Source organism: Patella vulgata, chromosome 6 (assembly GCF_932274485.2).
Source record: "Patella vulgata chromosome 6, xgPatVulg1.2, whole genome shotgun sequence".
Lineage (NCBI taxonomy): Eukaryota > Metazoa > Mollusca > Gastropoda > Patellidae > Patella > Patella vulgata.
In genome coordinates, this window is record NC_065884.2 from 5072295 (window position 1) to 5144383 (window position 72089).

The 72089-nt window shown below is 36.4% G+C and overlaps 3 protein-coding genes across 5 annotated transcripts; 1 reads left to right on the forward strand and 2 right to left on the reverse strand.

Moving 5' to 3' along the window:
- Nucleotides 1-11745: 11745 nt before the first annotated feature.
- Nucleotides 11746-21024, reverse strand: LOC126824674 (peroxisomal acyl-coenzyme A oxidase 3; the record flags this gene model as incomplete). The annotated part of the gene is made up of 10 exons (XM_056101676.1): nucleotides 20540-21024; nucleotides 19780-20013; nucleotides 18746-18820; nucleotides 17611-17700; nucleotides 16692-16924; nucleotides 15732-15828; nucleotides 14486-14665; nucleotides 13344-13466; nucleotides 12374-12494; nucleotides 11746-11780 (listed from the first exon to the last, which is right to left on the reverse strand). Coding segments are annotated over exons 1-10 (1407 nt in total), but the record flags the coding sequence as incomplete, so codon positions are not given.
- Nucleotides 21025-21666: 642 nt separating this feature from the next.
- Nucleotides 21667-46943, forward strand: LOC126824675 (acetoacetyl-CoA synthetase). 3 transcript variants are annotated; one of them, XM_056101586.1, is made up of 18 exons: nucleotides 21669-21876; nucleotides 23983-24086; nucleotides 28786-28903; nucleotides 29980-30093; nucleotides 30495-30592; nucleotides 31371-31485; nucleotides 31717-31795; nucleotides 34814-34964; nucleotides 35633-35713; nucleotides 35871-35995; nucleotides 36586-36650; nucleotides 37460-37582; nucleotides 38366-38479; nucleotides 39105-39230; nucleotides 40092-40161; nucleotides 40695-40753; nucleotides 42301-42506; nucleotides 43847-46943. In XM_056101586.1, the coding sequence occupies exons 1-18, from the start codon at nucleotides 21762-21764 to the stop codon at nucleotides 43991-43993; spliced, it is 2010 nt and encodes a 669-aa protein (XP_055957561.1). In that variant the 5' UTR covers nucleotides 21669-21761; the 3' UTR covers nucleotides 43994-46943. The 3 variants fall into 3 exon arrangements, with proteins under 3 accessions (XP_050409951.2, XP_055957562.1, XP_055957561.1); XM_050553994.2 differs by lacking the exons at nucleotides 38366-38479; nucleotides 39105-39230; nucleotides 40092-40161; ... (1 more) ...; nucleotides 42301-42506; nucleotides 43847-46943 and adding an exon at nucleotides 38176-38324 and having other exon boundaries at nucleotides 21667-21876; XM_056101587.1 differs by lacking the exons at nucleotides 36586-36650; nucleotides 37460-37582; nucleotides 38366-38479; ... (3 more) ...; nucleotides 42301-42506; nucleotides 43847-46943 and having other exon boundaries at nucleotides 21667-21876; nucleotides 35871-35999.
- Nucleotides 46944-47795: 852 nt separating this feature from the next.
- Nucleotides 47796-53033, reverse strand: LOC126824688 (endoplasmic reticulum resident protein 29). The gene is made up of 4 exons (XM_050554006.2): nucleotides 52890-53033; nucleotides 51662-51800; nucleotides 50282-50446; nucleotides 47796-49704 (listed from the first exon to the last, which is right to left on the reverse strand). The coding sequence occupies exons 1-4, from the start codon at nucleotides 53004-53006 to the stop codon at nucleotides 49373-49375; spliced, it is 753 nt and encodes a 250-aa protein (XP_050409963.1). The 5' UTR covers nucleotides 53007-53033; the 3' UTR covers nucleotides 47796-49372.
- Between the last annotated feature and the right edge of the window lie 19056 nt (nucleotides 53034-72089).

Genomic DNA, 72089 nt, shown 5'->3' on the forward strand with positions numbered 1-72089 from the left:
TATGACCCTATGACGTCAGACATTTGATTAACCAATCAGCATTGATGTTACTAGTGGATTACCCACAGTTCCGTGAAAAACACGCCTAAAGCTGGCCGTAACAGACCGTTTCATTGGCTTATTCCTGACACCATTCAGAACAACTTTTACAGATCCAAGTGTAGTAAAGACAAGTAAAACGAAATTTTGAACTATAAAAACAGAACGAAATAGGATCTGTTTTTTAACCAGATTGGCTCCATAATGACTACTACCAAAAATTACAGATTCAATTAGATGAAAGATAGGCAGAAATGCCACTATCCAGACCAATGAGTGCGTGTTGCATCATAAGTTCTGTCATTGAGTCAAGTGGTGTGGTTTCCATTCCCTGCTTGTACGTGGCAAAGAGTTGGGTCACCTAGCCAACTTTGTGGGTTTTTTGCGGGTCCCCCGGTTTCCTCCCACTACTAAAGACCCCTATGCACAAGTAAATTATTGAAATAACATTGAACCATATGTTAGTCTCAAAATGACCTAGTTTGTGTCGAGTGGATGTTAAACCCCATTTCTCTGCTGTCTAGACAAGATGTACCTCATAGTGCACTTCATAGGGAATGCATGTTTTCGTTAGCCAGGTTGTTGTAATAAAGTGGGATGTTAATCCCAATTTCAGTGAACATCGAACTCTTGTCATCTGATTCTGGGACCGAGACCTAACAAGGACAGCTGTCTAGTTGTTCAGATGGGACAAAAAAAACCTGAGGTCCTTTGTGCACATTGGCATGCACGTAAAAGATCCCTTGGTGGTTGGAAATTGATATTAGAGTAGGCTGTAGCGCCATTGATTGCGCAAAGTTTCCCTCATAGCACACTGTATGGCATATGCCCATCTTCATTAGCCCAGTCAGAGCAGAACAGTAGGATGTTAAACCCCATTTCATATCATTTCACCTGTGTCTGTCGGTCAGCAAACTTAGTGGAAGACAGTGGCATGCAGAGATTTGGTGATGCCCAGGTGATGAAGTATATAGGGCCTAGTAATCCCAAATCTCAGACATTTTGAACACTTTTATGTAAAACAGATGAATTAATTTTTTTTATCAAATTAAGTAGCCCAGTTTTTAAACGAAAATTAAGAATGATAATTTCAAAAAACTTAATTTTAATTTTTTTTTTCTATGATTGGATGTAGCCTTGCAATGGATTGTTGGGGCCACCGCCGCCTTTGCCCCAAACTCTGCCCACCCATGGTGTAAGGAAATTTTGGGGCAATGGCGGAAAGGGGGAGTAGACATGAAAGTCTTGTCATGCATGTATTATACACCTCCAATTGTATATTGTTAATCCTGAGAAGTGTTCCTATTGTTAATCCTGAAAGGCCTTCATATTGTGTAGTGAGAGAGAGAGAAATGGGGTTTAACGTCCACTCGACACAAACTAGGTCATTTCAGGACTAACATATGGTTTAATTTTGTTTACATAATTCGCTTGCGCGTAGGGGTCTTTAGCAGTGGGAGGAAACCGGAAGACCCGGAGAAAACCCACGAGGTTGGACAGGCGACCCTACTCCTTGCCACGTACAACCGGGGATTCAAAACCATGCCAGTCGACTCAATGACAGACTTTATGATACAGCGCGCGCACGCTAACCATTCAGCCATCCAACCCCCCTATATTGTGTAGTGAAGGCCCCCTCAATTATTGCCAATAGAAAGGAAGGGTGCATGTCGTGTATCTATTCAACACAAACTAGACCATTTTGGGACTTACATATGGTTCAATTTAATGTCAATAATTCACTGGCACACTGGGGTCTTTTGCAGTTGAGGAAACTTGAGAACCTATAGTAAACCCACAAGGTTTGACAGGTGACCCTAGTCCTTGTCAAGTATAGGGCAAGGAATCGAAAGCTGAACATCAGAATCAATAACAGACCTTATGATCTAAAGTGCACATCTTAGACCATTTGGCCACCCAACCCACCTGTCCACCTGAAAGACACCTTACAGCAATCTGTTTATATTTATCAGGTGTAGTCTAAAAACAAACTAATTTGACTGATCACTCTCCAAAGATATTAAAAAAGCAAATAAACATAGCAGTCTTAAAGGCACGTCTTTTAATTTTTTATTCTTCAAATTTACATCAGGATTAAATTATTTACAATTTCAAATAAATATAAAAACACTATTAATTACATATTTACTGATTGTTATTTCAACATGATACGATGAAGACTTGTCAAATATATAGATGTTTTATTAGAACATAGAAACGTACAGCATCTCCTTTGACTAAGATGTGTAGTGCAAACAACTCACCCATTAATCTATTGATAGTGTTTACTTGTTACACTTCCAAATTTTAATACTTTAATTCCTACAAAGCTGTTATAATTTCAGAATTGTACTAGATCGGTTCACATTTTTCAAAAATTTACATGTATTTAAATAGTAAAATACTAATATTCAAAAATTTATATCTTAAATTCTGAAACATATATATTAATTCTAAAACATATATCTTAATTTTCAAATATATACCTTGAATTTTCAAATATATACCTTGAATTTTCAAATATATATCTTATTTATAGTAAATACTAATATTCAAAAATAATGTGTAAAAATAATAAAATGTCATGGTGATCACTTTTATTTATAACTGGAAATAAATGTAATTTCAAAATATTTGAAAATTAAAAACAAATAATTTAAATGCTAAATACAATTACTTTTTATTGACCATTTTTTTAATAAGATTATATGTTACAGTTTTGATGTTAGTTTTTTTAAATGATCTATTTAAAACTAACATTAGTATGATGTATCAAGATATAGTGTCATATAATGGTACAAAGTTAACATTAACATGATGTATCAAGATATAGTGGCATCAAGTTAATATTAACATGATGTATCAAGATACAGTGGCATCAAGTTAACATTAACATGATGTATCAAGATTTAGTGGCATCAAGTTAACATTAACATGATGTATCAAGACTTAGTGGCATCAAGTTAACATTAACATGATGTATCAAGGTATAGTGGCATCAAGTTAACATTATCATGGTGTATCAAGATATAGTTGCATCAAGTTAACATTAGCATGATGTATCAAGGTATAGTGGCATCAAGTTAACATTAACATGATGTATTAAGGTTTAGTGGCATCAAGTTAACATTAACATAGAAAATCCAAGTAAAGGACGATAAAACCCCCACACTCGAAAAAAAAGAGGGCGGAAGATTCCCTAATACAGTGCAGGCAAGTCTGGATCTCAGTGATACATCCGGGGATAAGCAGAAACCGATCCGTGAAAAATATCAAAAATAGAGGATCCCCGGCAACAAACTTCACAACACTGTGTAGATGGTTAAATGATATAACAAAATAATCCGGGCTATATATACAAGTATTTGGCGCATGCGGCTTAGTCTAAATTTATATATATAGCCCGGATTATTTTGTTATATCATTTATGTAACCAACTCTGGCTGATGAAGGGCGGACAGCCCGAAACATGTTCCAGACCTAGATTATAATTTTTTAAACCATCTACACAGTGTTGTGAAGTTTGTTGCCGGGGATCCTCTATTTTTAACATTAACATGATGTATCAAGATATTGTGGCATATAAAGGTTCAAGTTTAATTTACCTCTTTAAAGATTGAAATATGGATGATATAAAAGAAAACTGTCATTACTCTTTATATGTCCACATTTAATATACCGGTGTATTTATAAAGTTCTATTTAAAGTGGATTCATCCTTTATACAAAGGTCTTTTTTATGAGGCAGTAGTACGGTACTTGAGAGGTCCAGTTTGACGTGATCTGACTACGATTGCTGTGATATAACTTTCAGTTTAGAAGTTGGGCAATTTTCTGAGTGATTTTCAAGAAATTTGTCAAACACCCATTAAAACTACTGTACTCTAATTAGGTCAGTGTTCGGAATTTTTGATAATTATAGTATTATCGAATCAGATATTATTCAAAATTATGTGTGGTTTAAGGGTCAATATTGAGACAATAAATAATATATTGATACTGCATGAAATAATGGTACACCAACAGCAAAAGGTGGTGTCACATAATTACATTAATTAGTTTGGTAAGAGAGACAATACTTCTATAAGTGACAGGTTTAAAACCTTAAGTGTATAATGCAAACCAAACCTCCTGCTGTTATAACCTAGTTTTACCAATGGTCATGACCTGCGTGAGTTATATACGCTACTCTGATGTACAGACCGACTTTTTACCCTTGTACTTCAGGATGATTATGGTGGATTAATTGTATGTGCCTCAGTAACATGTAAAAGTTTAAATAATAGTTTATTTGAGTTGTGTTTAAATCCTGTTTGTTCTCAATGACTGTCATTGGTATGGGTGACCAAGATGTTATAATTTAGCCAACGGTCTAGAGTTTAGTTTGGGTTTATCCAGGAACTCTTGCCAATAATGGGGGCGCTGTAAAACATCTGGTGTTTGTAACATGGCTCCATATAAATTCTTGTAAATCTAAAACAAACAAAAAATTTTTTAACTTTTATAAATTGTTGAAACTTGAACTACTACTTGATTCTGAACTCGGGCAGAATTAATTTTTGAATCAGGAACTGGTTCCAGACACATTTCTTGTACTTTTTTGCTGTCTTTATTCGTTAATCCAGTGAAGCAGAACAGTAGGACGTTAAACCCCATTTCATTTCATTTGTTCTTCTTGGAGCGAAATACTTCATCTGACGTGAATACATGAAATGTGTGGTGCTTGTTCAATTGACAGACTTTGATTGTTTATATGATGCCACAATTCCAAGATGGCTGGGATGATGTTGGTTCCTGGTTCATACTGTTTATTCAGAAGTAATTAACGTTGCTTGCTTTTTATTAGTTTACCTGGTTTTTGTCTTTAATGTGCAGCATATTTACAGAAAGTAATTGGTGATCATCAGTTTCAATGTTAACTTTATTTATCCCATTTATGGAAGTGGCATTCCCTCCACTATAATAGTCAACTGAATGACGTATTCCTGATTGTTTTCAAATTTGAGTGAAGTCTGTCACTACAGACCCGGGACTGTACAGCGCAGTGGACGCTTACGGCCGGCCACCGGATCTATTCACTTGATTTGATATTTGTTTATTTGGTGCAATGTCTATTTTCTGTCTTGTCCGCAGGTTTATCTTGTAGATTTTTGTTTTACGTGTAGTGAGGTCCTCCTGCGCTTACTAATAGAGATGGTTTAAAATCCACTCAACAAGGTACAGTTATATTTCAATAATTCACCTGTGTGTAAGAGTTTTTAGCACTGGTAGGAACCATAAAGAAAACCTTACTCCCTGTCACGTACATGTGTCGACTCGAAACCATGTCACTTGACTCAATGACAGATTATATGAGCTAAAGCACATGCGTTAGACAACTCAACCACCCAAACCCCATTTCATTCCCTTCCTAACCTCTTTATGACCACTCAACCACCCAAACCCCATTCCATCCCATTCCAAACCTCTTTATAACCACTCAACCACCCAAACCCCATTTCATTCCCTTCCTAACCTCTTTATAACCGCTCAACCACCCAAATCCCATTTCATTCCCTTCCAAACCTCTTTATAACCACTCAACCACCCAAACCCCATTTCATTCCCTTCCTAACCTCTTTATAACCGCTCAACCACCCAAATCCCATTTCATTCCCTTCCAAACCACTCAACCACCCAAACCCCATTTCAATGTTTTTCTAACCACTCAACCACCCAAACCCCATTTCATTCCCTTCCAAACCTCTTTAAAATAAAAATATATTAATTACCTGTCCATCTGATTTTCCTATTGGAGAATCTAGAATGAAATCAGGAGGAGCTATAGCATCCACCAATGAAACAGCATCATCTTTAAGATCCCGGCAGAGTTTTAAAATAGCTTCGTGGACTAGTTTAGGTGGTTGACTTCCTGTTATGTAGCCACCTGAAGCAAAAATTGAAAGTAAAATAAAATACATTGTATATAATTATAGTTAATCAGAAATTTGATAGTCGAAAACCATGGGTCCATAAAACAATTCTTATTCCAGTCGCTTGTTAGTAACACTCCAGGTAACCACAATTATTTAAATATAATTCAACAACATTTTGAAACAAATGAATTAAAGAGGTGCAAGCTTAGGCTACACAAAATAAATGTCTTGTTTCTCGGGCAACTGACAGCTGAAACTATAAGGGGGAGGGCGGGTTATTTTTTTTTTTACCTCATTTCTGGCTAGAGGATGGTGCAAAATAAAATTTGGCTATTGTTGAAAATTGTTGGGGCGGGAGGGCGGCCTTGTATTTTTTTTTTTTTTTAATGAGAAAGTCATTACTTGTATACGGTTTTGCTTTCAGTTATATATTATACATACTTAGAACATAAACCAAAAAATCAAGTCTACTCAAACACTGAACACTGACTGAAGGGAAAATAATTTTCCATATTTAATTCACGTAATGTAGCTTACTAATGGTAATGGTGACAACCATAATTAAAATTGGTTTAAAATAAAATTCCGTACGACTATTAATAGACGTCCATAATAACGACAATATTTTAAAGAGTAAGCCTCTGTCAGCATGTGTATCAAAAATAATCATCACGGTAAACGACACTTAGATCTAAATCTAGTATCGCTGGTTTATAATGATTGACCTAATTCCAACCAATGCATGTCACGTGTCATCGGGATTCGGGAAATGACTGTTTCTCGGGATATTCGGTGTGTTTCTCAGGATATTCAGTGTTCTATCTGGGGTTTATATCGAATGACTATTTAAATTCAACTAACAACTGGTCAGTAAAACCATCAAATGTGTAATCCAATTATTATTTTCCGGATTATCAAAACTACCGTTAAATGTGCTAATGACCCAGATTCTGACTAAGGTATGGTGACTATCATCGTATCGTATTCGTAGCCACAAGTTATAATAATTAACCTGTTCTACGATTCATTGTTTTATAAGTAGGATTTTTTCAAACATGGACCGACTGAAGCCGGCAATATTGAGCCGATTAAGATCGAATGATTGAAATACATTGCATTGTTGTCAATCACTTTCGGTGTTCAACACGAATCAAATTCTAGTTCACAAGGGGAGGTAATTAAAATCACGTGATACAAAAATCGAGATTCTTTCGATATCAATAAAAAAGACCCGTAAATGAGCGTTTGCATCTAAATCAGTTTAATACGTTTGAATGGATATTCACGTATGGGGCATGTAGATACATGCGGCATATTCTTTTTATGACTTGCTTATCGATGTTCGGGCGGGCGTTACATATTTTTTATTTTTCATCAAGACTAATAAATAGGCGGCACGCGCAACTAATTTTGCATGCGGGCGGTGCCCGAGAAACAACTTATTTTATTTGTGTTGCCTTATTTTGACTCAAGATTAAGTTACAATCACATCTGTTTAAAGATTAGCCTATAAATATCATAACATATAAACTATTTATCTCCAGGCTTGACTAGTGTATATCAACACAGTCCAAAATATAGTGCTATTGTATTTTAGACACAGCGTTAGATCAAGCCCCGAGTTCACAAAGCATTCTCAGACTTAAATTTAAGAATTTACTCAACTTTCAATCACTGGTTATAAGGAATATCTTTGATGTAGAAACACAAAACTTTGCACATAGTTTCTTATTGATGTATTTGATACATTAAAACAACGAAAGTTTTATAAAGGGCTAATAATTTTGAGTAAATTCTTAACTTAAGTCTGAGAATGCTTTGTGAACTTGGGGCCAGAATTGGAGTAATTCTTTAGTAAACATGAAAATTTATGTTCCTGGACTCTGCATTTGTAATAAAATCAATGGTTCCGTCAAATTAATTAAGAAAAGTAAAATTTATCTGATTATTATAACAGACAAGACAAACCTTGATAAAATGTTGTTAAATGTTTCTCCATGCTCCATAAACCATATAAAGCACAAAGTCTGGATAATACAGTCTTTAATTCCACTGGTGTGGGCTCACCATCTTTTTCTTCCAGTAACTTAGTAAATCTTTCTAATACATTACACTGAAATGAGATTAAATATCAAACTTAGTTATTAAATCAAAGCAACATATCTATAGCAAGACAAAGTGGAATTAATTGCAAGACCGTTTTTCTGCATGGAAAGAGAAAAAATCGAGTATATAACAATTTTTTCATCACCTTCCAAGCTTTATAAACAATTCAACAAAATTATTTTTCACATGTCAAGATGAAAAAAATCATATATCAACACTAAAAAATTCACATGTCAAGACGGAAAAATTCACATATCATGACGAAAAAAAAATCATATATCACGAGCACGTGACCCTTCAAGAAATAAGGGTTGAAATAAAATTGAACCATATGTTAGTCCCGAATGACCTAGTTTGTATCGAGTGGATGTTAAACCCCATTTCTCATTCTTTGAGGATGAATACTGTGTATATTTACCTCTATATAAGCTAGTGATAATGATCGACAATAATAAGCCTGACTGTCGTTTCTGGCCGTGAAGGAATCTTTACCAGACTGTGTTTCTTGTTTAAGTCTATCAGCGCTATCTACCAATAACTTACACACTAACCATCTATACGCTGATAGCGCAACTACAAAAATACACAGCAATATATATACATTTTCTTCCAATAACTTACACACTAAATAGAGTGAATTAAAAATAGATTTCACATGTCCGCCATGACATGTTGTCGCTGATGACCACACACACACATGCATCTCATTATTATTCATATATACAAAAGGTCATGAATATTCATATTAACAGATTTCCTAAATAATAATATGCTACAGTAACTCATGTCACAAACTGTTCTATGATTTTCGACACACCAACGAAATGATGTTGAATTTGTCACCATGATTGGACCACTTTCTGAGTGACATCATATCATGACATCATCACAAGATGTCAACGTTATTTCAATGCATTTTCACAAACCATATTTATTGTACAACCCACGTTAATGTCTAATTTTACACCATATATTGATTTATCTGTCTTAAATTCTCTACTTAATATTCTCAAAATATTGTGTACAACCGTAAGATCATGTGACAAGCAAATAGATCATGAGGGTTATCCCCCCCGCCCCCGCGCCACCCTTTACATGAACATCCCAAGAACACTAGCTTACTCTATCAATAATTCTATAAAATACCTTGTGGATTACAGCAGTCTTCTACAGTACGACAGTTGAACTTTGAACCCAGTATATCATGAAAGTCAGCCAGGAATGTAATGCTACCTAACGGTGTGTTACAGCTATCTAAATATACAATGCATGGAATTACAATCTTAAATAATTTTACTACAGACTCGGTCAATTCCGACATCGTAAGGGATTGATACAATACGCTGGATTAGACAGCATGTCGGAATACTCAATTGCCTAAACTATACGGAAGTATTATTGTACCTTCGAATACCAGAAGTTTTATTATAATGCACCCTTGAATACAAAAAACTTAAAATATGATAACGCTTTCCGTACATTAAAAATTTTATTACATTATATCAAACAATTGCATTACAATTTACTTTGAATATATATAATCATCTAAAGTTGACTAAATAGCACTTCTCATCAAAGCCTTACGATTGGCCGACCAATTGATTGACAGGTTGTGTTTGTCCAGGTTGTGTCATCTTTTTGCTTTAAAATATTAGATATTGTAGTACGGCCAATTGAATACTTGTACCAAGAGATTATAAAATTATCAAGGTAATCAACAAAGACCGACACATATTTTATGCTCACAGACAATTGATTGGTGTTGCTTGTCGGTTAACACCCACTGATAGAACACCAGATTACCCAGTGTTAATTGTACGCAAATTTCACAGAATGCCATACTATTCAGATGTCGGAAGTGACAGAGTCCACTGTATATTGAAACTTTTGCAGTCTGCTTAATACAAAAAATACTCAAAGAAATCATTCTGCGGAAGAACAGGAACCAAGACCAAAACATGCTGATCAGCTGGAAATTCTGGTAGAGAATTGTAGAAGATGTCATTGAGATTCTGAGAAGAGGGATTTAGATGTGCAGAGATTCACAGTGTTGAAGATCAGTTGGAAATCTTGTAGAGAATTGCAGAAGATATTATTGAGATTTTGAATTCAAAAGACGAGTTTTGGAGATTTTAAGGATGGAGAAGGTTTTCAGGATATCTTGTGGATATTTAGATATGTAGCGGAAATCTCCAGAGGCTTGGTATATCAATCATTATACAGTAGAATATGCATTAAGCAGCCACCCAAGGGAATTTTCACAACCGACCGCTTAACAGGAGTGGCCTTTTAATAAAATCTCGGTGCTTTTTATGCAGACATAAATTAAATATTACGCTTGGATGCATTGGAAGCGAATTTGACCGTCGCTGAATTTTGCGCCGAACGAAAATTCTTTACCCAAATCTTAACGGGAGTGGCCTTTTAATAAATCTCGGTGCTTTTTGTGCTGACATAAATTAAATGTTACGCTTGGATGCATTCGAAGCGAACACCAATAATTGCATCGGTAAATTTGACCGTCGCTGAATCTTGCGCCAAACGAAAATTCTTTACTCAAATCTCTGACATAACTTCTGTAAATTTGTCATTTTGTACCAACATTCGATACTAAACTGTCTACCACTGTGATGCATTCGATAATATTTATCCATTTTTGTGAAGAAAATCGATGAATTAATTTTATTTTATCAAAAAAGCACATGAACAAAAAGCCATCGCTGATTTTATCACCTATTTACAGGGGTTGTAACTCTGTATGTAATATCATAGGAGGCGCTAAAACGTCTGTTTAACAATGCGGCAATGGAAAAGAGATACTTGATGATCGTGGCAAAACTCGGTACTTTTATTTTATTCAATCAGTATCAAATAATGTGTCGTTACGCGTGAAAACAATGATCAGGTTAGTCGTTTAATAAAACAAAAGATTAATTAACAGATAATTCCGGGTTGATTGTTATTTTTACATTTCTTTTTACCTGATCAGTGGGGGTCCAGTTAATTAATTACTACTCACGGGATTAGCGGGGGTGTTACAAAAAACGACAAGTCGATGGTATCATTCAACAATGGCCGTTGAATGGGCGATGTTTTGTTGAATTTATTAGTAAAATAGTGACCGCTGGCTGCGTTAGAGGAGTGACCGTTGAATAAAGAGATAAAACAACAGAAATTTTACGGGGGGAATTAATCGTGACCGCTTACAAGGAGATGTCGCTGAATAGGAGTGGCTGCTCATACAGATTCTATTGTAGATAAAAAGATGTAAATACCTTTATTGTTTCTAACAGTTTCAGCCATACCCAATAAATAATTACTAGTCTGTTGTAAAATAACATTATTATCTCCTTCATACGTACAATTTGGGTCATTATCATTACGGATATCACCAATACGATTTACTGTAAATATAAATAGAGTAATTATCATTACAGATATTGCCAATAAATAGGATTATTATCATTACATACATCACCAATACGAATCATTATCCTTACATATATCACAAATATAAATATTGGCCGAGAAAGTTCATCCTGATTTTCCGACGTGGTTTCCCCTTGTCAGTGGTGCAGAACGGAGGGCCTGACAAGGACAGCTGTCTAGTCCTTCGGATGAGACGAAAAAACCGAGGTCTCATGTATACATTAGAATGCACGTAAAAGATCCCTTGGCAGTTGGAATTCATTATCATTACGGATATCACCAATACGATTTACTGTAAATATAAATAGAGTAATTATCATTACAGATATTGCCAATAAATAGGATTATTATCATTACATACATCACCAATACGAATCATTATCATTACATATATCACCAATATAAATATTGGCCGAGAAAGTTCATCCTGATTTTCCGACGTGGTTTCCCCTTGTCAGTGGTGCAGAACGGAGGGCCTGACAAGGACAGCTGTCTAGTCCTTCGGATGAGACGAAAAAACCGAGGTCCCATGTATACATTAGAATGCACGTAAAAGATCCCTTGGCAGTTGGAATTCGATATAAGAGTAGGCGATAGTGCCGCTGCCCGGGCAAAATTTCCCTCATAGCACACTGTATGGCGTATGCCCGTCTTCATTAGCCCAGTATAGGAGCAGAACAGTAGGACGTTAAACCCCATTTCATTTCATTTCCAATATAAATAGGATCATTATCATTACATACATCACCAATATAAATAGGATCACTATCATTACATACATCATTACATATATCACCTACACACTTTACTGTATATATATATAAGATTATTATCATTACATATATCACCAATACCATTTAGTGTTAATATAAATAGAATCATTACCTTTAAAATAACCATGACCTCCACAAGCTTCTCGACATTCCTGTATAGCATCTCGTGCTATCCAACTAGCTAGAGGTTTACTGGCACATGATAAAGCATGTAATTCACGACCTAGTTCACTCTAAAATAACATAAAACTCAAAATTAAAATAATAATAACATCTACAAAAACATTGGAACTTTCCAACAATAGATAGAAATAACACATCACTGCAAGTTGAAATAGCCTTCGAGAGTGCTGTGGTACTTTCCAAAAATAGATAGAAATAACACATCACTGTAAGTTGAAATAGTCTTTGAAATTATTAGATTATGTTTTATGCTGGAAAAGCTTTTTATTCAGAAAGTAAAATGATGGAATTTATTCATGTAAATTAAAATATTGATATTTATTTTCTTTATGTACTTGTTTTCACGTCATTGTTCAAATAAAAGGGTTTGAACACAACATCATTTTATTATTTGATTCAGTTGTGAAGGGCTTTATGGAACACCTGATACCAATTTTAGGCCACTTTTATTGCTGGGTTTATATTTAAAGATCGGGATTGTAATAATAATATAGTTTTTTGAAGTGGTCTGATTCCTATATGGTTTTTTGAAGTGGTCTGAATCCTATATAATTTTTTTTTTTAAATGGTCTGAATCCTATATTATCAACGCCATGGGGCCAACTAGATTTGTCTCCTTCCTCTACCGGAAGATCTCTACCGCACACTTGATTTTAACACCTCCGCCCCCCCCCCCACTGAAGACATTCCGTCTCTTCCAAGCTAGACCTAGAAGAGACAGAAGACAAAATTGCGAACAACTGTAGATAACATTGACGTATATCGTAGATAAACTAATCATATCAGCCATATTTTTTTCTGCTGTTCACTCGATTCGCATGTCTGGAAGAGTTTTCCGAAAGAGCGTCTACTGCTTCTAGAAGTGGCAAATCGAGTCAGCCTCTGTCACTCTAACTAACCTGTCGTTCACTTTTATCCCCAGCCATTAGTCCGATACGTAACGTAACATAATCCATGAAGAAAGAATTAGAGAAATGTTCCAGGGCATACGCAGCAGCCAGGTACGGTATCAGACGCCATTGCTATGAAATAAAAATTAATATCATTTAATTACATTATAGTTCCATTGGGTCTATTCCTTGAAAACTCAAATTATGATATTTCTGAAATGCTGAGCGACATGTTGGTCTTAGGCTGTTTGTGTATGGAAATTATGTAATTTCAAGTTTTCACAGGGGGCTCTGTCCTCTGGTACTTAAGTTTATGCCTTAAGTGTTGGTTCAAACTTCTGTAGTACTTAAACATGCGTGTGTGAGATAACTCACAATTTTAACCAAACACTCATCATAACAATATTTAGAATATAATTCAAGCTCTATTACTAAATGCAATCTTTCTGTATTTCAGGCCCCAGGTTGGTCTTTATCCAATTTCACATGAAAACTGTGATTATTAGAAAGTTTGAAAGTTTATCGACCAAAATAAAAATCTCTAAATTCAAGATTTTTATGTCAAATATTTCACTTGAAGTTGATATTCTAAAGGGGAGCCACGGTGGCTAGGTGGTTAAGACGCTGGCTCATTAGCCTGGAGGTCGGGTGTTCGATCCCTGCATTGGCCGAGAGGGTTCATCTGGATTTTTTCGGACGTGGGTTCCTCTTGTCAGTGGTGCTGAACGGAGGACCTGACAAGGACAGCTGTGTAATCCTTCGGATGATACGAAAAACCGAGGTCCCATGTATACATTGGAATGCACGTAAAAGATCCCTTGGCAGTTGGAATTCGATATAAGAGTAGGCGATAGTGCCGCTGCCCGGGCAAAATTTCCCTCATAGCACACTGTATGGCGTATGCTCGTCTTCATTAGCCCAGTATAGGAGCAGAACAGTAGGACGTTAAACCCCATTTCATTTCATTTCTGATATTCTAAAACTGGAATTTCTTACTAAATGCAATTGGAACTATTTAAATATCAATTTATCTTCAATCTACAGGTATTTAACTCTCCAGGTAACCCTTTATCCAATTTCATTTGAAAAAGGTGATATATTAGAAAGTTTTCTGCCAAACAGAAAGAACTCTAAATTGTCAAATATTTCACCTGAAGTTGATATTCTAAAACTGGAATTTCTTCTTCTGTTGGTCCGAATTGTCGTCTGACAGCTGAGTAACGCATGGCGATAGTTATAACCATTTTCAGGTTACATACAGCCATACCAGTTATACCTACACGTCCACCAGATAACGCACCCAGGGCAGCTCCAAATCGTTTACTTGGATCCTAAAATAAAATACACTGAGACATACAAGCTTGTAACATCCTGTATGTGGCCTACAGTTATTGTGAGTCGTGTCACAAAGATAAATTGCCTGGGCGACCTTCGGTTGAACGGATTTTCGTACTATAGTCGAACCATCTGCATGCGAATGACATTTAGTTCAACCAGTGGTCGGACCAGCTGTACAATGCGATAAAGCACGGTCGGAATAGTTCAAAGATGGCTGACAAAACTGACACTTGATAAGATTTTCTGAAAAATATAATAAAATTGCTGATTGCCGTTGCGTTATTTACACCTTGGTCGGTATTATAGGGCCCATGTTAACGCCTGAAAGTTAGTGAATGGGCGTTGTAGTATAGATGTTAAATATGATTTTTTTTTCGCCTTTTTTGATGAATTTGACAGATTAGGATCTTCTTATTCGAATATATATAGGCACACAACAAATGACTGTACGTGGAAATTATTTGGTTGGGTGACATAATTCCAATGAAAAATATTCTGATATTGACTAATCCTATTTGTAACCTATTTTAAGCTTGCTTTCACATCGCAGTATGGAAAATTAACCAGTTTTTAAAAATACATGAGTAAATAGGAGAAAATATAGCAGGCGGAACAACTGACATTTTCGCCACCATATTGAATAGTCAATGGCTAGGGCCATTTGCGTTTGGGTGCTGGTTCAGACTGTAGTCGCGACCATAGTCTACATCCAAAGGTCGCCCAGGCAACAAAACATATGTCCACAGTAGCTAATTAAGTAGCCTCCAGCTACTGTGAGTCATTTCACAAAGATAGGTTGCAAGGTCTCGAAACATATGAGAGAGAGAAATGGAATTTAACAGCCACTCAACACAAACTTGGGTTTTTTGGAACTAATTTTGTTTCAATAATTCGCTTGCACTCAGGTGTCTTTTGTCTGTGGGAGGAAATGGGAGCATTTAAAGACACTAAAAACCCAATAAAGATGCATTATGTAATAGTTATATCTGGTCTACAGGTAAAGTCAGTCATTTATAAAAACTGCAATTGGTGCAGAAATCATATAATTAATAATTTTACCTTATAAGGGGTGACATATTTTCCTTCATCTGAAACATCACCAAATTTATCAAGTAAACATTCTTTTGGTATTCGATATCCATTAAACGCTAAAAACCTGAATATTAAAACACATTTACACATATAGTGAGTATATCTTGCATTCTAAGAAATTTAGGGACAAGGTAGTGAAGATTGGGAAGGCAGCTAGGGGAGATCCTGAGCCCTGAGGAGCCACAGTGGCTTATCAGCCTTTAGGCCCCACCACTGACAAGTGAAGTTATTTTTTGTGGTCAACGCCTATATTTGAACCAGGGATGTTAAACTTTAGAGGCTTATTTCTCAAATACCCGGAGCCGTGTCAGCTCAGTGAGTAAGAGATTGGTTTGCTGGAGTGGAGGTCCCATGTTTCGATCTCGGTGTGTGTAGAGAAAGTTCATCAGGATTTTCCGACGTGGTTCCCTCTTGTGGTTTGTCAGTGGAGTAAGATGGAGGGCCTGATAAGGGACAATGTATAGTCATTCTGATGGTACGAGAAACCAAAGTCCTGTGTACACATTGGCATGCATGTAAAATTGGAATTCGAAATAAGAATAGACTGTAGTGCCGCTGTACGGGCACAATTTTCCTCATCGCCGACTGTATGACATATGCCCGTATTCATTAGCCCAGTCGGAGCAGAACAGTAGGACGTTAAATTCTATTTCATTTCTCAAACACCCCAAGATGAGATTTGGAGGAGAACTGGTAAAGATTCAGAAAAAATGAGAAAAAGATGTATAATAAATTAAATAGAAATCTGAGAGAGACGCAATTGGAAGAGATAAGATTGAGATTTGTACAACCAAGATTTAAAGGAGATGAAATAAAAATTTGTTGATATGAGTAGAAACTGAGGTAGAGATGTTTTGAATGAACTATGGATTGGACTTGAAAGAGACAGAAAGATTAAATGATGTTGAAATATAAACTAATATTTACCCATTATCTATGCCTTGTAAACCAATTTTTTCACCCATATCACCAACAAGTACACCAGGGTAGGCGTTTAATGTTCTTGGATCCCGTACAGGTACACTAAAAGGATGTAATCCCTGACACCAGCCATCTGGGGTATATAACTGAGCATACACTATAGCATGAGTTGCTGTTTTACCTAAATTACCCACCCAGATCTTGGTGGCTTCGAAATCTGGTGTACTTAAAACAAATTCCTGAAATTATACAAACCAATCATTGTACAATTTCTCTCGAACAAATCAACACATTCATTAAACATACATTATGCAAGAGCCAATTGCAGGACTTTCTTTAGGCCTGAAATGTTATCTAAATTATTAATTAGACATTAATTAACTTATCCAGACCATAATAAACTCTTGATGGCATCGCTAGCCTGCAATATTTAGCAGATTATGATCCCATTTGCTGCTCGACTTCCATTAATAATTTAATCATGAAATGGATGATCGGGACTATGTTCTTTATTGTACAGACTTTAGTAATGATGATCGAGGCTAGGCCGAAATTTCAATCGCTTAATTCTCGGTTCATAATGGATCATTTTTAATGAAATGTTCAGCAAATTGCCTTTACAGTATCTAGTCTTTAACTATTATAGTCAGAACTGCCAGCTCTTTATCTTATCTTCTATAATGTATCACTCCCAGTTTAAAAAAAAAAATTCTCAAACTCATGCATCGACAAGAATGGTCTTTATTCGTTGTTGGAGGATAGAAAGTTGGTTTAATCTGACTATTTGAAGAAAAGAATTATAACTTAAACAAACTTGTGCATTGACAAAAAATGTAAATGACCCAAGGATAATTACTCCCATGTCAAAAGTAGGTCATAAATACAAACTTGTGCATTTTCCCGATGTTTTTTGATTATTACTTACCTTTGTTTTAGGGTCAAATGTAGCCATTGTTCTCATTGCCTTTGTATTACTACCATGACTTAATTCTGTCAGGGCAAAACAACCAAAATTCTACCAAAAAAAACCAAGAACAAATCATTATAATGATGTGTGAACAGTTCTGATTTTCTAAACCTGCTGGGGATCCACGGTTGGATGGCCGAATGGCTCAGTGAGTATAGTGTTGGTTCCACTTGGCAAACCTCGGCAGATTCTGGTACCCTACATCTAGCCTCATCTGTGTGACGGTAAGTGATATGTACCTACGCCTATACAATTGCGATGCGACACCAGTTTACTTATTAGGAAAACTTGACGCTTTTAGAAAGAAGTTTTCACAATTGCGTCGTTCGAAGAGTGTGTAGAATTTTCAGTGCAAACTTATCATTGTCTAAAGAAAATCGGATAAACTTGAGAGATAAACAGCTTCAGACTTTGAAATCTTTGTATGATAAAACATTGTTCAAAGGCGTCGTCATGGGCAAAGCCGTTGGTAATCCGGGAACTTGAAAGTAGTTTCAATGGCAGACTTTGTCATACAGCCGAGGCTAGTTGTAGGGTACTGAAATCTGCTGAGGTTTGCCAAGTGGTCCAGTCTGGTTTCTCCTTGCTGCATAATCGAAGGGTCTAGCAATGATGTGTCAACAGTTCTGATTTTCTAAACCTTCTGGGGATCTACAGTGGCCCTGTGTGTATGGTATTGGTTCAATAAGCAGGTCCAGCCCAGATTCTTCTTCTCAATAGTGCATAATCGAAGGGTCTAGCAATTAAAAGTGACAAGTTGTTAAGATGGAACAACCAAAACCCTGGGTCCTGAGTCTTTCATTGGCAACACATTAAAGATTTGCTTAGAGTTGGAAATAAGCATAGGACATAGCTCTGCTGTCATGGCAAAACTTCTGTCAATGCCATTCCAATACACCATTAACGTCCCTAACAATATCTTTCATTTGTTGCAGCATTTGAACAGAAGCTTCTAAAAGGGTTTTAAATGTAAAAGTAACAGTCATTTATAGAATATAGAAAAAGGTGAACCAGCTCAGGTAAACAAGGTGAACCAGCACAGGTAAACAAGTTGAACTAGCTCAAGTAAATGTGACTATGTTAAGAGACAAACCTGGAAATTTTTATTATCCTCTACCAAATGATGATGTCGTTTAGATCCCATGTTACTTACAGTTCCTCCAAACATCTGTATAATTAAACAAAATACAACAAAAATATTAAAATAGATTAACAAGACAAGATGAGATAAGACAAAATATTTATCCACACCTGAACAATGGTAGTCCCTAATTCTTTTCTTCAAAGAGTCAAAGCAAATCAGGGGGTTGGATGGCCGAATGGTTAGCACATGCGTGCTGTATTATAAGGCCTGTCATTGAGTCAACTGGCGTGGTTTCGAATCCCTGGTTGTACGTGACAAGGAGTAGGGTCGCCTGTCCAACCTTGTGGGTTTTCTTCCAGTCCTCCGGTTTCCTCCCACTGCTAAAGATCCCCGCGCGCATGCGAATTATTGAAATTAAAATTAAACCATGTTAGTCCGGAAATGACCTAGTTTGTGTCGAGTGAACGATATAGCCCATTTCTCTCTCTCTCTCTCTCTGTCAAAGCAAATCAGCTTTCTATCCTCTAACAATGAACAAAGATCAACTGATAATGGGTGTCACAGTGGCCCACAAATTATGGTGCTAGCTCACTAACCAGAGAGAGAGAGAGAGAGAGAAATGGGGTTTAACTTCCACTCGACACAAACTAGGGCATTCCGGGACTAACATATGGTTTAATTCTATTTCAATAATTCGCTTGTGCGTAGGGGTCTCACTAACCAGAAGGTTGTAGGTTCAATCCCGGTCTTGGCTGATAAAATGTCTTTGGTCTTTGGATTTTCCTGCATGGTTTCCCCTTGTCAGTGCTGCAAGACGTATATCCTGGTAAAGGCCACAGTACAAGCCCAAAAATGGAGGCCCTGTGTACACATTTTCATGCAGATAAAAGAACCATTCTCGGAAGAAAATTCGCAAAAGAGTAGGCAAAAATGCCAACATCCAGGCACAATTGACCTCATAGCACAATGCTAGGCGTATGGCCATCTTTGTTAGCTCAGTTGGTGCACAAAGATAGGACATTAATTAATTTAACCCCACGTACCTCAAAGTTTAACATATTTTTAGCAGCCATACTCCAATCAAACATACCAAGACAGTTAAAGTAGATTTTATGTTTTAACGGGTTGGAGAAAAGTTCATCATCATCCAGAAAATTATATTCAGCCAGTCGTTTACATCGTATAAAAGCAATTTCTCTGACTTTCTCCAGATTCGGTGTCTCAACTTCTCCTTTTGAAAATAATGGATCATTCTCTAGAGTCTTCCAAACCTTGGTCTGCAAAATAATACAAATAATGGCTCAAACTTTGTTCTGTAAAATAATAAATATATCGTGTACATAATATGTTAAAATTTAATTATGATATTGTTTTAAGTGTGGACAATTGTTACACTAAATATCTCCTGAAAATTTCAAATAAAATGAAAATGGGGTTTAACACCCTACTTTTCTGCTCCGACTGGGTTAATGAAGACGGGCTTATGCCATACAGTATGCCATGGGGTAAATTTGTCCGGACATCCACACTGCGGCTTACTCTTATATCGAATTCCAACTGCCAAGGGATTTTTACATGCACTCCAATGTGTACGTCAGATTTCCATCCCATCCGAATGAATAGACAGCTATATTTGTCACCACTGACAAGGTGAAACCATGCCAGAAAATCTTTGTGAACCCACGACCTCAAGGCTAACGAGCCAGCATCTTACCCTGTTAGCCACCGTGGCTCACTGACAAACTAAGGAAGTAGTACGTAGTACATGTAATGTAAGTGGTCGAAAGTGCAAGCTCCTATTACCTTGTATGTGACAATATCTTCTCCGTCCATAAATAACATCATCTGTTTCCAGTTGAAAGATGCACAAGATCTGTAACGATCTAAAGGACCTGGAGAGAAATCTTTTAACATTGGTAGAGAATAAACATCTCTTTCTACCTCTAGTGGCTCTACTTCACCCATATCTACTGTTCCTCTCGTTTCACTGCTCACTGTATTTTTTGTGAGCTTAGCTGTCATATTTTTCTGAAATTGTATGGTATTCTGTATCTATAACAGCTATATGTACGTGTTATTAGTCTATAATAACTTGAGCAAAGGTCGTTCTATGGTAACAAGTTGATTAAAACTAGAACTAAAGAACTCGGTAACTTTGGATTAGATAACAATATTATCGGTTCTACTTTGGCTTTCTTCTACTCGAATATCCAGTTCTGAATGCATGACCACTTGGACCAATGACTACTCGGACCAATACCGAAGCCTGGTAAAAATATTCTACTCAAGGGAAATAACTCCAAAGCAAAACAGGAAGTGACTGGAAATAAATCGGTCAATAGGTCGCATGACGTCACGCACTAGGTCAATAATTACGCTGCGTGACGTTAGGTTTTATACATAGATTACGACGGCAAAAAAATAGAGACGTCTTAAACACGATTACGTTATTTGTGCAATATATAAATAAATGTGACGTCGTCGCAAAAGCAAGTTCTTGCATAATATGTCGATATTCCTATGCGACGGCCTATTTTGTCGTTTGGTTGTTTTCGTCCACATCGTTATACGACTTATTTATATGAAAAAAAATCATGTTTGCTTGACTTTTAAATGGCCTGTTAACTTTGAATATCGGATATCAATACCTGTGCGCCAAGCTGTTGGTTTGTTTACATGTTATGGTTCATGACACGTGGGTAGGCTTTGCATGGCGTGTTGGAGGTGTGGTCAGCAGATCCGGTCTCGACCAATCAAATTACATCGTCAATATTACTACGCTAAAGATCAAGTTCTAAGTGTGGATTGGATTTATATCTTAATAACAATTTGCAAAGATATATGTAAAATTACAGTGACTAAAATAACCCTTATCAGCCTAATATAGTTTTCATAATGGGTAAAAAACTAAAACAATGCGTACTACATATATAGGGTAGTAATATCCGGTAGGTGTTGTTAGGTCACCGTCTTCTCAATGCGGGAAAGTTTTCTGTAAACTCAGTGAGAGGTATTATACTTTAAAATGGATGCGGAAAGGGAAAATCAACCCAAAATGATGTGGCAACCGGACAGAAGCAAAATAACACAAATGGATGAATTGAGAAACCAAATAAATAAGAAATTTGGTGTAAATTTAGGTATTTATCGCTTTCTAAATTAAGTGAGCTGACTGCTAGTCAAGTCAGAATTACAGAAAAATATTTATCTAGAAATAACATCAACATGAAATGACAACAAACCATGATAAACCTTTTATGTCAACAATTCATGTAACTTTATATACAGTGTTAATAACTGGTCAAATATCACAAACATGTTGGCATGAAAAAATATTTTTTCAATTTTTAAACCGACTGTATATCAAAAAGAGGGATATGGAATTCTGATATCTGCTGAATCTGATTATAAATATGATAGGTTTTCCTTTAAATGTCATTAAAACTTAGATATTTTGGGTTTTCCCCTTTTTATAGGTGTTTTGATATTTATACCATAACAAAGTAGTATCAATGTCGTAATTAGCATTGGACTGACATATCCATAAGAGATCATAAAAAAAAAAGAAGAAATGATCTCGTTGCCCCAGCCACACACCCTCAGCCCACACCTCCCATGAACTGCAGCCTTTATTTTTTTATTCTCTTTATACCTCCAAATAATTTTCAACCTCGTGGGTTTTCTGCGGGTCCTCTGGTTATTTCCTCCCACTGCTAAAGACCCCTATGCACAAGCGAATTATTGGTATAAAATTGAACCATGTGTTATTCCCGAAATGGCCTAGTTTGTGTCGTATTGGACGTTAAACCCCATTGCCCTCTCTCTCCCTCCCAATAATTTATTCTGACCATATCCTTCTAGGGGTCTCTTAAAAATTCTAGCACTCTGTACATCCTCCTCATGCTCTCTTACAAATTCTAGCACTCTATTACATATCCTTATGCAAATGTTTTGTGTTACTTTTTATTTTAAAAAAAATTATTAGAATAGAAATTGAAATTTCCTTATTTGTATGCATTTCCTTATTTGTATGGAGGAGCCACAGTGGCTAGTTGGTTAAGACGCTGGCTCGCTAGCCTGGAGGTCGGGTGTTCGATCCCTGCATTGGCCGAGAAAGTTCATCGGGATTTTCCGACGTGGTTTCCCTTTGTCAGTGGTGCAGAACGGAGGGCCTGACAAGGACAGCTGTCTAGTCCTCCGGATGAGACGAAAAACCGAGGTCCCGTGTATACATTGGAATGCACGTAAAAGATTCCTTGGCAGTTGGAATTCGATATAAGAGTAGGCGATAGTGCCGCTGCCCGGGCAAAATTTCCCTCATAGCACACTGTATGGCGTATGCCCATCTTCATTTGCCCAGTTCGGAGCAGAACAGTAGGACGTTAAACCCCATTTCATTTCATTTCCTTATTTGTATGGAAATGTTTTGTGTTAATTTTATTCTAAACAGATTTATTAGCATAGAAATTGAAATTTGATTTTGTTTGCTGATGAGATTTATTAGCATATAATTATGAATTAAACTGTGGTCTTGTTAATTTGGTTTTGTTATGAAATAACTCCTGCTTATCTCCTGATATTTTACCCAAAATCTTTCTGATTTTATATGCTTAACAAGACTGTGTTATTCTGGCAGGTCACGATTTATTCGTACATTTTATATTATCAAATAATCATTTAAGACTATTTGATAAATAAAATCAACAAATATTCAAAAATAAACAAACAGATACATGTAACTAAGGGAAAATAAACTGATTTGAAAGATTTATAATTTCTAGAAATATAAAAAATTGACCAAAACAGTCAAAAAATTGATTTTTTTTATGTTTCAATGAACACTTAGAATATTTGAATAATAATATCATCATTTGATAGACCACAAATTACATGTAGTGCTCATTTTCGGAATTTTTTTAATCCAACACATAAAAAAGTATTTCCTTTCCAGTCGAGTTTTTATGATTATTTTCTGCTTTATTATCACGCTGGCTTGGAATCAGGGGTCTAGTGGTCTAATATGTTAGCTTTAGATCATAAGGTCTGTCGTAGAGTCAAGTGGGGTGGTTCAGATCCCAAGCTTGTATTTGGGTTTTCTCCTGGTCCTCTCGATTTCCTCCCACTGCTGAAGACCCACAAAATGCAAACAAATTGTGGGAATACATTCTTTCTTTTCTCTCCTAACGAGGTTGAAACGAGAAAAAAATTAAATGGAATTTATCATGTTCTGTTTTTGTCAATTACAGAAACCTACCATCAGTTCCATAAATGGTCCTGTGAAAATTATTCACAATTCTGGGAAGAAGTTTGGAAATTTACAGATGTGATTCACAGTGAGCCATACGATGAGGTAAAATATAATGAATAAATAAAATGGGGTTTAACATTCTACTTGTTAATAGTCCACGTGACAAGCAGATATTCATTACCAATTGGATGAATTGGTTTAATTATGATTTTCAGTTAGCCTTAGGTCTAAAGTGTCCAAAATTGGTTGATGGACTTCTGGGTAACTTTACCAAATGTCAGTTTGGCGACCATCTTTACAAATGGCCGTCGTTTTTTTTTATTTGAAATAGTGCGAGTCGGGGAAGCCTTCATAACTCCTCAACAGTTTCACCTATGGATATGTAATTTAGCTCAAAATGTTCATAATATAATTCTGCATCTGATATGTTGTTTAATGAATACCATTAGTTTTAAAATAAAAGATTAATTTGAAGTTTACTAACAAATCGTGTTTAGACCCATATAAGCCAAATTATCTATTTGGTCAACTAAAGTGATTTAATAGACATCAGAAACGAAACATTGATCATAAAAAAATAATCTCTAATATGAGATTCCCAAATACAAGATGGCAGAAATTCAAAATGGCGACCAAATTTCCTAAAATGGCCAATTTGTCAGATAATAGTCATTCATTGTTTGATATGACATGTACTATTCAATTGAAAGGGTGCTCAGTGTCGCTGAACTTACAATTAATCTGAACAAAAAGTTTGAAAAATCCAAGATGGCGAAAATTCAAAATTGGGGCCACCGTAAAATGAATGATATTTTAGTAAATCGTCAATTTTCTGTTTTAAATAGCTTATGATATTTCTTTTATAAGGTTTTCAGAGTCACCAAACTTGAATAAAAACTTAAAAATGAATGCTGAAAATGATAATGGTAAAAATGACACATCTTATCCGATCCTCCACCCCCACCCCATAAACAATACAATGGGGCATATGGAATTGTTTATACTGGATCTCACAGATCATATGGAATTGTTTATACTGGATCTCACAGATCACAAAACATTCCACCAAAATAGTGAGGCATTTTAATTTCATCTCCTATGCCTTTGCACCATTTTTAGCCATATTAAGAATTATTTATGATATATCCTTTGTTGGGGATTTAAGTTCTCTTATTCGTTCAGAAATGGTAATGTGATCCATTTTTACATTAAAGACTATGCCCAGCAACTCTTGTCAATGTCGTATAGTCTAGTAGTCCTGCAGCTAAAATTTTTAGCCTGCTTAGAAACACAGTTCTGCTACAAGGTCATCCCTACTAAAAAAAACTATACATTTTTGGAAAGCTTATAACACCAGGAAGACAAATCCAAGCAAAATGTTTTAAGGCCAGATGAAAATTGTGATAATTGTCACGCAAATGCTATATTTATACTAACAAATGTGAAGTTGACACATATGTTACCTACATGTAGGATAGGACAGGCTTATCTTTGCTCTGTGAGGTGAACGACAGGGTTCTCTCCAACCAGACTCAAAATTTCTTTTGAAAAAAAAATGACCGTAAATGGTGCTTTCTAGAGTATATCCTGGTGTTTTTAGCTTATGCATATATTTAACAATTCTTCAAAAATGACGTAAATTCATGACTACGCAAGAACATTAAATAGTTTAGGGACCCCCGAAACTACCATACTCCTTTTGAGTGTCCATCCCTGAAAAGGGGGGCGAAAGGTAGGATGTTGAAGCGTGTTTCAAATTCCCACATTACTTGAATACTTTAATTTTCAGTAAAAATATGGCATATTAAATAAAAATTTGTATATTATTTTACAGTTATATAAAAATAAATGTTTCCTTTTTATCCAATAAACAATTTATTGTTAGGTCATGTAGAAAGATATGATGTTAAAATGTGTTGCAAATTTCCGTATTTCATGGTAGACTGTAACTTACAGTTATATAAAAAAAAAATGTTTCCTTTTTATCCAATAAACAATTTGTTGTTAGGTCATGTAGAAAGATATGCTGTTAAAATGTGTTGCAAATTTCTGTATTTCATAGTAGGCTGTAACTTATCATATAAATTAATTGATACATGTATATTATTTTACAGCTATAAAAATGTTTCCGTTTTATCGAATGAATAATTTATTGTTAATTCGTGTAGAAAGATATGGTGTTAAACATGTTACAAATTAACAACTGGTCTATTAGTCAAGTATTTTACAGCTACAAGAATATTTACGTTTAATCGAAAATTCCAATAAACAATTTATTTTTATACTCTCACATTCAAATGTGGTCGTATATTGTCGATGCCCCCGTCCGTCCATCCGTCCAGAGGTCCAGCGTCCACAATTGCATGTGGACGATCTAGCGGCTAACGTTAATAGCCGATTGACTTTAAATTTATACACAGTGTTTAAGGTCATGAGACAAAGACCCCCATTGATTTTCAGCCATTTCCAGTAATTACTGCCAGAGTTATGGCCCTTGATCACTTGAGATGAACAAGTATCTGAATTTTGATAACTTGAACTGCTAAATCCATGATATTAAATGTTTTGTATACTAAACGTTAGCATGGGGCAGAACTGTATAAAAACCAAACAAATTCTAATGATTTTCTGATAATTAGTAAAAGTTAAAATATGTGACAACTCTTGTTGACTGCCCCAACGATTTAGCTGCTGTGGGCGTATGTTTCATTGTCTGGCAGCCTATCTTTAAGTTGAAGGGAGAGTCCTACATGTAGTAGACCATATTAAATGCTGTTTAAATGTGTATTTTCATAAACTTTGTATGCAGATAGATTTTTATACGGAATGACCGTCTGGATAGAAAATAAGATTCTGTTTATAACAGGTGTCCTGGAAACAAATGGGTTCACTAACATCAAATATCTGGTTCTACAAATTGTATTTGTCCCTTCTAAGCTAATCCTTGTGCGGAACAAACCTTTCCGTTTCATCGAAAATTCCAATAAATAATTCATTTTAAGAGATCAATTTTAAATTCAGTTGTTAAGAAAACCCTATATATGATAAATCACAAGCCTTACATGTACCTTGCATGATACTCACCTATCCTAACTAGAAATTTGTTTTTCCTTAAATTTTGGCAGCCAGTTTGGAAATCGGACAGAACCCCAACAGAAAATGATGTCACAGAAGTGACATAATCTCCAAATTGTCTTCAGTGATAAATTTTGACTCACAAAAACCCGTCCCCAAGTTGGTGTCCTGCCTCGCCGACGTTCAACATTTTAAATTTGACAGTCTACTTAAGACTTTGTTGAGTTTGCAGCTACCGCAGCTCTACTGGGAGGACCACTGGGCGTATTTATTTATGCCAAATGAATAACTTAAGAAGACCACACACATAATTTGGCTAAAATTACTCTGAACATGATTTGGTAGTAAACTTATAAAATAAATCATGAAAACTTTTTTAAAAAATGCCTAAACGTTGCTTTTTCCAGAATAATCTGTTGATTTGGAAAATATATGATTCATTCAACAACAAGTATCATATACATGTAGCAGCAGATGTATCATTTTCTTGCGAACATTATGAGCCACATTCCATATCCATAGGTCAATCTGTTCAGGAGTTATGAAGGTTTCCCCGATGCCTCAATTTCAATGAAATAACGGCGGCTATATTTGAAAATAGCTGCCGTTATTTCATTGAAATTGAGGCATCGGGGAAACCTTAGCAAAGTGACCTGGAAGTCCATCAACCAAATTTCAACACTAGGCTAACTGAAAATCAAGGTTGAATTTTTTTATCAAATTGGTAATGATGCTCCAAAATCCAAGGTCTGTCACATGGACTATAACTGGGCTAATAAAGACTGGCATAGAGTGTGCTATTAGGGCAATTTCACCCAGGCAGCAATTGAATTCCAACTGTCAATGGTTCTGTTACTTGTACAAGAACCTCAGTTTTTCTTATCATCCAAATAACTAGACCCTGTTCCTTGTCAGACCCTCCATCCTCCACCAGGCTGGAAAATCACAAGAAGCTCAAATGAAATTATAATTAACAATAATCAGTTATTGTTTATCCATTGTTAGAAGAGGTTTGTAAGGTCAAGGACAAGATGCAGTAAATAAGAATGACATTGTCTGCATCATATACTTCACTAATAAAACATGTCATTTGACTTTATTTTATTTTATTATTCATAAACAAAACTATTGGTCTACTACATGTATATTAATCTTCTCCATACAACCAGCTTTAATAATACCCAACTTATAATATAACAGAATAAACTATCGGGAAAAATACAAAAAAACACATGAAAGATGTGCAAATAGGGTATTTACTTATACAATATGGAAAATAACACGATAAAGTATTATTTAGAATTAAAATAATCGAAATAGAAAGCTTGCTCTCATCAAATGACTATTGCATTTCTAGAGTTTATGAATACTGGAATTTTAAATCATTAGTTATTTTTATATGTTAGTTTATTACATGAAATTAATATTATAAAATACTTCCTATAGAACACAAGCACTTTCCCTAACTTTTGAATAAACAGTACAAAAAAATCAAATTTTAATTCACATTCCACTACATTCGAAAAAGCCATGAAAAACTATTTGAATTGGAGTGCGAGAACTAAATTCGTTCAATGAATTGTTAAGATAAGTAAATTCAAATTCTCACCATTTCCACCATTATGCTGTGCTAAAGAGATTTAAAATACAGATGTGACATCACCCTTTGATGAGGGCGTGCCATTATTTCAAATAATCGTACATGGGATATATTTTGTATTTAAAGGTAATTGATAAGAATAAAGATATAGCTGAAATACCTGAATGGTTTCATGGAGTTAGAATGAATTTTGCTGAGAATTTACTTCGTTATGATGATGATAGAATAGCCATTTACTCTACAGGTAGGAGAGAGAGAGAAATGGGGTTTAATGTCCACTTGACACACTCTAGGTCATTTCAGGACTAACATATGGTTTAATTTTATTTTTATAATTTGTATGGTTTAATTTTATTTCAATAATTTGTATGGTTTAAATTTATTTCAATAATTCGCCTGCGCGTAGGGACCTTTAGCAGTGGGAGAAAACCGGAGGACTCGTAGAAAACCCACGAGGTTGGACAGGCGACCCTACTCCTTGTCACGTACAACCGGGAATTCGAAACCACGCCAGTCAACTCAATAACAGACTTTATGATACAGTGCCCGCACGCTAACCATTCAGCCATCCCCCCCCCCCCCCCAACTCTGATTAAAATACAGATCTATATTTTGTTTCGTTTTTTTTATACTTTCGATGGCCTACACTACATGAAGATCTGACAAGTTATAGCGATAGGTCACGTTGGGGTTCAAAAGACCGACTTATGACCCTATGATGTCAGACATTTGATTAACCAATCAGCATTGATGTCACTAGTGGATTACCCACAGTTCCGTGCAAAACACGTCTAAAGCTCGCCGTAACAGACTGTTTCATTGGCTTATCCCTGACACCATTCAGAACACGAGTTAAATAACAACTCTTCCAGATCCAAGTGTAGTAAAGACAAGTAAAATCGAAATTTTGAACTATAAAAACGAAACGAAATAGGATCTGTGTTTTAACCAGATTGTTAAATGACAAGACCATAATCAGCTCTCGATGCCACTGGATATCTTCGATATTAAGTAGATTAGAATGGTTCAGCTATATTTTGATTTAATTTAAAAATGGAGAAGCGAGGCTTAGCTTCAAACAACCAGTACAATGGTTACAATTAATTCACACATCTTGTCAAACCGTCAAACCTGGCAATAGAGTAATTTGAATGAAATTTTCAATATATTCATTTTGCATTATCCATTTTCGAACTTTTATAGCAAGAATGGTTAGCTCTGTATCTAAATCTGACATAGTGCATCTTTAATTGTTTATTATGAGGTGATGATACTTTTGTTCATCTTTTTAAAAAAATATTTTAACTGATTTATTTACAGGAGAAGGACAAGCAGAAGTGAAGACTAAAACATTTCATCAGTTAAGGCATGATGTAAGTGTCTATGCTGCAGCTATGAGAGCCATGGGTATCCAGACTGGAGATAGAGTTGTAGGTTGGTACATATAGAAATGAATGGTCTATCAGCTATCAGTCATAAAATGTGTCATCTGAAAAATGGTTTGGTGCTATCAAAAGAGGGTGTTAGGGGGCCTTGCTAAATCCGACTTTGGAAACGCTGACAAGATAACAATACTAAAGATAAAAGAGTATGAAGTATTAATGCATTTATTGAGACTAGTTTTAGACTATGGTTGGAGTACAAAGTTAAAATGAATTCAGCATGAAAGCATTTATTGAGTATAATAATGTTTTAGACTATGGTTGGGGGACAAAGTTAAAAGGAATTCAACATGAAAGGTTTTATCGCGTATGATATTGATTTAGATTAAAGATTATAGTACAAGATATGTATTCTTATTTATTATATTCCTGGTTGTTTTTGTATTTTGCCAGGTTATATACCTAATTGTGAAGAAGCTGTTATAGCTATGTTAGCTACAGCTAGTATTGGGGCTATCTGGAGCTCTACATCACCAGATTTCGGAGTTGTGGTGAGTTCTGAGTTGGATCTTATTCATGAACATGCCTGTCAAACATGTTTATTTTAGTCTTTGAATCGTTAATTCTGTGTTGTCTGTATATGACAGACAGGTCCGCAACTATTGGCTGAAGTCTAGCCTCAAATATACCGAATCAGACATCCAGATATCACTGCAACCCGGTATAATTTAATCTTGTGTATCTAGCACTAATTTCTTTCACATTCGTTTAATATCAAATCTTTGTTTAAAAATTTGTAAAAATCATTTAAAATCACCCCAAATCATATAATTTTTAGTTGTGTCCAGTTTAAAGCTGACTGATTAATTTTGACACTAAGTGTCCAATTTATAAGTATTTTATTTCCTGACCACTGTTCAAAAATTATTCATTATACATCAATAATCAGTTGGGTTTTTTATTTTTTGACAGTGATTGAGAAATTAAACGCTTATAAATTGGACACTCATTATCAAAATTGAATGGTCAGTTTTAAACTGGACAAAAGTACAAATTAGTTGATATTGGATGATTGGTGATTTTAAATGATTTTTACGAATTTTTAAACAAAGATTTGATAATTGAATGAATTTGAAAGAAATTAGTGCTAGATACACAAGATTAAATGATACCCGGATTACAGTGATGGTGTATCAAACTAAAGCACCATATACATGTAGTAGAGATGTTGATGCTGTTAGGTGTGATTTATAATGATAGTTTTGCACCCTCCAAAAACATCGAAAAATAAAAGAGTATTGTAAAGCTAAAACCTTATTTTTTTATTAGGGTGTTTTAGAAAGATTTTCCCAGATTCGTCCCAAGTTAATATTTAGTGTAAATGGTGTAAATTATAATGGTAAAATACACAATCATATGGAGAAAATAGAACAGGTGGTTAGAGGTTAGTCACATTTTATTTTGAAATAGTTTCCTGAACTAGTGAACTGGCACACTGTAGCGGTAGTCAGGTTTGCAAGTCCATGATTCAGAAACATAAAAATATATGGTGGTTTTGGGGTTTTTTTGCCCACAAAGCTATGGATATCAAGTTGTCATAAATGGATAATTGAGATTTTTGTAAGATCATCACTGCAAGTTTCCATCTGTTTTAAATTGTCGCTGTATTTTTCAGGATTACCAGATTTAGAAAAAGTCGTAATTTTTCCTTTTGTTAAAGAAAGTAAATTTGATCTTTGTCACATTCCGAACAGGTAAATATATTTAACTAAATTATACACTTGACAAAACATTCTCTAACATAAATATGATGCTCTTAGTATACTATTCAAAAAAAGTAGGGGATATTTGATTTTGGGGGCATAATACTAAAATATGCAAATGACTACGAAAAAAGTCACTATAGAACCTAACAGAAGAAACATTTCCAGTTACATGTGACGCCCAAACGCACCAATAGCTACCGCATGGAATGCAGGTGATGCTTGGGATCATCATGGGGGTCGAACCCAAGATTTGCACGACTCTGACTTTGAATGTTACAGTCATTGTGGCATTGAATTCCAGGGTGGAAACATCAGTTTAATTGTTTTAGTGACCAGAAAACAAATTTTGATATGCGTCGGCTTACCCAAAATGAAAGGTTACGTGCCCTTGGCATGCTACAGATCGGCACAACACAGGCGGTTGTGGCGCGGACGATGAATGTTTCTCAGTCTGTCATAAGCAGGCTATGGTCCAGATACCGTGATACACAATCTGTACAGGACAGACCACGCTCAGGTCGACCAAGGGCGACAACTCAAGCCCAGGATCGATTTATCCGTACCTTGGCCTTGAGAAATCGTGTCATCACAGCAAATCAGATCAGCGCTCGTCTTCAAACAGACACTGGTGTGAGAGTGAGTGGCCAGACGATTCGGAATCGACTGCATAGGGGTCACCTTCGCGCCCGACGTCCTCGCGTGATTCCTTGTTTGAGAGATCATCACATTCAGGCAAGACGTCGTTGGTGTAGGGATCGTCAACACTGGGATAATCGACGCTGGAGCAATGTGATGTTTTCAGATGAGTCAAGGTTCACTGTTGATTTTTTGGACAGACGTAGGAGGGTGTGGCGTCGTCGAAACGAGCGCTTCCAAGACGTTAACGTCATCAGACATGATCGATTTGGGGGTGGTTCTGTTATGGTGTGGGGAGGCATCACTGTTGCTGGAAGAACGGCTTTACATGTTGTTGCAGGGCGTGTTACAGGCCAGTACTACAGGGACAACATCTTGGCAGTCCATGTTGTGCCGTTCGCACGACGTCATGGCCGCCGTTTCATCTTCCAGGATGACAACGCAAGATGTCACAGGGCCAGGATCGTTACAGGTTACCTCCAACAACAGAACATCACCAGATTACCTTGGCCAGCACTGAGTCCCGACCTCTCCCCCATCGAGCATGTCTGGGACATGCTTGGACAGAGGTTACGTCAACGTCAACAACGTCCTGCCAATGTCCAAGAACTTGCTGCTGCGTTGCAACAGGAATGGGACAATCTGGACCAAAATGACCTTAGACGTCTCATTAGGAGTATGCCACGTCGGATCAATGCTTGTTTGGCAAACAGAGGAGGATTTACCCGTTACTGACTTGGTTGTGATGCTGTGGTAACTTTGCTGTTTGACCCCGGGTATCATTTTACCCTTATAATGGTCAGTCTGTGCCTTACTTAGTCTAACGATCATTTGGAATAAATCGATGAATGTGAACTTCATTTCATTTTGTCATTTGTTTCTTCGTCAGTTTCATTAGGTGACTTTAATAACACTTAAAAATCAAATATCCCCTACTTTTTTTGAATAGTATATAATATCTCACAATTTAATATTATATTAAACTAAATTATACACTTGACAAAACATTCTCTCTAACATTTATAAAAATTAATCATATATTTTTAGATATCTTTCATAAATATAAAGCTCTTAGAATAATGTTTCACAGTTTAATTTTAAACATACATTATGCAAGAGCTAAATCTGCCTATTGCAGGCCTTTCTTCAGGCCTGAAATGTTAGATAAATTATTATTAGACATTATTTAACATGACAAGACCATAATCAACTCTCGATGCCATCAGATGGCTCCGATTTTAAGTACCGATAGGTTAGAATGGTTCTTCTATTCAGTGATTTAATTTAAAAATGGATAATCAAGACTTTGTTTATTATCTTAACAACATTAGTAATGACAATTGAGGCTACACTATCCTTGTAAAGGTGATAACTCGGCTCAGAGTGAAACAATTTGAAATTTTCAACATATTCCCTTTACATTATGTATTTTTGTAGGTATTATAGCGAGAACTGTCAGCTCTTTATCTAATCTTACATAATGGCCCTTTAATCTCTCGAAACGCTTCTTGCAATTAAAGTCAACTTAATTTCATGTATAATCATACAAAACTTGTTTGTCTTATCATGAGGAGATGAACTGGAGTTAAACCTGCTTCTTTTCTGCAAGGACGGAGGGGCTGACAAGGAAAGCTGTCTAGTCGTTCGGATGGGACGAAAAAACCGAGGTCCCGTGTACACATTGGCGTGCACGTAAAAGATCCCTTGGCAGTTGGAATTCGATATAAGAGTAGGCCGTAGTGCCGCTGTCCGGGCAAAATTTCCCTCATAGCACACTGTATGGCGTATGCCCGTCTTCATTAGCCCAGGTTAGGAGCAGAACAGTATGACGTTAAACTCCATTTCATTTCATTTCATTTCTTTTCTGCAAGAAGCTGAGTAAGCAGAACCTGTGTTTTTAACTTGGGATGTAAAAAGATAATAATAATAATGACGTTGGAATATGAAAAGAAATCTCTATGTGGTTTTAAAGAGCCGTGGTGGCTCACTGAGTAAGACATTGGCTTGGTAACCAGGACGTCCTGTGTTTGATCCTGATGTTGGTTGAGAAAGTTCATCAAGATTTTCCGATATGGTTCCACGATGTAAGTGGTGCATGACAGAATGCCTGGCAAGGGGCAACGTCTAGTAGTTCAAATGGAACAAAAAAATGAGGTCCTGTGAACACATTGGCGTGCACGTAAAAGAACCCTTGACAGTTAGAATTTGAAATAAGAGTAGGCTGTAGTGCCACTGTCCAGGCAAAATTTCCCTCCTAGCACACATCTTCATTAACCCAGTCTGACCAGAACAGTAGGATGTTAAACTCAATTTCATTTAGAATATATATAATGTTTTATTAACTAACCCTATGTTGTTATATCTCTATAGTTGTAGTTTAGAACAGTTTTTATCAGATGGTATAAAAGAAGGGAGACAACCTGTGTTAAAGTTTGAACAAGTTCCATTTAATCATCCACTATATATAATGTATTCATCTGGTACAACAGGTGTACCCAAATGTATGGTACATTCTGTAGGAGTGAGTATATTATAGAACATTCAGCAGACTCCAGTACCCTACATCTAGCCATTGGCACTACTTTCAAGTTTCCGGATTACCAACGGGGTTGCCCAGGAGAGTACCGGAATATGCTGAAGTTTGCCGAGTGCTAATGCAGTATAAATGTTCAGCCAAACTGATATGTTACTCTCTAGCCTCAAAAAATCTACAGATTTTCGGGCGTGCTTCCCGCTTGTCAGTGATGCAGGACGGAGGGCCTGACAAGAACAGCTGTCGAGTCGTTCTGATGGTACGAAAAACCGAGGTCCCATGAACACTTTGGCTTGCTCGTAAAAGATCCCTTGACAGTTGGAATTTGATATAAGAGTAGTCCGTAGTGCCGCTGTCCAGGCAAAATTTCCCTCATAGCACACTGTATGGCGTATGCTCATCTTCATTAGCCCAGTTCGGAGCAGAACAGTAGGTTGTTAAACTTCATTTCATTTCATTTAAAAAAATCAAGATTTGACAAATTTAGGCCCAATAACAGACCTAAGGGGGTCATTCTTGACTTTGCCTACCAATGCTCAAGCAGATTAGGTAATCTACAATTTTATATTCTTATTAGGTGTAAAATTCTTTCTCTGATTTGTGATGGAAATGTTGATTGCTATTACTATATATAGTTTATATGATGTTTTTTACAGGGAACTTTATTAAAGCATTTAGAAGAACATCGGATACAGAGTGATATGACACGAGATGATATAATGTTATATTATACTACAGTAAGTATCAAGTTAATGATAGAAATATTTGTTATTTAATTAAAACGTTTCATAACACATACAGGTCACTTTTTCAAGTTAATGATACATACCTTGTGTTATGTTTTTGTTGTAATATTTAACCATACTTCTAGATGACAATGTATATATTTTATAGGCAGGTTGGATGATGTGGAATTGGTTAGTATCAGTATTAGCGGTTGGTGCTGCCATCTTTCTGTACGACGGATCACCTCTTATACCAACACCTAATATATTCTGGGATCTAATAGATAAATCAGGGTAATATATTACATATAGAATATTATACATATATCAAATATATGATATTATACATATGTGATATACATATATCACATATATGATATACATATATCACATATATGATATACATTTATCACATATATGATATCATACATATATCACATATATGATATCATACATATATCACATATATGATATTATACATATATCACATATATGATATTATAAATATATCACATATGATTAATAAATTACTAGTTTTAAAGTCAGTGATTAATTATCAAGCCATTGAAAATCTGTGTTCGATAATTCTGGTTGATGACTTCTTCTAGACGCTGTTCCTTGCCAGTTCCTCCATTGTGCAACGCTGATAAGGTACCAGGAATCCCCAGGTTGCTATCACCTTACTTGATGAACATTTACAGCTCGCCTATTAGAAAGGGTGATGGGCTTAGTTGATTTAATCAATTTGATTATGAGATGGCCTTAGTTGATTAATCAATCTGATTAGGAGGTGGACTTGATTAATCAATTTGATTATGAGATGGACTTGATTATGAGGTGGACTAAGATTAATAAGAATTATAAGAATTCATCTTTTTCTTCAGAATTACCATATTGGGCACAGGTGCAAAATGGCTGTCCGTTTTAGAGGAGAAAAATGTGAAACCAAGTAAATATTTTAATTTTAATCTCATGAAAACGATAATTCAGAATAAGATGCACAATTTTAATAATACATTTCATATGCTCTCTGAAGTTCTTAAAATGTAACTGTAAACTGAATGGGGGGTTGGATGATCGAATGGTTAGCACAGGTGCGCTCTATCATACGGTCTGTCATTGAGTCAACTGGCGAGGTTTCGATACCCCAGTTGTACGTGACAAGGAGTAGGGTCGCCTGTCCAACCTCGTGGGTTTTCTCCAGTCCTCCGGTTTCCTCCAACAGCTAAAGACCCATACGCGCAAGTGTAAACTGAATGAATAGGAACAAAAATAAAATTCCCTTTTTGTAAATCATTCTTTTTCATAGTTAGACTTTGTTATATTTCAATTTAAGTGAATCAAAACAATATAATATTTAATTATTTCTATACGTTTATTTGCTGGCTAATTATGAATTATGGAGGCCTATTTTAGGTACAAGATATGAATTGGATAAAACTAATTCAAAACCTCCAATTCAAAATTTCTGTTTTTATGTGCCCACATATAATGATATCAAAAAGCCATCTTTGTATCCAATGTTTTGTCAAGAAAAGTACTGACTTCTTCAGGATAAAAAGCTGTTTTTTGTTTTTTTTTGTATCAGTGTGTTCTATTAATTATTGAATCTCGGCTTGTCTGAATATCAAATATCTCATTTTGGCGTGGTCATATATTTAGCTCATAACTTTGCGGACAACTTAGCTGCTGGTGGGCGTACGGCTAGTTGTCTGGTAGCCTATGTTCACTAATAAATCGTATATTTTATAATTACAGAAGAAACCCATAGTTTAAAGTCTCTGCGTATGATATTATCGACAGGATCTCCGTTAAAACCACAGAGTTATGAATATGTTTATCGAGATATTAAACAAGATCTTCTACTTGGATCAATTTCAGGTAATTTACAAAACTTTAATTTTATTTTGATGTTTGGCGGTGACCACAAGTAACAAGATACTCTTTTTTTGGATTTTTTGTTCATTTTAATAATGAATGAATGAAATGTCGTTTAATTTCCTGCTTTACTTCACCAATCAGGCTATCAAAGATAGTTCATGTTAAAGATACATTATGTAAAAATTAAGATAAAGACCAGACAGTTCCCGCTATGATAGTTAAAAAAAATAGATAATGAAAAGGGAATATGTTGAAAATTTCACTCAAATTACCTTGATTATCCAATTTTTAATCACATCCTTAACTGCCAATTGTATTCAAATCTGTTGAAAATCAAGACCATTCGAAGTTCTAGAGAGTTGATTATGGCCTCATGTGAATAAATGTATAATAAATACAGTCATGTAGTAATATGTTTACAAGTTATTAGCTGCATTATGTTGGTCATTATATCAAAAAAAAAAATTCATCGAAATTTACGGATTTGAAGTTCTGGTGTAAAAATTATATGTTAACTATATTTTAGGTGGTACAGATATTATATCATGTTTTATGGGACTGAATGTTATAAATATGTTTATGTTATATTTAAGGTGGTACAGATATTATAGCATGTTTTATGGGACTGAATGTTATAAATATGTTTATGTTATATTTAAGGTGGTACAGATATTATATCATGTTTTATGGGACTGAATGTTATAAATATATTTAAGGTGGTACAGATATTATATCATGTTTTATGGGACTGAATGTTATAAATATGTTTATGTTATATTTAAGGTGGTACAGATATTATAGCATGTTTTATGGGACAGAATGTTACATTACCAGTCTATAAAGGTGAAATCCAGTCAATGGTGTTAGGTTGTGATATGAACAGTTGGGATGAAACTGGTATGATATCATTTATCAATTACATTCAAAGATTTATAGATATGTACTTTATGATTTGGTTTTTGTGAGTTCATCCAATCAGGGTCATACCTAGAATATTTAAGATTTAATTCATGCACAGAAGACCATTTGAGGTTTTAGTCACAGAGAGAGAGGCAGAGGCATCCACTCAACACGAACTGGGTTATTTCGGGACTAACATATGGTACAGTTTTATTTACTGGACTAGACTTGATACTCTTTCTGCACCACTGACAAGGGGACACCACTCCATCCTGCCCCACTGAGGAACTTTCTCGGTCTATACCAGGAGAAAGCCCAAGACCTTACAAATGAAATGAAATGGGGTTTAACGTCCTACTGTTCTGCTCCTATACTGGGCTAATGAAGACGCGCATACGCCATACAGTGTGCTATGAGGGAAATTTTGCCCAGGCAATCCGTTCTGCACCACTGACAAGGGGAAACCACGTCAGAAAATCCTGATGAACTTTCTCGGCCAATGCAGGGATCGAACACACGACCTCCAGGCTAGCTAGCCAGCGTCTTACCCAAGACCTTCCACACTGAGCCACTGCGTCTCGTCAATTGCTAAATTACCAAGTTTATGTGTATTATATTTCAGGTAAACCAGTATACAATACAAGTGGTGACTTAGTCTGTTTAAAACCATTTCCTTCCATGCCCGTTAAATTCTGGAATGATCCAAATAATCTCAAATATCATCGAGCTTACTTCGATAAATTTCCTGGTAGGTGGCGTTTATATTCTACTCTTTATTTGGGTCTCAACGTTTCCTTGTAGGTGTGATTTAAATTGTCGTAGGTGTGATTTAAGTTATCGTAGGTGTGATTTAAGTTATCATAGGTGTGATTTAAGTTATGGTCGGTGGGATTTAAATTATCGTAGGTGAGATTTAAGTTATCATAGGTGGGATTTGAATTATCGTAGGTGTGATTTAAATTATCGTAGGTGTGATTTGAATTATCGTAATCGTAGATGTGATTTGAATTATCGTAATCGTAGATGTGATTTGAATTATCGTAGGTGTGATTTGAATTATCGTAGGTGTGATTTGAATTATCGTAGGTGTGATTTGAATTATCATATTTCAGATATTATGTAAAATAGATAGTTGTAGACATATATATATAGAGAGAGAAAGATTAACGTCCACTCGAGACAAACTAGGGCATTTCAGGACTAACACATGTATCAATTTTATTTCAATAATTCGTTTGTGTTATTTAAGTTATCGTAGGTGTGAATATGTAAGAGAGAGAGAGATATATATATATTAACGTCCACTCGAGACAAACACATGTTTCAATTTTATTTCAATAATTTGCTTGTGCGTAGGGGTCTTTACCAGTGGGAGGAAACCGGAGGACCCAGAGAAAACCCTCAAGGTTGGACAGGCGACCCTATTCCTTGTCACATACAAAATCGAAACCATGGCAGTTGACTCAGTGACAGACCTTATGATACAGTGCGCATGTGCTAACAATTCGGCCATGGAAAAGTTTTAAAAATGATTTTGTACCTGATAGCTAGTTGTAAGCTGTTTATGTTATAAATACCTGGTGTGTATTTAATTGTGTTTATTATACAGGTGTATGGGCCCATGGTGATTACTGTATGATAAATTCAGCTACTGGTGGACTCGTTATGTTAGGACGCAGGTATGTCTTTTTTACTAACATCCAAACTACCCTACAGCAGGGGCATCACGTGTCTAAGTAGGTAAGACACTGGCTCGCTAGCCTGGAGGTCGGGTGTTCAATCCCGGCATTGGCTGAGAAAGTTCATCCAGATTTTCCGGCGTGGTTTCCCCTTGTCAGTGATGCAGGACGGAGAGCCTTACAAGGACAGCTGTCTAGTTGTTCGGATGGTCTGAAAAACCGAGGTCCCGTGTACATATTGGCGTGCACGTAAAAGATCCCTTGGCAGTTGGAATTCAATATAAGAGTAGGCCGTAGCGCCCCTACCCGGGCAAAATTTCCCTCATAGCACACTGTATGGCGTATGCCCATCTTCATTAGCCCAGCATAGGAGCAGAACAGTAGGACGTTAAACCCCATTTCATTTCATTTCATACCCTACAGCAATAATGATTGACACCCAAACTACCATACATAATACAGCAATAATAGTTAACATTTCTCTCTCTCCCTTTAAATGTTGTGATCTGTTATATAATTCTGTATATTTAAAGTGATGGCACATTAAACCCAAATGGTGTTAGATTTGGTAGTGCAGAAATATACCACATAGGTAGGTAAATATTGTAAATTCTTTCAATCACAGGACCAATGATCATAGAGTGAAAAGGGGGATTTCAGCCTATAACGCATGTTTCGACTGGATAATAAAATATTTCAACCAAAGTTGACATATGAAACATTCGTTGTGTTTAATTACGATTTTACTTGCACCGCCTCGGTTGTCAGGGCTGACAGAACTGAATTCTGTGTCAGTCAATTGTAATTTTGTCACTTTGTATCATTCTAGATTAGGGGGGTTGGATGGCCGATTGGTTAGCACGCGCGCTGTATCATACGGTCTGTCATTGAGTCAACTGGCGGGGTTTCGATTCCCAGGGTGTTCGTGACAAGGAGTAGCCTAGGGTCGCCTGTCCAAACTCGTGGGTTTTCTCCGGGTCCTCCGGTTTCCTCCCACAGCTAAAGACCCCTAGCGCAAGCTAATGATTGAAATAAAATTGAACCATGTGTTAGTCCCCAAATGACTTAGTTTGTGTCGAGTGGACGTTAAACCCCATTTCTCTCTCTCTCTCTCTCATTCTAGATTAACCTTCGAGCATGCCGAGAGTCTGTAGAGGAATCTCCGGTCGTGTCATTTGATGATAATTGCCACGAATTGTGACAAGTTTTCATGAAAAGACAACTCTAGTTTTAAAAATATAATTCTTGAGTGGCGTTTACTGACAATACATAACGACAAATTATACAGAATGTAACCACTGTTTTAAGTTTTAAAAGTTTAAAACCAAAACAAAAAAAGTATTTAAGATACATTATGTAAGGTTTAGATAAAGAGCTGGCCATTCTTGCTATAATAGTTCCAAAATAGATAATGCAAAATGAATATATTGAAAATTTTATGTAAATTACTTTATTCTTGCTGAAGTTATGACTGTTTGAGAATAGAGGATCTCGCTGGCTAAGTGGGTAAGACGCTGGCTCGCTAACCTGGAGGTCGGATGTTCGATCCCTGCATTGGCCGAGAAAGTTTATCCATATTTCCGGGCGTGGTTCCCCCTCGTCAGTGATGCAGGATGGAAGGACCTGACAAGGAAAGCTGTTTAGTCATTCAGATGAGACAAAAAACCAAGGTCCCGTGTACACATTGGCGTGCACGTAAAAGATCCCTTGACAGTTGGAATTCGATATAAGAGTAGGCCGTAGTGCCGCTGTCCGGGCAAAATTTCCCCTCATAGCACACTGTATGGCATATGCCCGTCTTCATTAGCCCAGTTCGGAGCAGAACAGTAGGACGTTAAACCCCATTTCATTTCATTTGATTTCATTTCTGTGTAGATCGTTTATTATCGTAGCAACGGTACTTGACAACCGAGACTAAGCCCAGATTGTCCATTTTACTGTTAAATTTTTAAATTTCTCAGATGTTTAAATCCATTTAAATCTTAGTCATCCGATGATCTAGAGAATTGATTATAGGCTTGGCATGTAAATAAATGTCTAAATAATAATTTATCTATCATATGAAGTCAAACTATAGACCTACAGTTATGTATTATTTTGTTTTTAGTAAATATTTTATTACATCTTTTTATATTATAGTTGAATCCTTTAAAGAAATAGCCGACAGTGTTTGTGTACCACAGAGGAAATCTGACGGCAGCGAGGAAAGGGTTATATTATTTCTCAAGATGGCACCAGGATCAGAATTTAATAAAGATTTGATAACTAGTCTGAAATCATCAGTTCGAACGTATTTAACATCTCGTCATGTTCCTTCCGTGATATTACCAATAGCAGATATTCCAGTAAGTTCTGATCTTTCTATCAGCAATACTTTATAAACAGTTGGGGTGACCTAGTCAAATGATGTTTCTATCAGCAGTTCTTTAAACAGCGGGGGTGACCAAGTCAAATGATGTTTCCATCAGCAGTTCTTTAAACGGTTGGGTGACCGAGTCAAATGATCTTTCTGTCAACAGTTCTTTATAAACAGTCAGGGTGACTGAGTCAAATGATCTTTCTATCAGCAGTTCTTTATAAACAGCGGGGGGGGGCGAGTCAAATGATGTTTCTATCAGCAGTTCTTTAAACGGTGGGGGTGACCGAGTCAAATGATGTTTCTATCAGCAGTTCTTTAAACGGTGGGGGTGACAGAGTCAAATGATGTTTCTATCAGCAGTTCTTTAAACGGTAGGGTGACCGAGTCAAATGATCTTTCTATCAACAGTTCTTTATAAACAGTGGGGGGGGGGGACCGAGTCAAATGATGTTTCTATCAGCAGTTCTTTAAACTATAGGGTGACCGAGTTAAATGATCTTTCTATCAGCAGTTCTTTAAATGGTAGGGGTAGGGGTGACCGAGTCAAATGATTCATGCACTGTAGATGATATGGTTTGCAAGCATAGGTTCAATCCCAGCATTACATTTTACAGGGGTAGGATGCCTGTCTAACCTTGTGGGTTTTCTCTGAGTCCTCCAATTTTCTACCAATGCTGTGTGTAATATAAGCTATAAAAAGTCTTCAAAAGTACAGAAAAACTGACAAAACACATTGCCTTATCTTTCTGATTTCACTCATATCAAAAATCTTCAATGGTTCAAAACAAAACGAATTGTCTTTTAGTTCTGATTTACAACAGCCATAGACAAGATCAGAGAGAGAGAGAGAGATAGAAATGGGGTTTAATGTCGCTATCTTTATCTGTGTGAGTAAACTGCAGATCCCGGAGAAACACACGAGGTTGGACAGATGACCCTACATGTTGTCATGTATAATCAGGGATTCGAATCCTCGGCACTTTCCTCAATGACAGACCTTATGATCTAATGTGCATGTGCTAAACCATTTGACCACCCAACCCCCAACAGAAACAAAGACACTTCGCACTAGTATGGAAAGGACATTTCTGTTTCCATTAAGATGCGTCACAAGATTTCTATATTTGTTTATATTATTTGTATTGCAAAGTTAAGGTAAACTGCCACTAATCTCATGGGTTTTCTAAGGATATTTGGGTTTCCTTTCACATCTAAAAAAAAAAACATACACATTGCTGAATTATCAAAGTGGGGAAGGTATATTTCTGTCTCTTGATGCTTCAAATATAACAAGATTTCTATATTTGTTTATGGTTATATTTTCAGTATACAATAAGTGGTAAGAAAGTGGAGATCGCTGTACGACAAGCTATACACGGGGAAGATGTCTTACAGCGTGGTGCCTTCTCCAACCCTTCGTCTATAGATCTATATTATAATATACCAGACATACAGGGTTGGGTTCACACGTAAACATATTACAAATGGCATAGAGGGGAAAATAAACCACATTTACGAATCGCAATATATGGTTACGCTTAAAGGAAAAGGGGAATTCCCTCTTTCAGATGTATAGATATATTTTATTCTAAGTTGTTGAGTTTTCAGTATAAAATTGCATCTAAAGGAATAGAGAAGAAAAATAAACCACATTTTTTACAGATCACAGAATCGTGATTCGTTTATAAAAAAAAGGGGAATTCCCTCTTTCAGATGTATGGATATAGTTTATTCTTAGTCATTGACTTTTCAGTATAAAATAAAATGTTTATTTGTTACAATTATTGAACAAATCTTTTTTACATGATATACAAAGTTTTAAAGTGCACATAAGATGGCCGAGAAAACTTTTTTAACGATAAACCACATGTAAGGTAATGGAGGGCGACGATAAATCACATGTATTACAGATAGTATAATAGTGTTACGATAAAGGAAAAGGGGAATTCCCTCTTTCAGATGTATAGATATATTGTATTCTTCATTATTGACTTCTCAAGAACAAAGAGATAGGAACAAATCTTTGGTATTTGATATACAAGGTTTTTTAATTTTTAGTATGTGATTGCTGAAACCATTTAGTAAAATAGTGACAATGGCATTCAGTAATTGAACTGGAATAAACAGATCACAATTCTATGGAATACAATTACTGCTTATTACTGAGCGACGTTTCGACTAGGCTTCTCTAGTCATTGTCAAGCAATGATAAAATGTTTACATATTGTCTTGTTATATTTTCATATTTTATCATTGCTTGATAATGACTAGAGAAGCCTAATCAAAACACAAAAATAAAAACCTTCCTGCATCAGATTCTTGGTAAGGATTGTCTTGAGAACCAGAATAGATTTTATTCGTGTGACCTTATGTTGATTATAAAATAACAACAGATCAGGAACAGCTTTATTATATTTATATAGTATTATTTATGTAAAAGATGAGATTATCATCATAGCAACTTGGTTGATTTATTTATTTATAATGGGTGCCGGTGATTCATGTATACATATGGGCATTATTCAATTTACGGTCAAATGCAGCGGTCTTACTTTTGCTAAAGTCATAGTTGTGGAAATATCAAAAATGTCCCACATTTCTGTTTGCAATAATTGAAAACTGTAATTGTTGAATTTGTTTAAAGTAAGAGACATTACAGACAGATAAACAATATGAGAAATACAGAATGAAAATAAATATCTGATAGATAAATTGTTTAAGCAGCACTTAGTAACTGGATGAGAATAACACATGACACAATTATATGGAATACAAGTAACTTGATAACTTTTACTCCATATAATTGAGGGGGGGGGGGCTGAATGGTTATACGCCTGCACGTTTGATCATAAGGTCTGTCATTGAGTCAAATGGCATGGTTTTGATTCCCCGCTTATACATGACAAGGAGTCGGGTTGCCTGTCCAGCCTTGTGGGTTTTCTCTTGGTCCTCCGTTTTCCTCTAACAGCTAGACCCAAAAATGACCTAGTTTGTGTGGAGTGGACGATAATACTCATATATAATAGTGTCATGTGTTTTCTGACAGATATTTGTTGAATATCAAACATTATGCAATATAAAGGGCTAAAATCATGTCATTAAGAATTGGTAAAGTCAGACCGCAGCATATGGTCCCTGTAATTAATAACAAATATATTAAAACCTCTAACAGATCTAGTGAAAATTGTTAGTTAGATCTGGGGGCTGTTTTACGAAATTTTAACTAAGATAAAATCCAAATTTTAGTACGGTAATTTGATTGGATAATATTAGATTGATTTTAGTGCTTAACCAATCAAAATTGAAGTATCTACTAAAATTTGGTGCAAATTGTTAGTTAGTATGGTTAGTGTATTTTATGTTGTTGGTTTTTATACAAATGTTATGTTTAATATGTTTTGTTACCATGGAGATATAAATGTTTAAACCCTGGCATACATCGACATTTGCAACTGGGAGCAACGAATACACAGATGGATTACTTTCAGTTGCCTTGTCGGTGTACCTCGTGCTTTACAATACTGCCATAAATTTTTTTTTAAATTTGTTGTCAATATGTGCTTCTCTTGTATCTGTGTGGAATTTATGTAATGTTAGATTATTCCCAATTAAAAAAATACAGATGTGACCTCACCCTTTGATGTTGGCGTACCATTATTTTTAATAATCGTACTGGCAACTTGCCAATCGTACATTATTTATACTAGTGAAATATTTCACTGTAAAAGCACGTGCGGGGTGTCTGTATTTTAAGTTGTTTAATGGTCTTGAGCTTAAGACATTGTGTAATATATTGTAAAAACAACTTGGTGTTACAATATATTACTAATACTTGATATCATATGAAAGAAACATTGGTATAAATATGGCCAACCATATTCTCTTATTTTATATTTAACTTAAAAGATGTATTATGTAAGATGTAGATTAAAAAACTGGCAGTCCTCACTATAATAGTTAAAATATAGAAAATGAAAAGGGAATATGTTGAAAATTTCAGTCAAATTACTTCATTCTGAGCCAAGTTAGGGCTGTTTGGAGAAAAGCGGTCTCTAGATTGTCATCGCTACCATTGTTACGATAGTAAACAAAGTCTTGATTATCCATTTTTTTTATTAAATCATTAACTACTAATCATTTTTTATTTCATCCCTTTGAGCATCTGATGGCATAGAGAGTTGATTTTTATCTTGTCATGTGAACAAATGTCTGAATAATAATTTATATAACATTTCAGGCCTAAAGAAAGATCTGCAATCGGCAGATTTAGCTCTTGCATAATGTATGTTTAAATTTCTTTTGACCCAAATAAAAGAGGTTTAGATCCTGTTAAGGCATCAGGTTTATTATTGTGGGATGTATGTAGGTACATTGTGGGATATCAGTTTTGTTATGTTTAATAAAGTTATATATTTATATAGAATGTTTTATGTTTATCCTATATCTACCATAATGTGTTTCTGCAGGAGACTGGATGATCCACTTTTTCTTTCATTAAACGAAATGGGGTTTAATGTCCTACTGTTCTGCTTCGACTTGGCTAATAAAGACAGGCATTACACCATACAGTTTGCTATGTGGGAAATAATTTTTCCCCGGACAGCGGCTCTATGGCTTACTCTATATCAGATTCCAATTGGCAAGGGATCTTTTACATCCATGGGGGGTTGGATGGCTGAAGGTTAGCACGTGCAGGCTGTATCATAAGGTCTGTCATTGAGTCAACTGGCATGGTTTCGATTCTCCGGTTGTACCTGACAAGGAGTAGGGTCGCCTGTCCAACCTTGTGGGTTTTCTCCAGGTCCCTCGGTTTCCTCCAACTGCTAAAGACCCCTACGCACAAGCGAATTACTGAAATAAAATTGAACCATATCCCAAATTGACCTAGTTTGTGTCGAGTTGACGTTAAACCCCATTTCTCTCTCTCTCCGATATGGTTAGGATTGGGAAGGAATGGAGTATCGGCGTCCCATCCACACAATACATGTACTCATGAGTGGGGGAAGAATTGTGTCCATGCACTGAACTCCAACTGCTAAGGGTCGTTTAACATGCACTCCAGTATGGACCTCGGTTTTTCATCCAATCCAAACTACTTTCCTTTTTGGGCCATCCCCTTGACAAATTCAGACCAGGCCTGAAGCCCAAGGGTCTTCTTAGGCCACACAGGTATTCAAACCTTGTAGTCGAGATTCCAGTGTCCTAACCTCCAAACTACCATTTGATTAGGAACAGGGTTTTGGGTCTTGTCGACAAAATATTTGAAAGCAACCAGTTTAAAACTTGTACCCTTTAATAACCAATGAGAATCGTTGTTACAAAATAATTACATAAAATACAAATCATTTTACTGGTATGTACGACACCTACAATAAATAATAAACAGACTGAAAAAAAACAACCGTCATAAAAAATATCGCACAAAACAAAAAATAATCGGGGGGTTTTCATAAAATCATTGGGGAGTATTTATAAAGCTTAAGTATTTAAACTGGCGACCATGTTAAGTTCAGCTAAATGCATAATAAAAATAAGTTTATCTGTCCATTATTCTGAATTTAATCAAAAAGAGAATGAGTCAATTTAGATATAAAAATATAGGAGTTGAATTCTAAATTAAATACAGGGTTTTCTTTACATGTATGTAACTCTTAAACTTTTAGACGAAAAAGATACATGGGTTGGGTGAATTATTTGAGTGAATTGAAGAATACCCAAGAAAAAAACAAATAGATTTTAATTAATTATGAGGTAGGTCCAGTTTCCTCAGACTGACCCATATGGCCAAACAAGAGGCCGTTTTTTTGACATGTCTGACTTCATTTTAATTATTATGGTGCCATGGTTTATTAGATAAATTTATGATACATGCAAAAATTACAGGAACCTGCCCTATTACACCATGATTATTTGAATAATTAAAATAAATAACAAACATCAAAGCCTCAATCTCTTCATTTTTTCATCATTTAAACAACATGCATGGATACAGTAAAACAAGACGTTAATAATTTCAAGATGTATTTTAACGTTACGTCACACTTTTCTGCACCAACTGGGATCACGAAAACAGACATACACCACGCAACGACTTCCAACGCGTCAAAATCTTGATAATCTTCGAAACGACACATCAAAATCGTAACCTTCCACCGGACATATCAAAATCATAAACTTCCAACAGACATGGCTTGTTTTGAAACGTCGCCAAAACAAATTAGTCCAAATCTTGTTTTAAAGCATTCACAATTTAAATCATAATAATCAACAATATAAAATAAACAACACACATTACTCTTTCAAATCAAACATAATCAGGAATGATACATTTAAAAAAATCAAAACACAGAAATTATTATTTTAGAAATAAGACAGAGAGAAATAGGGTTTAACGTCCACTCGACACAAATTAGGTCAATAATTCGCTTGGGCGAAGGGGTCTTTAGCTGTGGGAGGAAACCAGAGGACCCAAAGGAGATCCATGATGTTGGACATGCTACCCGATTCCTTGTATACGAGCTTGGTATAGAAACAGCGCACTTGACTCAATGATAAACATTAAGCCATTTGCCCCCCCCCTCCCCCATTTCAAAAAGAGACTTTCTAAAACCTATTCCCATAAAAATAATATATTTAAAGTAAATATATAAGTTGGTTTTATCAGGATTTCAAAAGAGAATTTAGAGACATGACAGTTTACTGTTTTTAGTGATAGATATTGAATGACAAGAAAACATTTCAAGTGACTTCCTGGGTGATTATGTCCAGAAAAGTTTGGCAGTAACCTTTTAGATTAATTAATAGAAAGTTTTAAAAAGATAAAAAAAAGAGCAGAGTAAAAGAAAAATCAAGTTACAATTCATCTTTCATACGCATCTGAAATGATGTTAAAATATTTAATCGTTCCCCAAGCTGTTCTTTTTTCTTCTCGCTCACTTTACCGTCCCGTAATTTTTCCACGCGATTTATTTCCGTATCTATAAATTCCTCTCCTTTCTCTAATATTTTACTCATAGTTTTAACGTAAGTATCAGCTGAGGTTTTTTCTGCTTTGTCTTCTAAACCTTCCGCAGCTTTTTCAGCTCTGGCTAAAATGCCTTTTCGTTTATCTGCTGGACTTTTATAAAATTCTGATACTAGGTTGTCGAACTTTTCTAAACAGGAAGGAAGTCCCAACCATAGACCTAAAATAAAAGCAAAAATAACACCTTTAATAGAAAGATAACAAATATTCCACAGCTTAATCCTTGTTAAAATGTACTTAAATTGATTATTGAAATATTTAATTATGGAAACAAAATCAAAATGTCATGCTTCGTTACTTTAACCCTTTAAGCGTTGGATTGTTTTGGGGTTTCGACTAGCAAAAGCATATAGTTAAGAATATATCCTGTAACTCTTTCAATTTAAGAATAAATCATACAAATGTATATATTTTTGGAAAGATCTTGAATGCCTCTATTCAGTGATAAAAATATTTAACATTTTTTGTCATGTTTACTTATAGGTCATGACCCGCAAAATGGACCCCTGATTAACTTCCATATATGGAACAATGTGTTAATAACAACATTTCATAACTGATAACAGAGAAGTAGTTCTATCTATATATAGATTGTGTTTGTTGTTATCAACTATTCAACAGTTGTATAAACATCAAACAATGTAAACTGTGGACATCTGTATTGATTCTAACAGTCATTAATTTAACTACAGCTGTCATAGTCAACCTCGGAACATCCAATAAAATATTTATCTTACCTGATTCTTTCATAATAAATTTTTTAATTTCATCAGCGTCTTTGAAATCTCCAGTATAATCTATGGGTGTTTCTTTATTTTGTAGAAATAATTTATAAACTGGATGATTTTCTTTTTTTATGTTAAATCGCTCAGCTAAATCCATGTTGTCCTTATCACCATAATCTATAAATAAAATATAATTCAACCAAGAAATTCTTCAATAGATAAATGGTAAGTACATACATGTACACAATAAACCAACAGTGTGGATTATGTTCCCTGACCTAAATCTGAAAAAAAAAGTGTGACGGACAGACAGATAGACGGACGGACAGACGAACCCATTTTAATAGTCCCCTACTTTCTTCGAAAGGCAGAGGACAATAAAAAAATTGATTAAATTCATTAATTACTTACACATACTAAGGCGACATTTCGAATAGTATTCTCTCAACGTTATCAAGCCAATGTTTTTACTCTCTCCAGTTACTAAATGCCATTTAAAGATTATAAACCAGCAGTGTGGATTATGTTTCCCCACCTCAATCCGAAAACAAATAGAGAGAGAGAGAAATGGGGTTTAACGTCCACTCGACACAAACAAGGTCATTTCGGGACTTTACACATGGTTCAATTTTATTTCAATAATTTGGTCTTTAGCAGTGGGAGGAAACCGGAGGACCCGGAGAAAACCCACGAGGTTGGACAGGCAACCCTACTCCTTGTCACGTACAGATCGTATGATACAGCGCAGCGCACACGTGCTAACCATTCAGCCATCCAACCACCCCCCACCCCGAAAACAAATAGATTAAACTCATTAATTACTTGCACATTTATTGAATCAAGCAATCAAATTTCCTAACATGGGAAGAAAATATTCATCACTGAACTTAGTCCTGGTATTGATGTAATAAAACAATAAACCAAGTGTCATCACTCTCACTAAATTAGAATTCAGATTTGATTTCAAGGTTATTATCGGTCCACATCAAGATTTCTATGTTCTTTTAAAGGGACAATAACACTCTTGCTGGCTTGACAGCTCCAGAAAATAAATAATAGCCTTATTTTAAGTATTAGATGTTTATGTGTCCTACCTGTTGTGTAAATTATCCATTACATCCTATTTTACTTGTCCAGAGGGTTTGAAAATATTTTTAAATCCAAGACACATTTGAAAAGGTTTACGTAAGGCTTTTCAAATCATTTAGTTGAATTTTTTCAATTTTTTAAATTAGGTGTGTTAAGATGAAATTTGTATCATCAATGAATTGGAATATTGTAAAATAGTACAATTTGTTGACTAGAATAAACATTGGGACATATTATTCAGTTACAACAAGATTGGTATTGAGCCTTTAAGAAGACAAGATGAAAGTGAATATATCAACCAACCTGCAATCTGAACTTCTGCAATAAGAAGATCAGGTTGTCCACTACTGGACTCCGCAACCTTTTTAAATTCATCTTGTTTTTCACCATACGGATACGTTTCATCAAACTTGACCAATACAGCTTTATGTTTCGATATTATCTGTTATTAAAAACAATAAAATATTAAATTACGCACAACTAAGATTGAATGATCAGTTTCAGTAATCGGGGGGTTGGATAGCCGAATGGTTAGCACGTGCGCGCTGTATCATAAGGTCTGTCATTGAGTCAACTGGCGTGGTTTCGATTTCCCGGTTGTATGTGACAAGGAATAGGGTGGCCTCTCCAACCTCGTGGGTTTTCTCCGGGTCCTCCGGTTTCCTCCCACTACTAAAGACCCCTACGCGCAAGCGAATTATTGAAATAAAATTGAACCATGTGTTAGTCCCGGAATGACCTAGTTTGTGTCGAGTGGACGTTAAACCCCATTTCTCTCTGTTCGATAACCTTTCAGTTCAGGGGTAAAGGGAAGTTATCATGCTTTACCAGCATTCTAAAGAAATGAAATACAGTTTAACGTCCTAATTTTCTGTTCCGACTGGGCTAATGAAGACAGACCAATGCCATACAGTGTGCTATAAGTCTATGAGGGAAATTTTCCCTGACAGCTGCACTATGACCTAGTCTTATATCCAATTCCAACTGTCAAGGGTCATTTTACTTTCACGCCAATATGTATAAAGGACTTCCGTTTTTTTGTCCCATCCATTCCGAACGTCTCTAGATAGGCCCTCGGTAATGCACCACTGAGAAGGACGAGGGAGGAACCACGCCGGAAAATCCAGGTTAGTGTGCCATCGTTGTACTCACTGAGCCTCAGTGGCTCCCCCCACCCCCACTGAAAAGGAAAAACCAGGCTGAAAATGCTAAGGAATTGGTTTCTAACTATCAGTATCACTGCACCACGCCACCACCACATCCATGGCTGCCAGTAATAATACCACCCTAAAATTATACATATATACCACCCTGCTTTTACAGACAGGGCAGAGACTTAGTAAGTTAGTACGGTGCTCTGACAGAAAGATGAAGTAGTACATGCATTATTCACTATTTCTAATTTCCTATTCAGTAAAAGAAAATTAAGTTATATACGAGTTATTTCCCTTCACTCACGTGGATGCTTATATTTAATAAACCGATTTGGAAAAACTAAACGCTTTTTCACAGTTTATAACAGTGCACTTACCCTGTCAAACACGCCAGAATTGAGTGGAACCGAGCCCTTCACGATGTCGGCCCCAACAGACCGGAAAATCGCTAAAACAACCAGAAGAAGAGATGAAATACAACTAATGTTCGCCATGTTTCTATTTTATATGATGTGGACCAATCAGAGACAGCCTTTATAAACTAAGCGGAAGTGCTTCTGAAGATTCCACGCACTTGTTAAAACAATAGATGATTGGTTTCACTGATAAAATTAGTACGGGGGAACAGTAATGTATCAGTCGTGTCTCGTTTCTTTTTTTAAAACAAATTATACGTCCACAGTTTTGTTAACCACTGAAGTCATATCGCAATTTACAAAGTGATTATAAAATCTCGAACACTGTTGTAAATTGAATATTTTAAAGATACATTCCCGGGTACAAACTAGGTGATTTGATGATATATTTGGGACTAAAAACATATTCCAACTAATTAATTTATCATAATTTTGCTTCAAATCCTTCTCAAAACAATTGTCAAGCAATACCCTGGGTGTAAAAATTTATCCAGGAAAAGAGGTCATGTTTGTGTCAGTGACTTACCTCTCTCGGTATATATCTAGCAACGGGTGCGAAATCAGAGGAGAATTCAATGCATACACAAGACGATATTATATTTAATCGCTGACTATTTATTACAAATATCGAAGCCTAAGTAAATTCTCGGATTATCCACTGCCCGCGTCCGTGATTTTTATATCAGAAAGTGTTGTATTTCTATAACCTCTTCATAAAGTTTATCAACATGTACATCAAGCGCTCAATCTCCGCATGCAACCTTTGACTGAACGTCACGCGTGCGGACACTCCTAAGCGTCGGTCTGTCGATTAGGGAAACCCTTACATTTTTGTCCTGTATGCGCTCCATAAGTGTTTTTCAGGGAATCCAGTATTTTTCTAGTAAGATTGGATCTCTCTACTTTCCATATATACCAAAATTGCCATACTTTTATTGGAAATAACCACCCGATAAATACTTTTCTGGGAAGGTATCTTTAAAACAGTTTGTGTCGAATGGTTTCCCCTTGTCAGTGGTACGTGCAGGGCGGAGGGCGAATTGTTTCGATACCTCGGATGTACGTGACATAGGGTCGCTTGTCCAACCTCGTGGGGTTTCTCAGGGTCCTCCGCCCCCCCCCCCCCCCACTTCTAAAGACCCCCACGCGCAAGTGAATTATTGATTTAAAAAATTGAACCACATGTTATTCCCGAAATGATCTTTAGTTTGTGTCGAGTGGACGTTACCCCCCCCCCCCCTCTCTCTCTCTCTCTCTCTCTCTCTCTTTGTGAAAAGAGATCTTTCCATTTCAGCCCCACTGGCATTACCATCCCTATCAACAGGTTTGATCACCAGAGTAAATCACAACCAAGAGTCTCTCTCTCTCTCTCTCTCTCTCTCTCTGTTCAACCGTTTATGCACGAACAGATTCATTTATTTGATAATCAAGCATATATTAATCATATAATTGATATATTAGTAGGTTGTACAATACAATTATATATATGAGCAATGAATATTAATTATATTAGTCATACAGTAGGCCTACCATCAAATAGTATACAATGATTCGTATTTATTATATTTAATGCATGAATATGTTGTAATTGTATTTAATGATCTTTTGTTGTAATTATATTAAATATTTATCTTTTGTTGTAATTATATTGTAATATCTATCATGTAATCATATTTCAGATTTGTCTTGTAATTATATTTAATAAGATCGAAGGTCATGCATACAGTTTAAAATACAGAAGTGGCGATATTAAAGTCTCTTTACTCCGTATTTGTAAAATCAATTTCGTCAAAGTTTCGTTTGCCGATTCCATTTGCATAATCTATATATATATTTGTGACTGTCGTTTGTCTGTCTGTCTGTCTGTCTGTCTGTTCGGGGTTGGCGGCTACACTAGGTCTGCCCCGAGTCTGAAATTTGGGGTATAGGGTTAGCTCGGACCGGGGAGTAACATAGGCTAGGTGGCGTTAGTCTACCACTTCCGGTTTCGGAGTGATGACCCCCGAGCGAAGCCGGTCTGTTCGGGGTTGGCGGCTACACTAGGTCTGCCCCGAGTCTGAAATTTGGGGTATAGGGGTAGCTCGGACCGGGGAGTATATAGCATAGGCCAGGTGGCGTTAGTCTACCGATTCCGGTTTCGGAGTTATGACCCCCGAGCGTAGTCTGTCTGATCGGGGTTGGCGGCTACATCTGCCCCGAGTCTGAAATTTGGGGTATAGGGGTAGCTCGGACCGGGGAGTAACATAGGCCAGGTGGCGTTAGTCTACCACTTCCGGTTTCAGAGTTATGACCCCCGAGCGAAGTCTGTCTGTTCGGGGTGGGCGGCTACACTAGGTCTGCCCCGACTCTGAAATTTGGGGTATGTATAGGGGTAGCTCGGACCGGGGAGTAACATAGGCCAGATGTCGTTAGTCTACCATTTCCGGTTTCGGAGTTATGACCCCCGAGCGAAGCCGGTCTGTTCGGGGTTGGCGGCTACACTAGGTCTGCCCCGAGTCTGAAATTTTGTGTATAGGGGTAGCTCGGACCGGGGAGTAACATAGACCAGGTGACGTTAGTCTACCACTTCCGGTTTCGGAGTTATGACCCCCGAGCGAAGTCTGTCTGTTCGGGGTTGGCGGCTACATCTGCCCCGAGTCTGAAATTTGGGGTATAGGGGTAGCTCGGACCGGGGAGTAACATAGGCCAGGTGGCGTTAGTCTACCACTTCCGGTTTCGGAGTGATGACCTCCGAGCGAAGCCGGTCTGTTCGGGGTTGGCGGCTACACTAGGTCTGCCCCGAGTCTGAAATTTGGGGTATAGGGATAGCTCGGACCAGGGAGTAACAAAGGCCAGGTGGCGTTAGTCTACCACTTCCGGTTTTGGAGTTATGACCCCCGAGCGAAGTCTGTCTGTTTTTGGGGTTGGCGGCTACACTAGGTCTGCCCCGAGTCTGAAATTTGGGGTATGTTGGTAGCTCGGACCGGGGAGTAACATAGGCCAAGTGGCGTTAGTTTACAACTTCCGGTTTCGGAGTTATGACCCCCGAGCGAAGCTGGTCTGTTCGGGGTTGGCGGCTACACTAGGTCTGTCCCGAGTCTAAAATTTGGGGTATAGGGGTAGCTCGGACCGGGGAGTAACATAGGCCAGGTTGCGTTAGTCTACCACTTCCGGTTTCGGAGTTATGACCTCCGAGCGAAGCCGGGTATCCTGCTAGTTTTGAATAAATCTGTTCCAAGATACTCTCCAGGCATCTGTAGAGGCTAACATAACCGCCGCCAATACTAAGGCAAATATAATTATTATTGTTCGATTTATATAGCGCTTCATTACACGTGAAGTGTTTCTAAGCGCATATCACAAACATATACTTCAAACACACAGAAACAATCAAAATCAGGAGAACATAATAAAACACAGCTGCCTGTTAGGCGCTATTATTCAAAGGTTTATATCCAACAAATCAACCGGCTAATCTCAATATTGAACTCAGTCGAGGTATTACCTGATGAACACCTACACCAAGTAGAGTTCAAAAATAAAAACGAAGTTTAAAAGAATCAACTTCATTAACAAAAATTAAACAATCAAAAACTAAACAGATAAATCAAATTCAAACGAAACAAATAAAACAAAGAAAATGAAAAGAGCAGTTCGTTACCATTCTACATTAACAAAATAAAGGAAATCAATTCTGTTATACAGGTTCATCTGAAGAGAGAAAAAAAGTTTTCCATTCTAAATAAATAAATAATCCTGCTTTCACTTCTTTTTAATTTTCTGCCCGTATGCCAATTGTTACACTAGTACAACTAGTAGACAACGCAGGTGAATTGTAAACCAGACGGACAGTACAGCAATACAATGTCCAAGGTTTCAATTAAAAAACCTAAATGTCAAAATACAAAGAGAGAGAGAGATAGAGAGAGAGAGATGGGGTTTAACGTCCACTCGACACAAACTAGGACATTTCGGGACTAACATATGGTTTAATTTTTATTTCAATACTTCGCTTGCGCATAGGGGTCTTTAGCAGTGGGAGGAAACCGGAGGACCCGGAGAAAACCCACGAGGTTGGACAGGCGACCCTACTCCTTGTCACGTACAACCGGGGAATCGAAACCCGTCAAAATACAAAGCTTTTAGCTTCAATAGGAGACACCCTATTACATATGATCAAAGTGGTAAAATGAAATGATATGGGGTTTAACATCCAACTGTTCTGCTCCTATATGTTGGACTAATGAATACGGACATACGCCCATGATATCCGCCTTGCAGTGTGCTAATACTGCTATGGGGGACGCTACGATCTACTTTTACGCGCACGCTAATGTGTACACGGGACCTCTTTTTTTCGTCCCATTCAAATAACTATAATATACGTTGTCTCTTGCCAGTCCCTCTAGCCTACACTACTCACAAGGGGGAACCACGCCGAAAAATTCCGATGATCTATCTCGTGACCTCCAGGCCAGCTAGCCGACGTCCTACTCACTGAGACACCGTGGCTCCCGGTCAAAGTGGTATGGGGTGTTCATGAGAATACCTAAACACAAATATTATTTAAAGATACATAATGTAAGATTTAGATAAAGAGCTAGCCATTCTTGCTATAATAGTTGGAAAGTAGATGATGTTAAATGAATAATTTGAAAATTTCATTCAAATTACTCTTTTGCAAGCGAAGATATTAGCCTTTGAAGGTTTGACAGACGTGTGCAATAATTTTACCACCGTATAATGCATGTTTATTTTTACTTATATAATAGCAGCGAAGAAGTAAAGTCCCGGATAGCGGTCTTTACTGAAAAAACTCGCAACAACTGGAATTGAAAGACTGTCGAAGCATAAATATAATGAACACGAAGTCAGTATAAGAACAAAGTCAAGGCAAACAACAAATATATAATTAAACAGATAACCATGTTGTTTTGTGACAATATTATTCAAACTGAATTTGTGTTATCGATTTTAGAACGATTAATTTTACCCCAAACAATTGTATCTCATCTATTTTCTGAACCAACTGGGATATGAAGACGCAATGAGCCACATGGAGTGTCATAAGGCACCTTTAGTCCAGTGGCCTTTACAACTACTCTTAATCTTATTCGAACTGTAGCCACGGTGGCTAAGTGAGTACGCTGGCTCGATAGCCTGCATGTCGCAGGGTCGCACCCGGTCTTGGCCGAGAAAGTTCATCGGGAGTGTAGAAGGGAGGGCCGGACAAGGACAGCTGTCTATCGTTTGGATGGTGCCAAAAAACGAGGTTCCATGTATACATTAGCATGGGGGGGGGGGGGCGAATGGTTAGCACGTGCGCGCTGTATCATAAAGCCTGTCATTGAGTCAACTGGCGTGGAACCTTACGAATCCCCGGTGGTACGGGACAAGGAGTAGGGTCGCCTGTCCAACCTCGTGGGTTTTCTCCGGGTCCTCCGGTTTCCTCCCACTGCCAAAGACCCCTACGCGCAAGCGAATTATTGAAATAAAATTAAACCATATATTAGTCCCGAAATGACCTAATAAATGTCATTTCTCTCTATATATATATACATTAGCATGCTAAAAGATCCCTTGGTAGTTAGAATTCGATAAAAGAGTAGGCCGTAAAGTCGCTGTCCGGGCAATATTTCCCTCACAGAACACGGCATGGCGTATGCCTATATTCATTAGCCCAGTCGGAGCAGATTTCATTACGTGCAATCCATTGAGTATTTCGATAAACTTTGGCTTGTGTCGTCCTATCCGCGCGAGTATACGTCATTTCCTGAGCCAATATCTCATATTGTTGTGGTCACATTAAAATTAAATTAAATCAAGGTATTAATGACAATACTAACCTTTTGTCATTCTCCCTTTACTATAATGACGGATTTACTCTATCAAAATGTCTCCGAAATGTATCTGGATAAATTTGATGACGTAACTGTTGTATCGTCATACAACTTCAGTGCTATAGTACTGTTATAGTGTATCTTAGTATATATTTCATTGCTATTTAATTTTAGTCAAAATAGCAATTGACCAATGTCCGAATTGATATCTCGCTAATCTTTCAAGTAACGGTTTGGTTTTAAACTTAATGTAACGAAAAAGATATTACGTAATTATAGTTAACACGCGTTCTGGCTATGTCCATATCTTCTTCTGTATTTAAACATCCGTTTCCTATGTACAATTTAACATTTCTGGTCAAATATTATTATAGAATTATTTTAATCCTAAGCTTGTATATATGTTTTTTATTCTACTGTAACTTTAGTCTGGTGACCGACTTGCCCTAGCGATACCTATCTCGTTATTGTGACCGTTAGCCAGTTTTGGAATAAGCCGTTAGTGTTGGAATAAGCTACAACCCCCAGAAAACAGCACTTCGGCAGTACCTTATACACTGTTTGGTCAACATAAATAGCATAATTTACTGACAGAAACGACTGTGGTGTAAACAATAGACTATAGTGAAATAAACTTAAAACTTACCTTGCAAATACTGCTGCTGTCCCTCTGATTTGTGTTAAAATGATAGATACCCTAAGCGTTTTATCTCTCCAAGGTGTCTATAGCATCTGCTATCCAGATTAAAAATTGACAACATCACAATTATTATCTGATTCATAAAAAAAACAGGCAGGTAGAATAAGCGGGGTAGAAGCTTCGAGTAGCTTTGAATTACCTGCTTTTATTCACAAATACTCTTTCATCCTCCTAATTAGATACCTGGATTTATAGGTATAATAATCTATCATTTATAAGATACCTAAGAAGCGTGAAAGGGATTTGAATAGGAATGTACAATCTTCTGGACGCCTACATTTCTGGAACCCTACCGCAATCTGTCATCGTTCTGGTATCTTGCTATGTTCATAATGGAGAAATACTCAACTTTATAGTGATGGAAACTTTCTTAACTGATTAAAATGTACAAATTTAGAAACCTAGAAAGGGAAATGAAAAGGTCTTCTGGAGATAATGCTCCACTCAAACTTTACACAGCGTTGCTATTCCCTTAATATAATATTATACTCCCAAATATACATGAAATAACTGTTATTTCTAATTTAGTTAATTACTTGTAACACCTAAATAATTGTTGTTGTTTTTTTTCGAAATGGGGGTTTGCACGAGTAGCAATAATCAGGTGTCAAATCGTGGCACTGTTGGTATTTACAGTAATTGCATGTAACACCTAAATAATTGTTCTTTTTTTTCTATTTTCATCTAAATTTATCCTTTCCCACGAACTCAGCACCACCGCCTTCATTAGACCAGAGGAAGCAGAACAGTACGTTAAACCGCATTTCATTTCATTTCTTAAGCACCAACAAAACATCCAAATCAATTTACTTGCACTGATTCTGTTAGCTACCAAATGTGTATAATATTATTTTACAAGTTTGTATTGGGTTGCCGTCTTGATTAGTCCAGTCGGAGCAGAACAGTAGGACGTTAAACCCCATTTCATTTCAATTTATGTTACTATGACTAAACCGTCTTCATTAGTCCAGTCGGAGCAGAACAGCAGGACGTTAAACCCCAATCTCATTTCATTTCATGTATTGGGTATAGAATTACGCTATTACACCAAGTACCTATACCATTTATAATTGGTTGCATTTGGTTAGTTGTCAAATTTTAATAGAAGGTGTGTGTGCTTAACGTACACTTAACACAGGTAATTACATTTTTGTCCTGTATGCGCTCCATGAGTGTTTTTCAGGGAATCCAGTATTTTCTAGTAAGATTGAATATCTCTACTTTCCATATATACCAAAATTGCCACACTTTTATTGGAAATAACCACCCGATAAATAGTTTTCTGGGAACCCATCTTTAAAACAGTTTGTGTCGAATGGTTTCCCCTTGTCAGTGGTGCAGGGCGGAGAGCGAATTGTTTCGATACCTCGGACAAGGAGTAGGGTCGCTTGTCCAACCTCGTGGGGTTTCTCAGGGTCTTCCTGTTTCCCCCCACTTCTAAAGATCCCTATACGCGCAAGTGAATTATTGATATAAAAAATTGAACCATATGTTATTCCCGAAATGATCTATAGTTTGTGTCGAGTGGACGTTAACCCCCCCCCCCCCCTCTCTCTCTCTCTCTCTCTCTGGTTATGAACACGAAGTCAGTATAAGAACAAATATTAATTAAACAGACAACCATATTGTGAAAAGAGATCTTTCCATTTCAGCCCCACTAGCATTACCATCATTATCAACAGGTTTGATCACCAGAGTAAATCACAACCATGAGTCTCTCTCTCTCTCCCCCCGTTCAATATCAAAACAGAGAATCAAATAGAAACACCCAAAACCGTTTATGCACGAACAGGTTCATTCATTTGATAATCAACATATATTAATCATATAATTGATATATTAGTAGGTTGTACAATAATACAATTATATATATGAGCAATGAATATTAATTATATTATTCATATAGTACCATCAAATAGTATATACAATGCATTAAATTGTATTTATTATATTTAACGCATGAATATGTTGTAATTGTATTTAATGATCTTTTGTTGTAATTATATTAAATATTTATATTTTGTTGTAATTATATTGTAATATCTATCATGTAATCATATTTCAGATTTGCATTGTAATTATATTTATGGTCTGTGTTTTAATAAGATCGAAGGTCATGCATACAGTTTAAAATACAGAAGTGGGGATATTAAAGTCTCTTTACTTCGTATTTGTAAAATCAATGTCGTCAAAGTTTCGTTTGCCGATTCCACCTGCATAATTTTGAATAAATCTGTTCCAAGATACTCTCCAGGCATCTGTAGAGGCTAACATAAGAACCGCCGCCAATACTAAGGCAAATATAATTCTGTTATACAGGTTCATCTGAAGAGAGAAAAAAAGTTTTCCATTGTAAATAAATAAATAACTAATCCTACTTTCACCTCTTTTAATTTTCCGCCCGTATGCCAATTGTTACACCAGTACAACTTGTAGACAACGCAGGTAAATTGTAAACCAGGCAGACAGTACAGAAATACAATGTCCAAGGTGTCAATTAAAGACCTAAATGTCAAAATACAAAGCTTTTAGCTTCAATAGAAGACACCCTATTACATATGATCAAAGTGGTGAAATGAAATGATATGGGGTTTAACATCCAACTGTTCTGTACCTATGCTGGACTAATGAATACGGACATACGCCCATGATATCCGCCTTGCAGTGTGCTAATACTGCTATGGGGGACGCTACGGTCTACTTTTACGCGCACGCTAATGTGTACACGGGACCTCGGTTTTTCATCCCATTCAAATAACTATAATATACGTTGTCTCTTGCCAGTCCCTCTAGCCTACACTACTCACAAGGGGGAACCACGCCGAAAAATTCCGATGATCTATCTCGTGACCTCCAGGCCAGCTAGCCAACGTCCTACTCACTGAGACACCGTGGCTCCCGGTCAAAGTGGTATGGGGTGTTCATGAGAATACCTAAACACAAATATTATTTAAAGATACATTATGTAAGATTTAGATAAAGAGCTAGCCATTCTTGCTATAATAGTTGGAAAGTAGATGATGTTAAATGAATAATTTGAAAATTTCATTCAAATTACTCTTTTGCAAGCGAAGATATTAGCCTTTGAAGGTTTGACAGACGTGTGCAATAATTTTACCACCGTATAATGCATGTTTAATTTTACTTATATAATAGCAGCGAAGAAGTAAAGTCCCGGATAGCGATCTTTACTGAAAAAACTCGCAACAACTGGAATTGAAAGACTGTCGAAGCATAAATATAATGAACACGAAGTCAGTATAAGAACAAAGTCAAGGCAAACAACAAATATCTAATTAAACAGATAACCATGTTGTTTTGTGACAATATTATTCAAACTGAATTTGGGTTATCGATTTTAGAACGATTAATTTTACCCCAAACAATTGTATCTCGTCTATTTTCTGAACCAACTGGGATATGAAGACGCAATGAGCCACATGGAGTGCCATAAGGCACCTTTAGTCCAGTGGCCTTTACAACTACTCTTAATCTTATTCGAACTGTAGCCACGGTGGCTAAGTGAGTACGCTGGCTCGATAGCCTGCAGGTCGCAGGGTCGCACCCGGTCTTGGCCGAGAAAGTTCATCGGGAGTGTAGAAGGGAGGGCCGGACAAGGACAGCTGTCTAGTCGTTTGGATGGTGCCAAAAAACGAGGTTTCATGTATACATTAGCATGGGGGGGGGGGGCGAATGGTTAGCACGTGCGCGCTGTATCATAAAGCCTGTCATTGAGTCAACTGGCGTGGAACCTTACGAATCCCCGGTGGTACGGGACAAGGAGTAGGGTCGCCTGTCCAACCTCGTGGGTTTTCTCCGGGTCCTCCGGTTTCCTCCCACTGCCAAAGACCCCTACGCGCAAGCGAATTATTGAAATAAAATTAAACCATATATTAGTCCCGAAATGACCTAATAAATGTCATTTCTCTCTATATATATATACATTAGCATGCTAAAAGATCCCTTGGTAGTTAGAATTCGATAAAAGAGTAGGCCGTAAAGTCGCTGTCCGGGCAATATTTCCCTCACAGAACACGGCATGGCGTATGCCTATATTCATTAGCCCAGTCGGAGCAGATTTCATTACGTGCAATCCATTGAGTATTTCGATAAACTTTGGCTTGTGTCGTCCTATCCGCGCGAGTATACGTCATTTCCTGAGCCAATATCTCATATTGTTGTGGTCACATTAAAATTAAATTAAATCAAGGTATTAATGACAATACTAACCTTTTGTCATTCTCCCTTTACTATAATGACGGATTTACTCTATCAAAATGTCTCCGAAATGTATCTGGATAAATTTGATGACGTAACTGTTGTATCGTCATAGTCTACAACTTCAGTGCTATAGTACTGTTATAGTGTATCTTAGTATATATTTCATTGCTATTTAATTTTAGTCAAAATAGCAATTGACCAATGTCCGAATTGATATCTCGCTAATCTTTCAAGTAACGGTTTGGTTTTAAACTTAATGTAACGAAAAAGATATTACGTAATTATAGTTAACACGCGTTCTGGCTATGTCCATATCTTCTTCTGTATTTAAACATCCGTTTCCTATGTACAATTTAACATTTCTGGTCAAATATTATTATAGAATTATTTTAATCCTAAGCTTGTATATATGTTTTTTATTCTACTGTAACTTTAGTCTGGTGACCGACTTGCCCTAGCGATACCTATCTCGTTATTGTGACCGTTAGCCAGTTTTGGAATAAGCCGTTAGTGTTGGGATAAGCTACAACCCCCAGAAAACAGCACTTCGGCAGTACCTTATACACTGTTTGGTCAACATAAATAGCATAATTTACTGACAGAAACGACTGTGGTGTAAACAATAGACTATAGTGAAATAAACTTAAAACTTACCTTGCAAATACTGCTGCTGTCCCTCTGATTTGTGTTAAAATGATAGATACCCTAAGCGTTTTATCTCTCCAAGGTGTCTATAGCATCTGCTATCCAGATTAAAAATTGACAACATCACAATTATTATCTGATTCATAAAAAAAACAGGCAGGTAGAATAAGCGGGGTAGAAGCTTCGAGTAGCTTTGAATTACCTGCTTTTATTCACAAATACTCTTTCATCCTCCTAATTAGATACCTGGATTTATAGGTATAATAATCTATCATTTATAAGATACCTAAGAAGCGTGAAAGGGATTTGAATAGGAATGTACAATCTTCTGGACGCCTACATTTCTGGAACCCTACCGCAATCTGTCATCGTTCTGGTATCTTGCTATGTTCATAATGGAGAAATACTCAACTTTATAGTGATGGAAACTTTCTTAACTGATTAAAATGTACAAATTTAGAAACCTAGAAAGGGAAATGAAAAGGTCTTCTGGAGATAATGCTCCACTCAAACTTTACACAGCGTTGCTATTCCCTTAATATAATATTATACTCCCAAATATACATGAAATAACTGTTATTTCTAATTTAGTTAATTACTTGTAACACCTAAATAATTGTTGTTGTTTTTTTTCGAAATGGGGGTTTGCACGAGTAGCAATAATCAGGTGTCAAATCGTGGCACTGTTGGTATTTACAGTAATTGCATGTAACACCTAAATAATTGTTCTTTTTTTTCTATTTTCATCTAAATTTATCCTTTCCCACGAACTCAGCACCACCGCCTTCATTAGACCAGAGGAAGCAGAACAGTACGTTAAACCGCATTTCATTTCATTTCTTAAGCACCAACAAAACATCCAAATCAATTTACTTGCACTGATTCTGTTAGCTACCAAATGTGTATAATATTATTTTACAAGTTTGTATTGGGTTGCCGTCTTGATTAGTCCATTCGGAGCAGAACAGTAGGACGTTAAACCCCATTTCATTTCAATTTATGTTACTATGACTAAACCGTCTTCATTAGTCCAGTCGGAGCAGAACAGCAGGACGTTAAACCCCAATCTCATTTCATTTCATGTATTGGGTATAGAATTACGCTATTACACCAAGTACCTATACCATTTATAATTGGTTGCATTTGGTTAGTTGTCAAATTTTAATAGAAGGTGTGTGTGCTTAACGTACACTTAACACAGGTAATTACATTTTTGTCCTGTATGCGCTCCATGAGTGTTTTTCAGGGAATCCAGTATTTTCTAGTAAGATTGAATATCTCTACTTTCCATATATACCAAAATTGCCACACTTTTATTGGAAATAACCACCCGATAAATAGTTTTCTGGGAACCCATCTTTAAAACAGTTTGTGTCGAATGGTTTCCCCTTGTCAGTGGTGCAGGGCGGAGAGCGAATTGTTTCGATACCTCGGACAAGGAGTAGGGTCGCTTGTCCAACCTCGTGGGGTTTCTCAGGGTCTTCCTGTTTCCCCCCACTTCTAAAGATCCCTATACGCGCAAGTGAATTATTGATATAAAAAATTGAACCATATGTTATTCCCGAAATGATCTATAGTTTGTGTCGAGTGGACGTTAACCCCCCCCCCCCTCTCTCTCTCTCTCTCTCTCTGGTTATGAACACGAAGTCAGTATAAGAACAAATATTAATTAAACAGACAACCATATTGTGAAAAGAGATCTTTCCATTTCAGCCCCACTAGCATTACCATCATTATCAACAGGTTTGATCACCAGAGTAAATCACAACCATGAGTCTCTCTCTCTCTCCCCCCGTTCAATATCAAAACAGAGAATCAAATAGAAACACCCAAAACCGTTTATGCACGAACAGGTTCATTCATTTGATAATCAACATATATTAATCATATAATTGATATATTAGTAGGTTGTACAATAATACAATTATATATATGAGCAATGAATATTAATTATATTATTCATATAGTACCATCAAATAGTATATACAATGCATTAAATTGTATTTATTATATTTAACGCATGAATATGTTGTAATTGTATTTAATGATCTTTTGTTGTAATTATATTAAATATTTATATTTTGTTGTAATTATATTGTAATATCTATCATGTAATCATATTTCAGATTTGCATTGTAATTATATTTATGGTCTGTGTTTTAATAAGATCGAAGGTCATGCATACAGTTTAAAATACAGAAGTGGGGATATTAAAGTCTCTTTACTTCGTATTTGTAAAATCAATGTCGTCAAAGTTTCGTTTGCCGATTCCACCTGCATAATTTTGAATAAATCTGTTCCAAGATACTCTCCAGGCATCTGTAGAGGCTAACATAAGAACCGCCGCCAATACTAAGGCAAATATAATTCTGTTATACAGGTTCATCTGAAGAGAGAAAAAAAGTTTTCCATTGTAAATAAATAAATAACTAATCCTACTTTCACCTCTTTTAATTTTCCGCCCGTATGCCAATTGTTACACCAGTACAACTTGTAGACAACGCAGGTAAATTGTAAACCAGGCAGACAGTACAGAAATACAATGTCCAAGGTGTCAATTAAAGACCTAAATGTCAAAATACAAAGCTTTTAGCTTCAATAGAAGACACCCTATTACATATGATCAAAGTGGTGAAATGAAATGATATGGGGTTTAACATCCAACTGTTCTGTACCTATGCTGGACTAATGAATACGGACATACGCCCATGATATCCGCCTTGCAGTGTGCTAATACTGCTATGGGGGACGCTACGGTCTACTTTTACGCGCACGCTAATGTGTACACGGGACCTCGGTTTTTCATCCCATTCAAATAACTATAATATACGTTGTCTCTTGCCAGTCCCTCTAGCCTACACTACTCACAAGGGGGAACCACGCCGAAAAATTCCGATGATCTATCTCGTGACCTCCAGGCCAGCTAGCCAACGTCCTACTCACTGAGACACCGTGGCTCCCGGTCAAAGTGGTATGGGGTGTTCATGAGAATACCTAAACACAAATATTATTTAAAGATACATTATGTAAGATTTAGATAAAGAGCTAGCCATTCTTGCTATAATAGTTGGAAAGTAGATGATGTTAAATGAATAATTTGAAAATTTCATTCAAATTACTCTTTTGCAAGCGAAGATATTAGCCTTTGAAGGTTTGACAGACGTGTGCAATAATTTTACCACCGTATAATGCATGTTTAATTTTACTTATATAATAGCAGCGAAGAAGTAAAGTCCCGGATAGCGATCTTTACTGAAAAAACTCGCAACAACTGGAATTGAAAGACTGTCGAAGCATAAATATAATGAACACGAAGTCAGTATAAGAACAAAGTCAAGGCAAACAACAAATATCTAATTAAACAGATAACCATGTTGTTTTGTGACAATATTATTCAAACTGAATTTGGGTTATCGATTTTAGAACGATTAATTTTACCCCAAACAATTGTATCTCGTCTATTTTCTGAACCAACTGGGATATGAAGACGCAATGAGCCACATGGAGTGCCATAAGGCACCTTTAGTCCAGTGGCCTTTACAACTACTCTTAATCTTATTCGAACTGTAGCCACGGTGGCTAAGTGAGTACGCTGGCTCGATAGCCTGCAGGTCGCAGGGTCGCACCCGGTCTTGGCCGAGAAAGTTCATCGGGAGTGTAGAAGGGAGGGCCGGACAAGGACAGCTGTCTAGTCGTTTGGATGGTGCCAAAAAACGAGGTTTCATGTATACATTAGCATGGGGGGGGGGCGAATGGTTAGCACGTGCGCGCTGTATCATAAAGCCTGTCATTGAGTCAACTGGCGTGGAACCTTACGAATCCCCGGTGGTACGGGACAAGGAGTAGGGTCGCCTGTCCAACCTCGTGGGTTTTCTCCGGGTCCTCCGGTTTCCTCCCACTGCCAAAGACCCCTACGAGCAAGCGAATTATTGAAATAAAATTAAACCATATATTAGTCCCGAAATGACCTAATAAATGTCATTTCTCTCTATATATATATACATTAGCATGCTAAAAGATCCCTTGGTAGTTAGAATTCGATAAAAGAGTAGGCCGTAAAGTCGCTGTCCGGGCAATATTTCCCTCACAGAACACGGCATGGCGTATGCCTATATTCATTAGCCCAGTCGGAGCAGATTTCATTACGTGCAATCCATTGAGTATTTCGATAAACTTTGGCTTGTGTCGTCCTATCCGCGCGAGTATACGTCATTTCCTGAGCCAATATCTCATATTGTTGTGGTAACATTAAAATTAAATTAAATCAAGGTATTAATGACAATACTAACCTTTTGTCATTCTCCCTTTACTATAATGACGGATTTACTCTATCAAAATGTCTCCGAAATGTATCTGGATAAATTTGATGACGTAACTGTTGTATCGTCATAGTCTACAACTTCAGTGCTATAGTACTGTTATAGTGTATCTTAGTATATATTTCATTGCTATTTAATTTTAGTCAAAATAGCAATTGACCAATGTCCGAATTGATATCTCGCTAATCTTTCAAGTAACGGTTTGGTTTTAAACTTAATGTAACGAAAAAGATATTACGTAATTATAGTTAACACGCGTTCTGGCTATGTCCATATCTTCTTCTGTATTTAAACATCCGTTTCCTATGTACAATTTAACATTTCTGGTCAAATATTATTATAGAATTATTTTAATCCTAAGCTTGTATATATGTTTTTTATTCTACTGTAACTTTAGTCTGGTGACCGACTTGCCCTAGCGATACCTATCTCGTTATTGTGACCGTTAGCCAGTTTTGGAATAAGCCGTTAGTGTTGGAATAAGCTACAACCCCCAGAAAACAGCACTTCGGCAGTACCTTATACACTGTTTGGTCAACATAAATAGCATAATTTACTGACAGAAACGACTGTGGTGTAAACAATAGACTATAGTGAAATAAACTTAAAACTTACCTTGCAAATACTGCTGCTGTCCCTCTGATTTGTGTTAAAATGATAGATACCCTAAGCGTTTTATCTCTCCAAGGTGTCTATAGCATCTGCTATCCAGATTAAAAATTGACAACATCACAATTATTATCTGATTCATAAAAAAACAGGCAGGTAGAATAAGCGGGGTAGAAGCTTCGAGTAGCTTTGAATTACCTGCTTTTATTCACAAATACTCTTTCATCCTCCTAATTAGATACCTGGATTTATAGGTATAATAATCTATCATTTATAAGATACCTAAGAAGCGTGAAAGGGATTTGAATAGGAATGTACAATCTTCTGGACGCCTACATTTCTGGAACCCTACCGCAATCTGTCATCGTTCTGGTATCTTGCTATGTTCATAATGGAGAAATACTCAACTTTATAGTGATGGAAACTTTCTTAACTGATTAAAATGTACAAATTTAGAAACCTAGAAAGGGAAATGAAAAGGTCTTCTGGAGATAATGCTCCACTCAAACTTTACACAGCGTTGCTATTCCCTTAATATAATATTATACTCCCAAATATACATGAAATAACTGTTATTTCTAATTTAGTTAATTACTTGTAACACCTAAATAATTAAGCTTTCATATTACATATGAAAGCTTATTGTTTCTGTTAAGATTATTAAGCTTTCATATTACATATGAAAGCTTATTGTTTCTGTTAAGATTATTATTGTTATTTTTTTTTTGTGTTTTGTCCACAAATCGGATTTCTCAGAATCTAACCATAGGATCGTTCTGAAACTTTTACCTATCCCCCCAAAAATGGGTGGTGGCTGTTGATTAAATATATTTTCAAAACGTTTTACGAATCCGAAATCACCGAATTTTACGAAGGAATGCATTTGACCTACAATGCTGTAACTCTGTGACTATTTGACCTATTTTACTAATTCTTTTTTCTTTGAGTATCTTGAAACATTTACTTCAAATCTGCAATTTCGGATTTTGGCATTTCGAAAATTCGTCGCTGTCATTTCGAACCGGAAGTTATTACCAATTTGACAACTTCTTTAATAGTTGTGCGATTTTCGTGAAATTTAGAATGTTAGTAGATCTTGCCAATGCGACTTCAATGATGTCCTTGGAAATTTTCTAAATTATCTCCCCTTGGTGAAATTAAGGATCAAAGTTTTCAAAAAAATCGTCGAAATATAGGTCAGAATGACCTAAAAAAAAAATTCGATACTAGACAAGTAATTACTGATTCGTACACAAAATATGGAGTTTGTCGATCTAACCGGAAGTGCCACCATCTTTAAACGTGAAAAATCAAAAAGGCTTTTTTGCTATTTTACTTACAGACTCGGTCGTCATATTTTTGGAATCCTGGAAGGAATACCTAAAGATCTATCGGATCAGAATTTTGATTTCGGTCACGTGATGGTCACCATTTTGAATTGAAAATGAAAAATAGAAGCAATTTGAAGGGCCGGGACTTTGGAACACAAGAACTCTCCTTCTAATTAAGCTAGAATGTTCAAACTTGGTGTAGGCGTTCACTAGGCCAATGTCATGATTGAGTTCAAAGATGAGCATTTTTTGCCTAGGGTAAGCAGAGATAAGCAAGCTGATTTGTTGATTCTTTAGGGCACGATGACATTGGTTATAATGAATGGAGGGCGATGAAACTCTTGTCAATCGAGAGGCTAATAGCTGGCCTGTTGTGTGAAATCATTGTATCATTTTTTATTCGAATTTCTCCTTTGATGTTTTCCGTGCCGACAAGGTTGTTTTCGAGTTTAGCTGGATTTGACTTCGCGCATGCGCTACGCTGGAACCAAAAGTACCATGAGTACTAAATTCCGGCGAGCAACTTTTCACGTTGGTACCTAGGTACCCTGAAAATTTCAAGGTGATACCTGCATTCGTTCAAGTCGTTTGTTCTTGTCACCTGCCTTTCGTCGTTTTTTTTCTAAGTCAATTTACGGCTTCCATGAGGGGAAAAAAGTGGAATTTCGCCGTGACACCGGCACCGATTGTCCGAAAACCATGAAATTTGGACACAATACGTCCATTACCACCCCGGACTCTGTGCCTTACCCCCATTTTGATCCCATTAAAAAAAAAGAGTTTTAGCAAAAAAACGATTTTCGGAATTTAATATTGGTTTTAACCCTGTACCCAGACAAGATATAGATATTATTATAATCCCTATGAAATATTTTAATTATTTACTGCTATAATATGAATTATCACTTATTCCCCGTTAAATAAATATCGGTCACCGGGTGCAGCTGTACAACTTCAAGGACCCTGGCTTCAAGTCAATTTACGGCTTCCATGAGGGGAAAAAAGTGGAATTTCGCCGTGACACCGGCACCGATTGTCCGAAAACCATGAAATTTGGACACAATACGCCCATTACCACCCCGGACTCTGTGCCTTACTCCCATTTTGATCCGATTTAAAAAAAAAAGTTTTAGCAAAAAAACGATTTTCGGAATTTAATATTGGTTTTAATTAATTTTGAAATTGCAAATGCAAAGAGATTTTATCGCCTCTTCCGTATGTGATAGGTACTGGTACTATACACATTATCCTTAAAAGACAATTTTTTAAAATGACCGTAACGATGTATCGACACTAGAAACCGAAATCGCCTATTTTGACCTTTTTTGACTGCTGAGGCATCATTCCGGTGGTCCAAATCTCTGGAATTTCTAGCGGTTGGCTGCGCCGCGATGATATTTATCACATACTAAATTGAGAAAAATCCTCAGATATCAAGAACAATAAAAATTCGATAAAATACGGCAATTTTTTAAGCAAAAAACCTTTGATTGTTGGGGGCGGGTTTTGAATTTATT

Coding starts and splice junctions, on each gene's coding strand:
- LOC126824675 (XM_056101586.1), top strand. CDS start 21,762: ATGGATGCGGAAAGGGAAAATCAACCCAAAATGATGTGGCAACCGGAC. Junction 37,583..38,365: donor TCTACTTGGATCAATTTCAG/GTAATTTACAAA, acceptor GTTATATTTAAG/GTGGTACAGATATTATAGCA. Junction 42,507..43,846: donor TACCAATAGCAGATATTCCA/GTAAGTTCTGAT, acceptor TTATATTTTCAG/TATACAATAAGTGGTAAGAA.
- LOC126824688 (XM_050554006.2), bottom strand. CDS start 53,006: ATGGCGAACATTAGTTGTATTTCATCTCTTCTTCTGGTTGTTTTAGCG. Junction 51,801..52,889: donor ATTCTGGCGTGTTTGACAGG/GTAAGTGCACTG, acceptor TTTTAATAACAG/ATAATATCGAAACATAAAGC. Junction 49,705..50,281: donor ATTTATTATGAAAGAATCAG/GTAAGATAAATA, acceptor CTTTTATTTTAG/GTCTATGGTTGGGACTTCCT.